This window comes from Furipterus horrens, unplaced genomic scaffold, assembly GCF_987537825.1.
Source record: "Furipterus horrens unplaced genomic scaffold, mFurHor1.1.pri manual_scaffold_6, whole genome shotgun sequence".
In the NCBI taxonomy this organism is placed as follows: domain Eukaryota; kingdom Metazoa; phylum Chordata; class Mammalia; order Chiroptera; family Furipteridae; genus Furipterus; species Furipterus horrens.
Genome location: NW_028327176.1, coordinates 133,150,412 through 133,211,359, shown reverse-complemented (window position 1 = coordinate 133,211,359; position 60,948 = coordinate 133,150,412). Strand labels below are relative to the sequence as shown.

General features: G+C 43.7%; 1 protein-coding gene across 1 annotated transcript; it reads right to left on the bottom strand.

Annotated features, from left to right (window-relative positions):
• Window positions 1-2,413: 2,413 nt before the first annotated feature.
• ANKRD6 (ankyrin repeat domain 6) lies at window positions 2,414-35,526 on the bottom strand. The gene is made up of 14 exons (XM_090279671.1): window positions 35,197-35,526; window positions 31,306-31,404; window positions 28,246-28,344; window positions 23,919-24,017; window positions 22,409-22,507; window positions 20,516-20,614; window positions 19,286-19,363; window positions 15,246-15,350; window positions 13,794-13,928; window positions 13,288-13,473; window positions 12,658-12,810; window positions 5,983-6,096; window positions 5,136-5,262; window positions 2,414-3,799 (listed from the first exon to the last, which is right to left on the bottom strand). The coding sequence occupies exons 1-14, from the start codon at window positions 35,488-35,490 to the stop codon at window positions 3,231-3,233; spliced, it is 2,256 nt and encodes a 751-aa protein (XP_090135797.1). The 5' UTR covers window positions 35,491-35,526; the 3' UTR covers window positions 2,414-3,230.
• Between the last annotated feature and the right edge of the window lie 25,422 nt (window positions 35,527-60,948).

Sequence of the window (60,948 nt, the reverse complement as noted above, 5' to 3'; positions counted from 1 at the left end):
GTGGCTGGGTTGGTGAAGAATGGGGTGGTCTGTGGGCTTCACTTTAAAACTGGTTTCTCTTTTCTATCCTAATGGCTTGGACAGAAAGAGCCCAGAGGCCTGAGAGGGGGGAAACCTAAAATATTTCCCTCAGTCCAAACTAAGTATAATGGGCAAAAGGGTTTTGGACAGGTGAGATGTACCTGGCATACCTTCCTCCAAAGAAACCCTTCTTTTCCCTAATGTGGGACATTGAAAAATTAATACCTGTCTTTTGTCATCTAGTGGTTACGGATTGAATGATGTCCTTTAACCCTGTTGCCCACAGAATACAACAAGGATGCCAGCCTGTTAAACCAAGCATGCCGTTGTCCAGAGACAGCCAACCAACCTGGAGTCTGCACGATCCTTCCCCTTGTGGGAAGGCCACCCTCCCCTCCACACCCCCACTCTTATTAGGGATTTCTTGACCCAAGGGTAGGTAGGACGACGACCATGTCCAGCTTGAAGCAGCTAGAGGAGCTCGAGACCTTCGTCCATTGTCCTTTATAAGATTGTAAAGGGTCTTAAGTCTGAGAGGGAGGGATTGTTATTTTTTATTGTTAAAATATTTAACTAATTAATTAATTATTTAAAAAAAAAAAGAAGAAGAAGAATATATGAAAGGGTGAGCCATGGGCATGGACTTGGGGAGGGGATTGTCGGGGAAGGGGGGTGCTGGGTGGAGGGGAGCAAAGGGGAAAAAATTGGAACTATTGTAACAATATAATCAATAAAATATACTTAAAAAAAAATATCACGTCCCTTATTTTGGGCTCCCAAACTCCAAAGTAAGATTAGAACTAATATTAAGTCTGTCACAGATATTTACTCAAATGCTATAATGCACTAACGAAAAGAAACCAAAAAGCACTGCAATACTGTACAACCTATGTATTTTACATCACTTTCCCCACAGCTATTGGAAGTTGCAGTCTTGCCCGACCTAAATGACAGGCATAAATTAATAGTTCTGTTCCTTTGGAAGAGGACTCTTCTGGCATTTGCTTATTTTAGCAGATAGCACAAGGGAGAAATAAGGAGAAATACACATCAGATCCATAGTTATTTTTGACAAGAAGGAGAAACAGATCAAATACAGTTGTTAGAACAGCTATTGCATGGGTGGTGAGATGCCACCATCTCTGGGTTTGAAGGTTGACTGGCTCTTTTCTCTTTCCCCACCTCTATTATACAACAGGCTTTCCCACCTTTGAGACACAAGAGCTGTGTCATCTTCAGACTAGGTGCGTTCGACCTTTCTCATTCCTTCCTAATCTCTTCCCTGTTACTTTGACAAAACTATTTAGTTCACTATAATAAGCTGCCTGCTTCTGGTGGGTAGGAGTTACATAATCAAAATATATGGTACTTCCCACCAAAACACTATGGTCTGAAGTTACCATCTAGCTCTACACTTCTGTGATTGCATTAGGAACACAAAAAGAGGAAAGTACCTCTACAGTTAACAATCCAGAGTCTCTGGGGAAGAACCATCTACCTACAGAGTAGTTGAGAAACTAGACAAGCTTACAAACATGAAAATAAGCTTCCCTATCTAGGCTCTGAAATGTTGACATATGTCTACATTTATGAGGAATGTCTATATCCATAGATTGTCACTATTAAGAAAAACAAAAACAACTGAGTTTTGGTAGACAAAAACAGAATAAAAATATACTTTTTTCTTCTAGGTAATTCCATGTCAACAAGTCATTCTTTTCTCTTTGGCTCAATGAGCAACATTTTATTCAAAATTACAGACAATAGTTGCCCAGTTCCTGAGTTGAGAGCAATAGAACTGAGGTTTCTATGCATACATGGAATTTTGAGATGATGAATATAATCCTATATTTCAAGGGAGAAGAAGTATGAAATATAATTAAGTTCAAAGATTAAACACACGTAAGCTACTTAGATAACTCTATATTCTATAGAGCAGAGAAAAATCCATAGAGCTCCATGAAGCTGGGAATGGTGGAGTCTAAATCAAGTTATTGAATTATTTACCTTGATGTAGTCACTCAAAGCAGTGGAAAAGCTCTTGAGGTTTTTTAATGACAGAACTCAATTAAAAATAAAACACTTTCAAGAAACAGCCTCATTTCTTAATAAAGTACAGACCAGTAAGCTCAAATTCAGAAAGGTACTCTGAGATAAACTGGTTTGATTATGAATAGGCTATAGTAGTTTCAGATAATTATGTGAATTTTTTCCATTAATCTGCTTTAAAATCACAAAGATTAATTGATTGTAGTATTTCTATATTTTGGCTGAAAATATAGAAACTATGATCAGATGATTTGAACCTTTCTCATTTGCATTCATTATTAACAAATATTCCCAGTGCTATTATCCAATTAACTTTTAAAAAATACTTTGACTTTTGAAAACATTGTTTAAAATGTTTTATTTATCTTTAGAGAGAAGGGAAGGAGAAAGAAAGGGAGAGAAACATTGACGTGCGAGAGAAACACTGATCAGTTTCCTCTCGCACGCCCCCAACCAGGGACCTGGCCCACAAGCCACGTATGTGTCCTGACTGGGAATCAAATCGGCAACCTTTTGGTTTGCGGGACAATGCTCAACCCACTGGGCCACACCAGTCAGAGCCAAAACATTTTCTTGTAAGTTATACTGGATCTTGTGATGTCATGCAAATCTTCCTCCTCAAAATCTGTTGGGTAAATTTTCACCTGATTAAAATGTCAGCATTTTCAGAATTATGCATTTGAGAGAGAGGGTTTAGCGCATCTCAGCTACAGCTTTTCCAGAAAGACACTCTTGTCTAGGCACAGCAGGTGTGTTTATATGCATGACTACTTGATTTGATTTCACAAGGGGTTTTTTCTTGCTTTTGATTTATGTTATTTTGTACATCCTGAATTTTAGCATTTAGGCTTATACATCATTCCGTTTCTTAGTGGCTCATTTAATTTGAACTTTTGAACTTCAGATGAACCTGGACGGAGGTTTTAAATGTGTAATGAAACCTAAAACTAAGCAAGCTTTCCCTGGTTTCGGTTTAATTATTGAAGTCTTCATAACTTCAGGGCATAGGAAACATGTGTCTGGCACATTTTAGAAATCAGTGATTTTTTTTTAAAGGCAAGTCTGCTATGTACACATTAATTAACACCTTGGGCATAATTATTCTGCAGTTGCAAAACTAGAAATCCTCAAGAATCCTTTCTTGTGCCACTTCCCAGGTCCTAATTTTCCTTCTGCACCTTAGTCCTTAGTTTAGCAAGTTCCTCTTCTAAACTTTTAATATGTTCCTTCAGTGTGGCCTTGTCTTGCTGGGCTCTCTGACTTGCTTGGCTTCGTGCTTCTTCAATCTTTCTTTCATACCACTTTTCCATTTGGGTAGCAACAGCCTCAAAAAAGTACTGTGTAATCTCCAGAGCTTGGGAGGTGTCTCGAATGTGAGGGGCAGTCTGCTCGCTGCCTGCTGGTGGTGCTGGGTGCCCGCAGGTGGTGCTGGGTGCTGGGTGCTGGGCCCGATGCCTTGTCTGCCCACTTTTCCCAGACTTCTTGGTTTGTGTGCCTCTGTGGACACAGAGCCCAGCCTGATCACATCTGGCTGCCTCTTTCGAGGGTAGAGAGGCTGTCTGGACTCTGACATTCCTCAGCCGGGAGCCCGTGCAGTCGGAGGAAGACAGCTCCTGCTGGAGTCTGTGGGTAGCAGTGGCGCTCAGGGCCTTTTCCTTAGGTCTAACCACCTGAGGGGAACTCTCAGAAGCTGCAACTGGGCCTGTGGTCACCACTGATTGATCCACACCTGGTTTTGGAAGACAAACACAAGTCAGAGCAAATCCACATTTACACAGTCACATGGCTGTCAGTTGACATTTGAGTCCTGAGAATCCTATAAACCATGGGTCCCCCACCCCCAGTCCATGGCCTATTAGGAACTGGGCCGCACAGCAGGAGGTGAGCAGCAGCCCAGTGAGCAAAGCTTCCCTTGTATTACCGCCTGAGCTCCACCTCTTGTCTCCCCACCCCCCAACTCTGTCTGTGGAAAAATTGTCTTCCATAAAACTGGTCCCTGGGGCCAAAAAGTTGGGACCGCTGCTATAAACCACCAGCTCTCCCAGTCACCAACCACAATTGAGCAACTTCTCTGCCCTTTCACCTCTCCCCTGATCATCACTGTGGCTTGTCAAGGCTTTCCTGGATACTGCTATGCTGATGGCATCTAAGCCAAAAAAGTTGCTGGCCTTTCCCTTAGCACGTCTCAATCTACCCTAGAAGGCTTTGGGTACCGTTTCCTGATTGCTAAGGATGACACCAAGTGTCTCAAGACTGAACTGGGCATTTACCAATGAGAATGAGTATCTCCATTTTCTGACTTCTGGGCCTTTCCACACCACAGCCCCCGTTACTGGTTCCTTGACCCAAGCCCTGATTTGGAAGTGCTCCAGGTCAAGCTCCATAACTAGTTGTAGCTTGAAAAGTTTGCCAAAGATTTTCCCCATTGTTATGAGCATAAAGAAGATAAAACCACAGTTCCAGAGATGGTCTGTGGTAACATGAAACACCTGACATATGAAAATCCCCCACGGAAGCTCAATTATTTACTAAGTATGTGAATGCCTTCAAAATTACACCAAGAGTAATCACTGTGACTCAGGTAAAGATGCTTTGCGGGAAGCATCTCTTATCTAGCACCTGAGGCAGCTGCAGTATATGGAGTGCACTTAATGAGGTTTTACAGAGCTGGACAAAGGTAAGAGGCCAATCACGGAGGAGAAAGGGGAAAGAAATACAAAGTCAAGGGTGATGCTGAGGAGAGAGATGTTTATTCAACATCTCTCCATCTTTGGGGTCCATCCTGACACCATCAACACTGTACCTGAAGCACTGCTATCAACAATCAAAAGCAATTTTTATTCATTCAAATATTTTTAAACACTTAGATAGGAGTGCTTTATTGTGATATAGGAACTGAGTATCCAGTAGTGAGCAAAACCTGGTCCTTGCCCCTACCAGTTTGCTCTGCAGTCCTTTTTTTCCACAGCCTATCATGTGGGCCACCTTTGGAGGTAGGGGAGACCAAGATTTGGGGTGTTTCATCACCTTTGGACAGAAGGGCTCACTCTCTGCATGTGGGTTACCTGTAGAGGACTCGCAAGTAGATGGTGTGGATTTAGCCCTAGAGGCCCTAGACTCTCCAGAAAGCTTCAGTTCCAGATTCTGAATCTTTAACATGCACCAGGTTTTTAATTCATCCACCAAGGACAGCTAAAAAAAAAAAACACACACACACACACACAAAATAACCAGGTGAATTTAATACATGGTGTTATGAATTAAAACATCAAGAATGGACTTTTAAATTATGATAGTTGAGGATACCATCTTGACAAGCCCTGACGTTGTGGATTACCACTACCATAACCTTCCCCCACCTCCCCTCAAGCCACACAACCTTCTTGCCCTCTACAGACAAGGACTCGCCTGACACCCAGGCTGGTACTGTCCATAACCTTCATCAAGTCATTTAGGGCTACTTTAACTCAAACACCCAAAGTTTCCCAAGTCTTCCCAACTTCTACCCACTTAGGAGCATGAACTTTCATACACTCACAAATGCTCATTTTAGGTCTGTTGTCTTAACTAGACCACAAACCCTCAGGGCACGAACCAAATCTTATTCAATGGAGTAACAGCCCAATGAATACATGGCACATAGACATGATTCAGGACATACATGACATTTTCCCCAGCATGTTCTATAAACCTTTTAGTCTCCACCTACTGCCAGCATATTCAGCAACAAACATAAACTAAACTACAGGTTCTCTCCTATTAACTTCATTTCAGCGTTATGCAGATAACATGCTATGTAATGCGAACACTTTTAGGGGACCTCTGAGTTTTTGATGCTAGGTCTCAGCCTTTCAATAGCATGAAGTGTGGTGGTAAATCACCAGTTAGGGGCTGCCAGATACTGGTTTTCACCTGTCGTTTCTCTCCCTCATGCTTCTCTGTGTCTGAGTGCTGTTGCAGGCGGTTCAGGCATTCCGTTCTCTCTGCTGAGAGTCGCTCAACCATCAACTTGTCCAGGACACGCATCTAGGATTCAATGGGTAAAGAGTGCATGACTGAGATCATCTAAGGATGGACTCCTTTGCAGGGGACCTGGGGAACCAAACAGGGACCAGAGAGAAGGCAAGCAACCTCCACCGCTCATTCTATGCTATTTTCGTACAGTAGTCACAGAACTCTCATTTTTAGAATCCTAAGCAGGATTCCATTTAGACCAATGCTTCTTTTTCCCACTTGTTCAAGTCCCTAAGGGGTTTAAGAGACTATGAATATACTGTATATATAAAACTTGAGCCAATACTGACCTTGTAGGTAAAGGAGAATTTTTATAGGTCTCAGAACAGTATTTCCATGACTATGATCAAAAGGAAAAAGTATTTCTTCAAGTGTGGAGCTATTCTCCCCCTTTTAAATGTTAGCAGCTGCCTAAGAGGTAGTGAAAGAAGCTGAATACTAAGGGCTTTTATGCAGCTTTCCCAGTGAACAAACCCTCTGGGTGCGTCACTAAAATTAGTCAAAGCACGTGTGAAGAAATCTGTGGAAGGAGTTCAAAGGAACGGCTTCAGAGAAGAAATTGTCAGCCACCCTTCAATCACATGCCCTTCTGGGTCCCCTCTTCATCCTGACATTTACTGCAGGCCCTAACACCCAGAAGAGCTGAGCTCTGACAAGGTCTGAAGCAGGGAGAGGGGATGTTGTGATAGGGCCAGCCCATGAGGGCTCACTGCTCAGCTCCTCTCCTGTCAGAGGCCTACAAAACGTTTCACACTCAGATTTTGAAAAATTTTAAAAAGTAGAATCAGTTCTGGAGATGTGGGGAGTACCTTCTGTTTCGTCTCTTCAGCCCTCATGATTTTCTGTGAATTGCTCTCCTGTTTCCTACGGCTGGCCTGCTCTGCCACCTCATGATCCCCTGTACAGAGGGCTCTGCTGGAGCAACCACACTGATACCCAGCTTCGTTCCTGGCACACTGGACTGGTTCAGGCCAGAGCACTGGACTCACACTGGGCCACAGTCCTTTCCTTGCAATTTGGAATTAGGGCTAAGAGTCTATGCCCCAATCTGTCACCTTCCTTGAATCAAGGAAGGCCTTGAGACATCTCAGCACTCACCTGAAACATGCTTCTTTGGGCTTAGGCTAGCTGAAGTGGGTTTTCATTCACAAACAGTCTTAACCAATAGATTAGGGTTCCAAGAAAAGATTTCTTAAATGGACTTTCCACTAAAGGCAAACAGCAACTAAACCGTAGAAATGGTCACCCTCTTCACTTGTATGTAGGGTCTAAAGAACAAAGTTAATGAACAAATGAAATTCAAAGAGACAGATATATAGAACAGACTGAAGGTTGCCAGAGAGGGGAAGAGGGCTTTGGGGACTAGGAGAAAACATGAAGGGATTAAGAAGTACAAATTGGTAGTTACAGGATAGTCATGGAGATATAAAGTACAGCATAGGAAATACAGTCAATAATATTATAACTGAGTAAGGGGAAGGGTTTAGTAAAGAAACTAGTATAAATAACCCATGGACACGGACAATGGGGTGGGAACTGACTGTAGGAGAAGGGGTGGGCTGGGTGGGGGGTAGCAATGAGGGAAAAAGTGGGACAATTTTAATAGAAAAACAGAAGAAAAAAAAACAACCAAATTAAATAATAATAATAATAATATTGTAATAACTATGTATGATGCCAGGTGAGTACTAGGAATATTGGGGGGAACACTCTGTAAACTATATGACTGTCTAACCACTATGCTGTGCGCCTAAAACTAATAAAAAATAATATTGAATGTGAACTGTAACTGAAAAATAAAATTTTTGAAATTAAAAAATGTTCAACTTCATCGACAAACAAGGAAATAAAAAGTAAACAAATGCCCATAATCAATTCAGCAACAACTTTCAAGAAATGATAACATTAAATGATGGCAATGGATAGCGACAGAAACTCAGACACTGCTGGTAGAATATAAATTGGCGCAAACTTTTTCTTAAGTAGTTTGCCAAAAATTATCAAGAGCTGTAAACATATTCTTAACTTTGTACTCAGCTGTCCAAACTCTGAGCAAATACTCTGAGAAGCAATCAAAAGTCTGTGCCCATCCATGTTCATCATAGCATTATGTGGGTGAAAAATTATAAGCGACGTTAAGGTCTAACAAAAAGGATGGTTAAATAAACTATGTTGTGTTAATATGCTGGAATATGAAGCCAAGGACATGGGGAAAATGCTCATAATATAAAATTAAGGGGAAAAAGCCGGAATGGTACTTGTGGAACCTCCACACACAAGGAAATAGTATGTCACCATTATAAAGTGCACCACAGCTGAACATGTCTAAGACACCTTACTACATTTAAAAATAAGCTGCAAAAAAAAGCACAGCATTGCTCCTTTTTTGTTTAAAGGTCATAATCTTGTAGATTACTACCATAAAAGAGAAAACCTATGCGAAAATAGACCAAACCAAGAATAAAAGAGATCTCTGAGGAGTGTCAATATGAAAAATGTTCTGCAAGGTGAATTTTTTTTTCCAGTAAACATGTGTATTTTGTATGTTCTTTTTTAAAGGCTTTTTTTTTTAATTCAAAAATTACATCTATCATACATTTGTTATTAATTTACAAAGGGAAAAATGTACCTTTACAATGGCAAGATAGTGGTTACCAGCTTAGCCAAATGATCAAACTGAGCTTCATTAACAATGGGACTTCCTAACATGTGCCTCCTGATGTGATATAATTTGAAGTTAACATCATTATCTATGAAGTATTCTTGCCAAAAAATATTTAACCTGTACCTTAATAAACATCTAGACCAATGGTCCTCAAACTTCAGGCACACAAGCATTACCTAAAGGTATTGTTAAAACACAGATTGCTAGATCCCAACCCCCAAATTTTATTTACAATGCAATTAAATTCAGTATATCTGTATTGAGGCCTATAATTTTGCATTTTTTCCCCCCACAAGTCCCTAGATGATGCTGATGCCACTGGTCTGGAGATGACACTTTGAGAACCACTACTCTAGACCTAACTTTAAAGGTTACAGAAATACAGGGATAGAGGAACAAGTTAAATAAAACCAGAAAGAAACTATCAGAAAAATCCAGAGAGCTCTAGTCAAGATGGTAACTTAGATAAATGCAGTACTCACCTTCTTCAGAACCACATCAAAACTACAACTAAACTACAGAACAACCATCATTCAGAACCACCTGAAATCTGGCTGAATGGAAATCCTACAGCTAGGAAATTAAAGAAGCCACCACATGGAGTCTGAAGGAGGAAGAGATGTGGAACAAGTTGGTCCCACACGCACATGTGGCAGATAAAAATCCAGACGGATATCTCAGCTGCAGAGGGCCCCTCTGAGGAGTGAGGGGTCCCAGGCCCACACTAGGCCCCCCATCCCAGGGTTCCATCCCAGAAAGAGAAGTCATACAAGTCCAGGAAGCACAGAGTCCCAAACAAGATGGACCCAAAGAGGCCCATACCAAGACACATCATAAATAAAATGCCAAAGTTTAAATACAAAGAGAGACTCTTGAAAACAGCAAGAGAAAAGCAGTTAGTTACTTATAAGGGAGCTCTTATAACACTGTCAGCTGATTTCTCAACAGAAATGTTGCAGGCCAGAAGGAATTAGCAAGAAATATTCAAAGTGATGAAAGGCAAGGACCTACAACCAAGATTACATTAACCCAGCAAAGCTATCATTTAGAATCAAAGGACATATGAAGAGCTTCCCAGACCAAAAAAATCTAAAGGAGTTCATCACTATCAAACCAGTATTACACAAAATGTTAGAGTCTTCTTTAAGAAGAAAAAAGACTAAAAATAGAATAAAATAACAATACATACCTATCAACAATTGAATCTAAAAACCAAATAAATGAATAAGTAGAACAAAACCAGACAGATACAGAGAATATCTTGATGGTTGCTGGATGGGAGCAGGGTTGGGAGAATGAGTGAAAAGGTGAAGGGATTAAGAAGTACAGGTTAATAGTTACAGAATAGTCATAGGGATAGAAAGTACAGTATAGGAAATATAGTCAATAGTATTCTAATAACTATGTATGGTGTCAGATGGCTATGATATATATCATGATGATCACTTAGGAAGTTATATAATGTCTAATCACTGGGTGTACACATGAAACTAACATAATACTGTATGTGAACTGTAATTGAAAAATACAGTTCAAAAATACAGTGTAAAAAGAATGCAGAACCAAAAAGCATGTGCATTTGTCATTTTGATGGCTACTACCAGAATTTGAAGGGATACTCCAATTTATACTTCTATCTGCAATATATTGGAATCCCTGCTTTCCTACATCCTCATCCATATATTATGTCATCAAATTCTTTGATCTTTGACAATCTGAGAAGTAAAAAATACTATTGTATAACTCTAATTTGCATTTTTCTTAGAGCAAAATTAAACATTTCTTCCTATAGATATAACAGCAGTAAGATTTTGCCTTTTCTGTGAAGTTTTCACATGTGATACTTTAGGTAAAAAAAGATTTTTTGAAATTAAGATAAAAGGTTCTTTAACCAAGTATGAGTCAAATGTCCTTTGACTATGAAGAAGCAAAAGATAATTTTCATGAAGTCATTAGCCAATTTGCAGAAGTTAATGTTATTACTCATAAGAAATGTTATTACTCATTATTGAAATAGAACTAGTTGAGAATGGTACATGTTTTTTTTTTTTTTTTGCAAAAACCCATAACACCAGGAGAATCATAAGGAAAATATCAGATAAATCCAAATTGACAGACATTCTACAAAATAACTGACCAGTCCTCAAAACTGTCAAGGTCATCAAATAGGTCTGAGACACTATTACAGCTCAGAGGAGCTTAAGCAGAAAAGAAAACTAAAAAATATAATAGATTCTGGAACTGAAAAAGGATATTATGGAAAAAATAAGGAAATCTGAATAAAATATGGAGTCTAATTAATTTTAAAAAGTATCAATATTGTTTCATTAGTTGTGACAAATGTAGCATACTAATGTAAGATGTTAATAATAATAATAGGGCAAACTACATGCACGTTATGTGGGAACACTTTGTAATGTCTTTGTAGCTTTTCTGTAAATCTAACACTATTTTGAAATAGTTTATTTAAATATAAAAAGTAAAACTGAAGTTAGATAGAGGAGTGGATAGATGGGTAACTGTGTGAGAAAGCTGATAGAGCAAAACATTGCTGCTTAAATCAGTAATCCTGGACATGTTTGTTAAGTGTTCACTAAAATTTTTTCAATGTTGCTTTATTTTTGAAAACAATCATAATTAAATGTTGAGGAAAATATATTCATATTAAAAAAAGGAAAAAAAAAATCCAGAATACAGAACATCCTCTAAAACAACTGGCCTGGACTCTAAAAAGTCAATATTACAGGAGGAAACGAGAAGCTGAGAAGGAATCAGGGACTGTTCCAGATTAAGAGAGACCCCAGAGGTAACACAAGTTCATGAAAGATTCACTGGGTGCTGGGCTGGGACCAAAAATAAAAACCAGATTGAAAAAACACTACACAGTACACCTGAAATTAATACCAAATAATATTGAATGTAAACTCTAATTGAAAAATAAAATAAAACAAACAAACCGTTCTTGTCCCTCTCAGGAGCCCACCCTCACCCTCACCCCCCCAACCCCCGGCCCTTCCCCTCAGGCGCATTACCTCTGCCTTTCTCTCTCCTAAGCTCCAAGGGCCCCTCTTTTGCTTCTGTAACTTGTTTCCTGAGCCCACACGGCCCAGGTGGCTCACATGTACGACCTCTGTAACTTTCTAAATAAACTTTTTCTTATAATTTGAAAAAGGAAAAAACACAGCTATAGAAAAACCTTCTGGGAGAATTGAGAAAATCTGAACTGGATATTGTGCAGTTGTTATTAATTTTCTCAGATGTGATGATGGCTTTTTGTCATGAAGGTGAAAGTCCTTATTCTTAGTCTACACACTCTGGAACGGTCAGAGGTGTGGTGTCAGGACAGAGCAGCCAAATCAGCCAGTTCAGCAAGAGGCAAAAAGTGGAGAGAGACAAAGCAAATGCAGCAGCACCGAGCCGAGTGTAGGTGCAGGGCCCACAAGCATTCGTTATGCTATCCTTTCAACTTCTCTCTAGGCTTGAAAAATGTCGAAATAAAAAGTTGGGAAGAGGAATGTACTCTAGACATGACTGTTCTAATTCTGTTTGTAATAGGAAAGGGTATAGAGTACACAGACACACAAAAAGGCTGGAAGAAAACAAATCCAAATATTGATAGTGCTGTTTAGTCACAGTGGGCTTATAGGTGATTTACTTTCCTTCGTAACGTTCATATTTTTAAAAAATGCTCTGTAGTAGGTATATATTACTTTTATAAACAGAAGCAACTGAAACATGTTCTTTAAAAATTTAAGTAAACAGGCTTTAGCAAAATCCCATAATGAGGCCTCTTCCCTGTCAGCCAACTCACATACAAACTCAGGGCAGTTTGCAGAACAGAAGGGTGTGCTCAGGGGTCTCCCCCATCACGAGCACCTCAAAACGAGGAGACTGGGGGACCCACTCACTTGGTGCTGGGTCTTACTCTCCATGTGACCCAGCTTTGTGTTCATTTTATCCTGAACCAGTCCCAGCTCCGCTTTGATCTCCTCCACAGTCGCTTCCAGCTGATTCTCTAGCTTGTTGATCAGGGGTTCACACCGACAGCCATTTATTGGTGCCTAAGAAAGAAACAAAAAAGAAAATCAGTCCAACTCATTTGTTCATTCAGAACATCAGTTTTGAGGATCATACGCCAGTCAGTACAGCAGGTAGGACAGGTGATGGAGACAGACTCAGCCCTGTTGCAATTGGGGACTGTCCCACAGGCCAAGTGTTGGGTCCAGCAGGCACTAGGAAGAGTCAGAGAGGGCAATGTGGTCCCATGCTCAGGCTGCTTTCACCCACTCTGGGCCCTCGAGATAATCTAGTCACCTGGGGACGGTGCAGAAAGGTGTGTAACCACCCCTCTGCAGCCTGGGCCTAAGCAATAGGAGTGGACCTCACTGTTTAGGTGGGGTGGCCATCTGCCTTTGGCCCAAAGCTCAGACCTACTTAAGCCAATGCCTAAAGTGGATATTAACCCTTGGATGGGGTATTCAATGGACAACCTTGCTGCAGGCCCACGGTCCCACGTCCCGGCCGGGCTTGGCAGGTACCTGCATCACTTTCCCATCCTTGCCCCGGTACAGCGTGTAGAGCTGGTATGCTCTGAACTCGTGGGGAGGGGGAGGGGGTGAACATCGGTGCCTGGGCCTCTTTTTAGGGTGATTATGAGCATGCAAGTTCTTCTGGTGTCCAGGCTGTTGGTCTGCAGGTGGTGTGGGGTCAGAAAATGCTGACACCTGTGGGAGAGGAAGAGACAACACCCCTCAACACTGTGACAGCTGCAAGACTGACCCCCAGCCAGTGGCTCCCATCTCGCCCACTTTTGGGCAGAGAACCCTGCCATGCTTCGTCTCACAGCATTCTACTTCAAGCACCACATGTCCGAAGAAATCCATCAGCCCACCGACCTTGTGTCTGATGTTTAATTTCTGTGCTCTGGCTCCAAACCAGCCAGCCAAGTGAGGTAGCTTTTAAGCTGCCAGGCATGATGCTATCCCAGGGCCCTCTGCCACCAGCTACCCAGCCCTCTCTTGGCTGCTTTCACGTGCCTCCTGACCTTGGGCCTTGACTTTCTCCGCCTGTTGTCCTTCGCTTGGGGCTCTGGGGAGGCCGACAGGAAATCTTCTCTGGCCTCTTCTTTTCTGGGTGCAGCCTGATCACTGCTAGGGGTGTCTCCTGCTGAGACACTTCCCTACAGAGAAAGAAACCCCAGAAACCTTTTCTACTTGCCCCATTGGCCTTTTGTAATCATGGTATAAAATCCTGTTTGCAAGACTCCATCTACCACAGGACCCATGAGAACCTTTCTCAGTGACAAATTTCAGCCACGGGGGTGCTGCCTGGTGGTCTTAGCTAAACATGTACATATTTCCCAGTCAGTTGAATATTTGACTTTTACTTTATTTATTAAGTGCCAAACTAAATATAATCTTGGGGCTAATTACACATGAATTTCAGGAACCTATCATACATAAAACACCTCAGCATTAGAGATTTCTGGTCTTCTGTAGTTCAACAAAAAAACCACTCCACTCATTTTTTGAACTTGGACCCTAACAATTCATAGCAGAGAACCCTCTGAAATGGGAAACAAAAACAAAAACAAAACATGTTTCTGGTCCTTGTGAGAACTTTTATAAATTAATATGTACAATTCACACACAGGAACATAATCAGAGTTACAATGTCTTAACCCTGGAAATCGATGAGAGGATTGGAAACGGCAGGCAGAGAATAAGTACTTGGTATAAAACGTTAAGCGCCCCAAGTTCTCTCTATGTCCTAGTCCTCTGCCTTCTGGGAGCGCTGAAGAAGCATGTTTCATTCCAGGGTGGCGAGGACAGTAGTGCAAGCTGTGCACTGTACACCGGCACCTAGCCCAGGGGTCGGTGGGGCGTGGGGAGCTGAAATCCAGCTCAGGCTCTAGTCACGTGTGCCCCATGCCCAGCGCTCTGCCCAGGACATGTCTCTCCCAACCCACACAGCTGCCGTCTGTTCCTTGGGTGAAATGAGAGGAAGCAACCTGTGCCCTGGTTCTCAAAAGGTAACCCCATCAGAATCATCAGGAGCACCTATTCACATACTGAGCGCTGGGCCCCACCCCAGTTTCTGTGCCAGTGGGTCAGAGGTGAGGTCCCCAAATTTGCATTTCTAACGAGGTCCCAGATGGCACCGTGGACACCACACTCTACACAATTATGGGCACAGTGTCTGAGAAGCAGCACTGTCCACATGGTATGGAAAAGCCATACACGGGCTGGAAACAAGAACCACACAAGGGTGCTGGGAAAGGTGGGTGAGACACACACAGGCACACAATCTGCGACCCGGGAGGGGTGGCAGACACGGAGCCAAAGGGAACAGACTGGCAACAGTTTGAAGGACCCTGTGAAAGGAAGAGACAGAGAGGGCATGGCAGCCGCCAGATGAACCCAAAGGAGGCAGGGAGGTCATTCCCACCCTCTGAGAGCAGGCGCAGCTGAGGAGGGACAGGAGGGCTACCCCCCACCTTGCTTTGCGCCACCTCATCTCTTGGCACAGACTGAGCTCTCCTCTCTTCCTTGAGCCTCTCTCTCTTTTTCCTCAGACTTCGTCCACGACTGAAGCGCAAGACCTGAAGGAGGCAAGAGGCATCATTACAAACTGGCGCAGCAATGGCATGCGAGTATTCCTTGGACCTGGCGCGCTGATCTAACGGAACTTCCAGCCTAGCAGAAGAGACCAAGTATTCACATCAAGCACCTCAGACCACCTGCAATGCCCATCTGGTCTTGTGCTGGGCACTGTACAGACACAGAGAAGGACACTGTCCCTGACCTCAAGGTGCTGACAGTCTATGACAATAGGCATTTATGTGCCAGGGCTAGGCCACCACGGAGGTGTGTGAAGGCTGTGCACTGCTTAACTCCAGAGAGCGCCATTCACACAAACTACAGGCTAGGACATGAATGGCGTGCCCTGGTGCTATGCAATGCGGCTGACCTATGCCAGGCACAACCTCACTCACTGTCTGGCACACTGGGCCCGAACTAGCCCCTCAGGTGTTCCCCTGGTCAAACCATACCCAAGTCATGTACAATTTAATTTAAAATGATCAAGGTGCATCTATGATCTGTGGCACCAACCATGGGGCAGGAATCTTGTCCCCAAAAGGGAGCATTTGGTCTGCCCCTTTAGAGTGCCGAGAGGTGGAATGGGCACAGGCAAGTACACGTGGGGGGTGGGGGGGTCGACAGATGCTGGGTGGGACCCAGCAGCTAGCTGTAGGGTCTTTGGGCAAGTTAGCTCACACCTCTGTGCTCTGTCTTCTGAAATGGAAACACAGGAAGAGTTGCTGGGATTTACCCAGACAAAGGAGGTGGCTGGTGCACCTTGGACCCTGAACCCATCAGCCACCTCCCTGCCCACCTTGGCAACTTAGAGCTGAAGTAGCAGAGGCTGTTCAGCCAGAGCACAGATCTTTGAGCTGCTGGAAACCTTCACTGGCTCAGCTCCACACCCTGCCCCCTGGTCCCTGCTCCCACTTCCAGGGTTCACCCCTTTCACCACAGAGGTCCAGAAAGCAAAACACTTTTCAAGGCCACACCATTTTTCTGCAATAAAACATTTTATTGCCCTCTTATATAAATAGATAAGGGCTCTCTGAAGTTCAGCACAGTATTGTCCATCTCAGATTCAGACTTTCTTCTCATGTTCATTATATTCGAGTGACACCGTTACAATAAAAAGAGCCTCCATGGGCAGTGGGTACCACATCAAGGGAAAATCCCTGACAATATCTGCTTGTGAATACACCTGATTTTTACACCCTATTCTAATCACCTAAGCCAGCAGTTCTGAAAGTCTAGGGACTCCTGGGTCCATGAGATTAAAACTGTTTGTCTAATATTAAGACAACGTGGGACTTTTTCACTCTCATTCACTCATGAGTGTACAGTGGCATTTACTAGGGGCTGCATTTGTGATATTGCAATAGATTGCATGCAGAAATGGATGAATCCTGCTATCTGCTGAGTAAGACAGTATGGAGACCTGCAAAAAAATGTAAAACAATGCTGCTCTTCTCAATTTTTGTTCCAAAAAATATTTTTTTCACAAACAATGCTATTTCTATTTACACAAAATGGACTTGTAATTTTTTTTTATTAAAAATTTTATTTATTTATTTTTAGAGAGAGAGGAAGAAAAAGAGGGAGAGAAAGAAACATCAGTGTGTGGTTACCTCTTGCATGCCCCCAACTGGGGACCTGGCCCGCAACCCAGGCATGTGCCCTGACTGGGAATTGAACCAGCAACCCTTTGGTTTGCAGGCTGGTGCTCAGCCCACTTAGCCACAACAGCCAGGGCTAGTCTTGTAATTTTTAAATTAATAAACATCTTTAACATTTCTCAAGATTAATTTTAAATATGGTAACTACTAATGGATAAAATTCACATAAACAAAGCTCCTTGTGAGCCTCCAAAGTATTTTAAAATGTAAAAGGGTCCTCAAACCAAAGGTCAGAGAACCACTGTCCTGAGACATTTTTAAAGCTAAATTTAGACTTAGGAGAAAGTCAAGTCTGACAGAAGAAGTGACTAGTGCCCATCGATAATCCAACTGATGGACTCTTACACAGGATGCAGTACCACGATCAGCCTGAAATTCACCTTCAGAAACACTTTGGAGCCATGTCAATCAAAAAGGAGAAGTGACACTCAGGCAACCCAGACCCTCTACAGATCGTGTTACTAGCCAGTGAAAAACCACACATTTACCAAATGAAAATCATTAATCTTTTCCAATTCACAGAAAGCAGGGACTATTGATCTTGAAGCTTCAGAAAGAAATATCCTTAGTATTGCCGTGTGCTGTGAACTATCAAAATCGATGCTCTACAGAACCAAGGCAAAGGGATTTCTTATTTCAGACAAACGAACAGTAAGACTATTTCTATAATTATAAAATAATAGAACAGACACATAATTTTATGTATATTCCAAAGTTCCTTCTTTATGTTGAGAATAGGGTTTAGCATGTCCCATTATATAAAATAAATTTTCATAAAATGTTATCCTATTTGCTATTTAATATGGGGGTGGAAAAACTTGCCTTAGGTCATTTTTTGATGGAAACACTAAGGAGACTCACATAGGAAAACTGTCACCCATCAAGCTTCCCCGTGAATTAAGATCCTTGGGCTCTGGAGGACAAACAACAGGTGGGGTCAAAGGCCCAGCTGTCTCTGTGTGTCTGGGATCCTCCCCCCCATAAGACTTGATGATCTTCATATGGTGAGCACGTGGCGAAATGTCCATCAAAATGCCCAATGCTGAAATGCCAGGTGGCATTTACACAGCACACTGTCCTTTTTGATCCATGAGAGATTAGCACTTTTCACTCTGGGTTCATGGATTGATTCCACTGATGATTTCTCTGTAAATAACTGGGGAGGGGTGGAGCCTTTTCCCAAAAAAGCACTGACTTGCACCTATCAGGGGCTCTATGGACTTTCAGAGACCACTGAGAAGGACCAACTCCTTGGTCAATTTCACGAAAGACAAAAATCTTAACCACTGCCAGCAACTGCTTGTAACAGGCAAGTTTTTAAAACCTGAATGAAATCAAGGCCATGCAGAAGCCAGGGCTGGCTGGAGCCAAGCTGTGAGGCAGCGGGGCTGTGTCCGGGATCTTCCTGTGGCTCCCTGACACTTTGCCTTCTTATAACAGTAGCCAGAATAAGGTGAAAAGCAAATCAGTATTTACTGTAATGTGACACAGAACAGCCCCAAGAGGAAAATAACCTCACTGTCCTACATTAAGGAAATTGTTTAACAAAACATAGACAGCAATACAGAAGAATACTATTATGATGAATAATTGTGATGACTGCAGAACATTGTCTTATTATAGTTAGACTAAAGGGCAGACTACAAGAGGGTGTGCACATTATAGGCACAATTATACATAAATTATGTGTCAGTGGAAAGTAATATGAAGAAACAAGTTATCTCAGGGTGCTGAAATGATGCCTCGCTTACAAATTATCACTCAACTCAAATGACGAGTCATCTGTTTTTTTAAATTGTTGACTGAAATACCATTATTCAATTTAAAAAAGGAAGAAAACTATACTGTACTTACCTGCCTCTTAGTGGACATTTACTGCTTTGCTTAGAATGGGCCACTCCCTCCCACCTTTCCCTAGAAAATGCCCCTTGACCACACGGTCAAATGGGTGCAGCCACCTTAAAGCCTCTGTCACACTTGTTCTGGGCACTTGCCCCAAGCTTTCTTGTGATGTTTTAAACTGGAACTTTTTCCTAGCTTAGCACCTGGGGCGTTATACTCTGGGAAGCTGGTAATGACAAAATGGGCCTGATGCCTCTGGCTCTGCTTATCCTGGAGGCCCACAGGGAGTCCCATGTTTCCCACTGCCTGGTAGTAAACCTGTCGGTTCCCTAGTTAGTAAGTTAATTTGAATTGGCTTCAGTAGGTTGCAACCAAAGAGTCTCAATGACTTTGAAGCCCCACATCATCAATATAATAGAAAATGCAAGAAATCCTACCTGGGGAGCTTTAGTGAGGAGAAGAGCAACTTCTGGGTTATTGTGGCAGCGGGCGGTCTCCAGCGGGGTCTGGCCTGCCTAAGGAAAGGCACAGGGGAGGACAAGTAAGCGCTGGCCATCAAGCCTGCATGCAGTCACACCAGCACTACACGTGCTCAACAAAACAAATATATGGTGTGGCCCTGCGCTTCAGCCTCTCCCCAACAAAGAAGCCAAGTTACACCTGAGGACCCAGCGAGAGAGGGTAAGTGCTGACCAAGCGAGCACTGAGTGCTCCAGGGGCAAAGCTCGGGGCCACTGTCCACCAAGGAATGCTTTCTGGACAGAGATGAGGGAAGGTAAAAATCACACAGGGCCCAGGTGGAACATTTCAGTTGAGGAAACTCAAAGGATCATAAAATCCAGCAAAGCAATGTATTTTCCCTGGAGAACAAGGGAGAAGACACTGGAAAGGACAGATGAGGGCCCAGACAGAGTCTCAGGAGCTGGATTAGAAAACCAATTAGGATGCTATGGCCATCATGGAGGCGCTAGAGAGATTAAGCCAAACACCAAGAGTTGCTAACACTGTGATCCAAAGGATGGGAAAAGTGTTCAAGGCATCATGGGAGAGGTACCATAAGATACTACCCAATACATGTATGAGAACTGTGAGGAGAAAGGGGTAAAGTAGACATGGGAGCCTTGACTCCCCAGACACTCACAAAACTATTCCAACTCCTATGAATCTATGATATTTCAGGAGGGCAAAGACCACACAGCAGCATTGAAAAATGGGTGTCTGAGCTGGTGGCTGCTATAGGGTCTGAAAGAGAGAAAGAGGAGGGTCAAGGAAGAAGAAATGAGATATTGAGAGAGAAGGTAGACTGAGATAAGGCCATTTTGGAGTGAAAAGTTAAAAGTTTTGAGGATGATTAAGCTGATGACTATGTGGCCATATTTTGAGGACCATATCTGTACACAGTAACATCTACTTGTTTGCTTAGTCATCCCTGACCTTTTTTCTCACACCAGCATGTGCTCTCTTCAGCTAGGAACCTATAAAGTTAGCCCTCAGGGCTTGTTCACTCTTGGGGCTGCTAAGAGCTACGTCTCAGGCCTCCTCAAGTCTACCCGGAGGGCCCCAGGTATGTGCCCTCAGAGTCAGCAGGAGGTGATGTAGGAATAGCATGCCTCAATCTGTAAAGGGGTGGAAAGGACTTAAGAAACCATTGCTGCCACTCAACTTACATTATTCACAATGGTCCCATCTGCTCCAGCCTCCAGTAAGATTTTAACCACCTTCTTGTGATTTAGGGAAGCAGCCACATGAAGTGCTGTGTCTCCAGCCTGAAATTAACCAGAAGAAAGCCTGCTAAACCCCATCGAATCCTGGCCTGCGGCCCTCCAGCTCTTCGTTCCATTGCCTGGCAGTGGCTTTCCAAAGTCAATCTAAGATTTACTGAAGACTGCTAGAAGGCCCTTTGCTCAAATGTATGTGGTTCTTTTTAAGGATCATGGAATTAAATGAGCTAGGCACAAATGCCATGTTTCTTTCTGACTGAAGATACCAGAAATCACAGGATTTGGTGCAGGGGGGCAAACAATGCTTGGGCTGGGATTGCTGAGCATGGTCAGACATGCGTCCTTACACTGAGGCAGGAGAGTGGGCAACGAGCCCTCAGTTTCTGAGTGCTAGAACGGGTGGGTGCCGCAAAGACAGCCACTTCTACAAGCACCTGCAAGGATATGAAGGGGCCACTGGGAATCGCTCTGCAGACTCACGTGTCCTTTGTTGGGTGGAGTAACTGGGAATCGGTGTCCACTTAACACCAGCTGTTTTCATTCTCTTACCAAGCAGCCTATAAGTTTTTATATTTCCTTTATACAAGAAATGTTGTCAGATTATCAGCTATGAAAGGAGGATTTGGAGGATTACAAATGCAAATGCTGGTGTTTTTTTCCCCCTCCGAACAGAATAATATAAATAAGTCAGGCAAATACAGAAGTGTAATAATTCATTCCCTACCATCAGGGGATCAGATAAAGCACTGTTACTTTTTTCCTAACAGCATGAAAATTTAGTCATCGCCTGGCTTCTTCCCCCACTGATGTTACTTTGTTGCTGAGCCACTTAGTTGTGTGTTGGGGTAGGGAGCTGTGTAGCCATCGTTTCTGATCTTGGCTGCACACTGGAATCAGGAGGAAGCTTTATAAACTTCTGATGCCTGGGTCCCATCCCAGACATTCCGATTTAATTGGCCTAGAGTGTGGGTTGGGCATGGTGATTTTTCAGAGCTCTCAGGTGAGTGAGAAGTGCCACTAAGGTTGAGCAGCACTGGTTACTGGGGGCTGTGTAGGGGTAACCTGAGGAACTAGAACCCACTGGGAGGCTGTGGAATGGCAATTCAGTTATTTACCTCTATTAGCGGTTCTCACTCCTAACTGAGCACTCAGGTTGTTACCTGGGTATTCTGGTCATTTAAACAAAGGTGGGATGCAGGAATGGTATTTTTAATTTCCTGTTGAATCTTATTTGTGGCCATGGTTATAAACCACCATTATATGAATAGCCATTTATTTATTTTTTAATTTCATATATATGCACCCAAACTCAGAAAAGCCAAACAATGCATCACTTAGGTACCAATAAAAAGCAAGACAGCATTTAAAAAAAATCTAAATAACTACTGCAAGTCTAGTGCATTTCCATAGAACTCTGTAATAATTACAGCTTTATTTCAGAAGCCCACTATGTGGCACAGACAGAGATGATGTACCCAATTTTACAGCAACCCGAGACTCCAGGAGCTCAAATAAAGTGGCTGCACAAGGAACAGAACTTGAGTTGTGAGACGCCTCCTTCCCTGGCTTATTTACTAAGCCACATTCTTGCAGGTTTCCTTTGTAAAATCACATTTAAAACAATACCCCACCTCCAGGATCTCCAGAAAATGTTCAGTATGCAAATGTGGTGATATGCACTGGAATGACGGGGGCAGGCTCTCTCTCGGAGGCACACCCATGCAAAGTCCTGTCAGAGAAAGGCTCCTAGCAGCCTCTGCTCTGGTTCGTGCCAACACTCCAGGAAGTCAGCCTGTGGGAAGGGGGCCCGGCAGCCATGGGGAGGACACATGCACTGACCTGGTTCTTTTCATGGACAGAACAGAAAGCACTGAGGAGGAGCTTAATGATGGACAAGTGATTATAGCGCGCAGCAACGTGCAAACAGGTGTCGCCTGCCTGCGGACAAAAATCAGACTCTAAGCACGGTCTGAGCAGTTACAGAACAAAAGTACAAAAAAAAAAAAAAAAAAAAAAATTAAAAGCTGGCAAGCTAGCATATATTCTTTAGAGGTTGTTGGCCTGAATTATAAGCATCTCTTTACCATGGATGCTCCACTCCCAGGCTCACAGCCCTTTACTGCTGTCTGCAGCCCTGCTGATTTCCCACCAGGTGGATTATCTGCTTCCAGGTTTTATACGCTGCATGTCTGCCCCCCGCCCCCACTCCATGAGACCTTCTCAAAGGCAAGGCAGGTTCTGCTTCCCCAGCACTTGATAAGGATCCACTGACCCCATCCTCTCCTGCAACCCAAAGACTCTGGAACATACTGAAGACAGGCCAAGAGCACTGCTTTGCAAACAAACCTTTTTCTTCCTAGATCTATCATGGATCTAAGGACAGGGAAGCTAGGCCAGTTGCTAAATTTTAACATCACACGTGTTCTAAAAAACTCAAGTTGCATCCCATTTTCGTTGCACCCCAATATCCCATACAGAGCAACATAGTCTGGGGATCTGATGGGCCAGCAGTCACAGGTGTAAAAAAGGATGGTCAGAAAAACTCAGGGTCCGGGTCTTCCTTAGAAGTCACAGGCCAAAGTGCCCCAGAGGGGCAACAACAAAACCGGAGACAAAGTCTTGACATTCAGTGGTGCTCTCTTAATATTTTTATTCTAGCTCTGTCTAGAGATGGCGACCACTCAGCACAACTTTCTCCCAAGATTAAGAAGGAACGAAGCTCAAAGCTGAGGTTCAGGGCATTCTGAGAATCATCTTGGCTGAGTCTGCCCCCTAACTGGGGAGACCCAGCTAAGGCCACTTATTAAAGAGATGCCTCAGTCAGGTCTCTAGTGGGAATGGCTATGGCATGGGACTTAGGAAGGAAATGCAGCTTCTTGTGGAGCGAGGGGGACCCCGATGTGACCTCCCAGCTCTGGCATCTCCTCATAACTACTGACCCATCAGCTCATTCCCAGGATGCCTCAGTAATTGATCTGTAGACACTGGGCATGAAGCATCATCCAATATTTGGTAACAGCACAACACTGTGTGGGCAGGGACCTTCTGAAGACATTTAGAGGTTTCCTAGATCCCTTCACCCACACAGGTTACAGGAAAAGATCAAACAAATTGAGGTCGAGGAGCAAGGGGAGACAGGGGGGAGAGAAGCAGTGTTTCCTCCAAGCCTCCTCTTTCCTCTTCTCATGCTCCCAATGACCCCTTCGAAAATTAACAAAAAATAAATACTTTATAGTCTCCAGACACCTGACATTTATATTTTCTAGATGTTAACACTCAAGTATGCTTTCAGGGTTATCTCCCAGGATGACACAAGAGAGCTCGAGAGGAGCCGGTTTTGTTCACCCACGTTATTTTTGAGGTCGGCGCGGGAGCCGCCCAGCAGGAGGATGCGTGCGCTCTGGGAGTGGCTGTTCTGGCAGGCCAGGTGCAGGGCTGTGTTCCCTGCCTTGGAGAGAGGCAAGAAAGGGAGGACACGTTAGTGAGGAGGTGCTCCCTCTGCAGACCTGCACCAAGCAGACCTGAGCAAGGGGCAGTACTTATAGAAGAAGGTCAAAGCTCACATTCTCTGCTTCCTAATTGGTGGACCCAGAAGGGGTTTCAGTGGCAAGAACATTTAATTTGGATCCCAAACAGGCAGATGAGTTCCATCTGTTACAGAACCTTAGTTCCAAGTCCTGGCTTTGACACTTACTAGTTGAAAGCCACTGGTCAAGGCCCTTAATAGTCTCAGCCTTGAATTCCTTACCTGCAAAATGGAGTAGGACCCCTATGATGCCGAGGCTATGAGGACTGACCCAGAAGGTCTAGGAGAACATTTCCTTAATGGTGAAATGCTGTGTACATCACATGTTATTTCTTCTTGAGATGGCTGCATCGTTCAGACCCAACCCGGATCAAAGCTGTGGCTACAAAGCTATGCTGGTGAAGCAGAAGAGGGCAAAACAGGCCACCTCCTACATGCTGGCTAGAGGTACCTCTGATTCCACTGCAGCCTTTTTCAAATTGCCCGTTCTTGTACTTTTCTTAAAGCAACCAAATTTGAGCTATGGAAAAAATCCCCACAGAACAAACTGGCAATACAATTGCATCTGTCACTTAGCAGACAGAGACCCTCTACTTTCAACATGCCACATCAAAACGACGACCAAGAGTCAGAATGATGCCCACAGCCATCTTGTAGAAAGAATTCATAAACAGAGCTTCTTGAGACTAGGCCAGTAGGGCCTACAAGGCTGCTGCTTAACCCCTGAAAAAATAACCAAAGCAGCAGGCAGTATGAGAGGGGATTTGGGGTTGATCTGAGAGTGTGTGAGCACTCAGAAGGTTAAAGACAATGCTTGTTCTGCTGAGCTTACAGGCTAGGTCAGGACCGCAGCTGTATGGGCTCTGAGCTATTACATGACCTGTTGATGGCTATTCCCTCAACCAACTTACTCCTTCCGGACCCCACAGCACTGCCTGCCCACATTCAAGGATGTTATGTTCCTCATCTTTTGAAAAGAGAAATTAATTATTTAAAAAATAGCCCTGGCTGGTGGAGTTCAATTGATTGAGCGCTTGCCTGTGAATCATAGGGTTGCCAGTTCGATTCCCTGTCAGGGTACATGCCTGGGTTGTGGGCCAGGTCCTCAGCTGGGGGCGTGCGAGAGGCAACCACACATTGTTTCTCTCTCCCTCTCTTTCTCCCTCTCTCTAAAAATAAATAAATAAAAATTAAAAAAAAAAAAAAAAAAAGAAAGAGGCAAACTGTCTGTTGCCAGTTTACCTACTTTCCCTCTCATCACCTTGGCTCTAACCAGCCCAGGCAGAGTCTTTCTTCCTCAGTTACCTCCAGGAAACTGGAGGAGTTGCAGGTGTGAGAATTTAACAAGTGCAATGGCTATCAACTCGTTGCTGTCCATATACATCAATTTGGGAGCCTTGAACTAAAAGCTGCAACCCTTCTAGAGACTCTGATTTACCCAGGCTGGGGGTGGAGTCCAAGATGTTCAGGTTTAAGCACTGCAAGTCAAGCATTCTGGGAAACCCCTCAGGCTAGGGCAAACTGGGACAGCTAGTCATCCCAGGCCTAGCCATCAGGGTAGATCTGTGTTTTTGTTTTTTCGGGTTTTTTTTTTTCCTTTTTGTTTAAAGTTGCTCAGGAGATTTTAAAGTGCACCCAGGTAGAGAAACACTGCTAGCTTAGGTCTCAAGAACGAAGGATCTGCCCACATTTTAAACACTCCATTTCCTGTAAAAGGGCTCAGTGCCTGGTTGGATGTATAATTCCCACTTCCCATGCCATAGATCATCTCGAAGTTGTTGCCTTCGTGGGAGTCATTAGATGTGTTGAATAAATGAGTGAAATAAAAGAAATCCAATGGTTCTAAACATAGCACACCAAAATTTACTTTGCCAATAAGAAAGTATCAATTATGCTGAAAAGCATCTGGATCAAGAAAATGAAAAGTCATGAGTAAGGAATAAACAAAATATGGTGCATTCGTGCAATGCAATATTACTCAGCAATCAAAATGAATGAACCAATCACACATGTAACAACATGGATGAATCTTAAAAACATGTGAAGTGAAAGAAGTGAGACAATAGGCTACACATCATGATTCTATTTAGATGATGTTCTGGGAAAGGTGAACAAATAGGATCTGGGGAGGGTAAATGGGGGGTTGCCACCAAAGGACACAAAGGAACTTTTTGGGGTGATGAAAACATTCTATACCTTGACTGTGGCGGTGGTTACACAGCTGTATACAATTGTTGAGACTCATAGGATAGTATTCCTAAGAAAGATGAACTTTACTGTATAGGAATTATACCTCAACACCTAGTATTAAAAAAATGTGAGGTAGATACACTAACAGACATTCTTCCCACTCTAAGTATTAGGTTGGCCAAAAAGTCTGTTACATTTTTTTCCCAGAGGATGGCTCTAGCAGTGTGTAGCTGTCTCTAACTTTATTCGAAACAATTTTGTTAGATTGTATTGTGACAACTGTCATATCGGCGTACATTTAAAACAAACTTTTCAAAATTGCTGAATTTCTGTACAGCCACTTTAATAGTAAAGGTGGAAGGAAATATGCATCATTTTCGGCTATTAGACTTTATTATTTCAAGAAAGGTAAAAAGGCAACTGAAATGCAAAATGCAGTGTATGGAGAAGGTGCTGTGACTGATCAAATGTGTCAAAAGTGGTTTGTGAAGTTTCTTGGTACTATTGACATTTTGGCCAAATAATTCTTTGCTGTCGGGCTGTCTTATGCATTGGAAGATGTTTAGCAGCACCCGTGGCCTCTATCCACTGGAAGCCAATAGCAGGAGATAGACAATATACTCAAAATATCCAAATTAATAAAGTTATTGGTGAAAATGAAAAACATCATTTATTTTATTTACTCATTTATTTTACAGAAATCTAATATAACAAACTTTTTGGCCAACCCAATATATCCCTCTATACACTTTAAGTATGTAATAATTTTGTCAATTATATCTCAATAAAGCTGGGGGGGATACCTTTCTAGAGCTTTCCCTAGAGGTTGTGGCTGGAGCAGAATGTACGAATCCCTCTTTTGAAATGGCAGCTTACCTGTGCTTTCCAACAGCCTCTGATATTTCACCTCGAGAGAGGACTCATGGCTTTCCACAGCACTCCTGGGGCCTTGCATAGCACAGGAGGCAGTGTGGCTATGCAGACAAACCTGGGCTCGGTCATGTGTTTTAGTCTAGGACTGTGCTAGCTCCCCCGAGACTTCCCTGTCCATTAACTAGAAACTGCCTACTTCTCAGAGTTGGTACAAACTAACCAACTCCTGTTTCAGACCATGTACCAGTTCAAAGAAACGGAGCAGGCACCAGCCTGCCAGTCAGTCAGGGAGCCAGGCGTTACTGCAGATGTGATGGTACATGGCTTGATTCTCTCCCCCAAGCTTTGGACACAAGAGGGAAACCTGAGAAAACACTTAACCGGTAACAATAGCACAGAGCTGTGTGAGTGGCCAGGAAGCGTGGTCTTGGGGGGACCAGGTTGGAGGTCTGCAGGCAGAAACAAGGAGTAGGCTACCCCTATCGGAGTGGGCAGCCGGAGGGGACAGTGAGCCCAAGCTGACAGCACAGGAGGCACATGCTGGGAAAGGCATGGGAAAGAGGCTGCAGATGTAGGCTGAGGCCACTCTGGGGAGGCCTGAGACAGCATCAGGTTAAGGAGCTTTCCTGAAAGGTTTCAGAGCAGGATGGACAAGGGACTGGGAGAGCTGGTCGGTCTGCTGTGACACTTCTGAAATCCAGGGACACATCAATTACAAGCAAGGAAGGAGAGGGATAGATGCGAAAAAGGTGAGATGTGACGAGTGACTAGCGAGGGGAGACAGAGGAAAGAGGGAGAAGAAACAATATTGACCTCCCGCTGCCTCCAAGAGGACAACCCCACTCTGATAAACCAATGGCGAGGCAGTGAGAGCCAGGACAGGTCCAAGGAAGCCAAAGCCACCCAGCTGGTTTTCCTGCTCACCACGCAGACTACGCACGAAGCTGTTTCAAGTTTTCATTTCCTTGCCAGGTGCCACGTGCTCCCCCGAGCTCTCTCTGCTCTGTGCGAGGCAGCTCCTGTCCAGGGAAGGAAGGCCGCGGCCGCCCTCACCTGTGAATGACCTCTAGCACCTGCAAGGCCTCACCTTGTTCTTGGCAAGCACATTGGCTCCCGCTTTGACGAGCAGCTTGACTGACTGGCTGAACCCATGCCAGGATGCCTCGTGCAGGGCTGTATTCCCATCCTGCGGAGTACACGCACAGGGAGAAAACGCACGTTACCTGCAACCTCGTTCATCTTGGTAAAGTCAAGACACCTCTGAGCCGCTGAACTAAGGGGCTGAGTTGGTGAAGAATGGGGTGGTCTGTGGGCTTCACTTTAAAACTGGTTTCTCTTTTCTGTCCTAAAGGCTTGGACAGAAAGAGCCCAGAGGCCTGAGAGGGGGGAAACCTAAAATATTTCCCTCAGCCCAAACTAAGTATAATGGGCAAAAGGGTTTTGGACAGGTGAGAGGTACCTGGCACACCTTCCTCCAAAGAAGCCCTTCTTTTCCCTAATGTGGGACATAGAAAAATTAATACCTGTCTTTAGTTATGGATTGAATGATGTCCTTTAACCCTGTTGCAAATCTGTTGCCTCCAGAGTACAACAAGGATGCCAGCCTGTTAAACCAAGCACGCCATTGCCTGAGGACAGCCAACTAACCTGGAGTCTGCACGATCCTTCCCCATGTGGGAAGGCCACCCTCCCCTCCACACCCCCACTCTTATTAGGGATTTCTGGACCCAAGGGTAGGTAGGACGACAACCATGTCCAGCTTGAAGCAGCTAGAGGAGCTCGAGACTTTTGCCCATTGTCCTTTATAAGATTATAAAGGGTCTTAAGTCTGAGAGGGAGGGATTGTTATTTTTTATTATTAAAATAAATAATTAATTTTAAAAAGAAGAAGAAGAAGAATATATGAAAGGGTGAGCCAGGAGAGCTTGTATGTACAAACCATGGGCATGGACTTGGGGGGAGGATTTTTGGGGTGTGCTGGGCGGAGGGGAGCAAAGGGGAAATAATTGGAACTATTGTAACAATATAATCAATAAAATATACTTAAAAAAAAAAAAAAAAAGACACCTCTGAGCCTTTCTCAACTAGGATTTCTCATCTGAATCACAGCCCAGAAAATGACACGAGGGGCCGGTTTCTCCATTCTCCCAGAAATGGTACGTAACAAGTGCCATTCTAGATGCAGTCTGGATTCATGGTGTGCAATGGATGCCCAAGGCTTTGGGGCTTATGTCTCTGTGGGAACCCCAGCTGAGAAAGGAACATCAGGACAGATAATGTCTCTTCCTTCCCACTTCCATCACCTCTTGGGCGCTGCTCTGCTCTTGGCCCCAGAGAGAACCCTGCAAAGATGGGGCCAATATAGGGTCCAGCTTCATAAATTCCAGGGCCCAAGAACCAGACAGGTAGATTCCCCCTCTCCTCTATCTTCCCAAATTCTAATCTCACCCAGCTTAATCCAAAAGCCTCAGGGCCCCAAAGAAATGAGCAGGCACTGAAAAAAACAGTGATTTATAAATAAGATAATGGTCCTCAATACAGTAGTACCTCTCTATATCGTGGTTCACTTATTGCGGCCTCACTGTATTACAGGATTTTTTAAAATATTATATTTAATTATTTAGCATGGATGTTTTGCTATGTCGCGGGATTTTGCGATACTGTATACGTATGTTGTTAAAGTTACGTAGGTTTAAGAGTGTAGAATATGTTTAAGAACATAAGTAGTGTTGATAAGTGTGGAAAAGGTTAATAAGGGAGTGGGAAGGGTTTATAAAGCCTTAAAATATATATAAATACTAAAGTAAATGTAAGCTTCCTACTTCGTGGATTTTCACCTATCGTGGTTGGGGGTAGGGTTTAGAACGTAATACCAGTGGTAAGTGAGGGTATACTATATGTGGCTTTTAAATAAAAATCAACCAATTGAAGAGAACTTCTAATTGCTTAACTTATAAAAAACAGTATTAAGTACAGTGGGTTGAGTGGGGTGGGGCATGGAGGGTTAGGGTTGGGCGGACGGGGAAGCAGGGAGAGGAGAGGTGGAAATACCCCTCATGCTTCCAGCCAGGGCACAGGGCAGTCAGCTGGAGTGGTGCAGCTGCATTCTCTAATTCTGTCCAGGGTCTGGTTTAGGCTTCCATTCAACCACACCAACAGACAAGGCCTAATGCTGCGGTCCCTCACAAGGGGAGCTAGGGTCTCAAAGAGCACAGCACCTAAGGCCAGAGAGAGGGGCAAACTCGAAATGGAAGTAGCAGTGTGTGGCCCAGCCAGTGGGACCGACTGCACGAGGCAGGAAGCAAAAGCAAAAGCAAAAGTGACCAGAAGGGTGCAGGGGGCTGCTGGTGACAACTTGCTTTGGAATCCGAATGCTCACACAGATGTGCTCGGGCAGTGAAAACTCACTGAGCTGCACTTATTATTTGTGTACTTTTCTGTGTATATACTGGAATAAAAAGTTGTTTAAAAAAGTAAACAGACCCTGATTGGTGTCGCACGGGGGGTTGGGAGTTGCCCTGCAAAGTGAAAGGTCACAGGTTCGATTCCTGGCAGGGGCACATGCTTGGGTTGCAGCCTGGTCCTGGTTGGAGGCACGTGAGAGGCAACCAATTGATGCGTATCTTGCACATGGACGTTCTCTTCCTCTTTTCCCCTCCCTTCCCCTCTCTCTAAAAATAAAATCTTTTAAAAAGTAAAAAATACAGTAAACAGACTGAATTGCACTAAATTGCAAATTTCCATGTTTTAAGATTGTTTGACAATTTAGGAACACTGGATTACTATATACATCATTGGGATTTCTTAAAAATTGATTTTGCTCATTTTCTTCCAATATAGTTTTAAAAATGAACTTGCTCACTTATCTAAAAGAAGGAAGAAAGAAAGGGGAGGGGGAGGAAGCAGTCGGGAGGTGCGTAGGGGCACATGCCATTACTTCTAGACTTTTTGGTTTTGGTACCATTTATGCTTACGTCGTTGCCCACCACTGCCACAGGAGGAAGGATTTTTTAAAAATTTACTGGGATATCAAATATTCACTTAAAGGAAATTTGGACTGATTTCATCATGGGAAACTATGAGTGGTAAGACTTAGGAATGCTAACATCTTGCAAGTGGGTCCTCAGGCAGGCCAGCCCCACTTCACCTTGTCTTGCCGGTCCAGGGCACAGCCCTCCTGGGTGAGCGCCGCGATGACCTCAGTGTTCCCCACCACCGCGGCCCGGTGCAAGGCGGTCTGATCCCCCTGCAGAATGACGTGGAGGCAGAAACAGGGCTCAGCTCTCCCCACCACCCATACCACTCGCTCCCTCCCACCCAGGACACTGCCCACACAAAAGCAGATTGGTCACCCCATGGGCGAGGAGGGCTTTGCGGTCTGGTTAGTAGACAGCACACGCCAGGCAGAGCAATTGTATTCAGTGGGAACCTTAAGCCAACTGCAGAACAGTCCTTGGCCGTAGAGCTGACCTCAGAATGAGGGTCGAGTCCTCAGCGGCTGCCTGAGGAGGTGGCAGTGTTCAGCCGGACTGTGACTGTCACATCCATAAAGAGCGGGTCTGAGAGCAGGACTGTGTGTGTTATGCAATTACAGCAGCAATGCCTGGAATCTCTACTCCCTACTGAGCCCTCCGGCTCCCTGCTTTCAGAGAAATCGCCATCCAGCTATGTCAGTGAGCAGCGCTCATGATCTGATGGTGGGTATATGTTTGTTGATTGACTTGTATAGGCCAAGAGCCATGCAGGGTTTTATGCTGTGTTATCAGAGGATTCCAGGGATGAAAACTATCACTGTGTATCTCTGAGAAGCCTCTTCAGATATTTCATGAGAACACCCTTAGTGATTTATGCTGCATTTGACCCCTTGCTCTGTGATCAGATTCCTGGAATTGCAGACCTTCTCTTTCTCCATTGGGGCACCAAAGGGAACTTGACGCTTTCCCATATTGCAGCTGAGAAAATGACTAAATGCTCCTAGAGGTAAGACAGTCAAGACTGGAATGAGAGAGAGTTCTGAAGTCCCCTATGAGCACACCTGATCTCTGGCAGGCACTCAGCAGTCAAGCTGAGACTAATTGAGTCCAACCTGGGTCCATGTTCAAATGGGGAGGTAGGTGATCAGTGTGAAAATTTTTCTTCACCTGGAAAAGGAGGGGGTGGATGATCCTCAGGAACCCGCCCTTCCCTTGAGTTCTGTGATTTGGTTGGTAAGAGTTTTGCATAAAGGACGTTTCTTGGTGGAGAATCAGAGGGGCAATAACACACCCTGGGGCACCCCTGGTCCTTAGCCCAAGAGAAGAAAGACTATTATAAAACAAAACATGAAGATTTTTCAAACAAAAATGTACTGCTCCCTATCAATAACCCTAATGAAGTTCTGATTCTACTTATTAAACTCCCTGCCCTATTACCAGGACTTCAACCACTGGCTGCAGCATCTTTCACCAGCCCTGCCCCCAGCATCCTAAGCTATTATTTCCATTATAAATGAAGGCACTTTCAAAGCACTTAATTGGGAAAAAAGTTCTGGAGATGGATGATGGTAATGGTTGCATAACACTGTGAATGTACTTAATGCTACTGTGCTGTATGGTTAAAACAATAATTTTATGGTATGTACATTTTCTTACAATAAAAAAAGCACTTAATGCTATTTAAACCTCCAACTTGCTTTCTTAAAATTAAAGAATCTCCCTTTAAAAATACATGAGAAGTGATTTTTATTTTCTTAAAGTTTTTAATACCTCCCAACTTTTTGTATCTAACATATGATTTTTAGCATAGGGAAAGACTGCCATTTATTGACATCTAAGCTATAACACTCTGTCAGTAATGGGACTGCCCACGTCTCAGAATCCTTTCTTACTGTTCACTCGTAGAACTTCAGGGGTTTCTGCAGCGATGGTCAGCACATCTGCCCTATTACCAGGACTTTAACCACTGGCTGCAGCATCTTTCACCAGCCCTGCCCCCAGCATCCTAAGCTATTATTTCCATTATAAATGAAGCGTAGACTTGGTTTTCTCCACTTTACCATGCGCATTATTCAAAGAGAACCCTTTCCGTGAGGCATGCAGGCAAAAGAAGAACATGGCCCCTGGATCAGCAGCTGCAGGTGTGCAAGCCATCACTCAAGCATTTCAAATATCTTCAGTGTTTCCAGATGAGAGGTACTTAATGCCCAAGCAAGTAATCGTATGAGAAATTGTCCATGTCTTAATTTTTTAAAGTTTCTGTAAGAATTCCTAAGACTGCCCATTTCCCCATCAGAATGGTGATGGGCTTTCCCAAAATGGCCCTCAAATGCAATTTATGACTGATAAGAAAGGTGGCCTTCTGTTCTCAGCCAGAACAGTGAGACGGGGGCTCACTCTTCCAGGGTAAATGCTGACTTGGCCACATTGCTAATGGTTAGAGGTCTTTTAATTATTCCCCCAAATTGCTGGCACTCCAACTAGCACTCCTTGGAGCAATCACAACCTTTTCATACAACACAAATGAACCACTCTGTCCATGTTGTGCATGAAGTATGAGCAGTAAGCCCTGGACACACAGGTCGCCTAGGCCACTCCCGCCACACAAGTCTCCACACCCCGGGCCCCTACTGATGAGGGCACAGTCTATCCTGAGCATTGCTTTAGGTCAAATGTTTTTTCATGTTTCACAGGCTGCCACTAAATCATGAATTGAGGTCGCTTTGGAGCCAGAATGTCACCATTATTTAGTACTTGCTTTTAGTCATGTCAAGGGACATGACTTTCCTTTGTGACCCTATAGCTCAATGAGAGAAGCTAAACCGTTCCCCACCATAAGTGGCGGTCCATTAGCAGCACCATGAGCTTTAACAACACTGGATGAGGAGGTTCTAAGGTACCAAGGGAGACAGCTTCTCTGGCATATAAAACTCAGCCACCCTTAAATTACCAAGAGGAGAAATAAAGGCTCCAAGAGGCAGGAAACACATAAGCACAGGGCTGCCTCAGGCCATCTCAGAGCTACTCTTCCCAAGAACACAAGACAAACACTTGAACAACTTGAGAACCTCGATTGGAACAGGGTCGATTACGAGCGAATCCCTTTTTCCTCGCAGAAAACTAAAACTTCCTGTTGAAATATTTCCTCTTAGAAATAGGGCACAGAAGAACAAAAGGTGGCCTTAATGCATATTTATTAACAAACCCAAGAAGCAACCATGACATAATCCTTATTTCTACATGATTTAAATTAAACATGAAGTTCTGAAACTTTGGGGAAATATTTTTTAAAAGCTGGGATAAATATAGCATTCAACAGCATTTACTCTTTATTTATTCAGTGAATACTCATTCACCCCCTACTATGTTCCAAGTGCATGGCAACTAATTCCCTCATTTTATTGATAAAAAAACAAGGTCCAATGCAGGTCAGTGCCTAGCCTAAGACAACCAACCAGCTAATGCAGGTAGCATGGTTGGGCCAGAATTCAAATTGTCAAGGCTCTTCGCATTCACCCCTGTTTTCAAGTTGTGAAGCCAATTAATCTTAAGATAGGTCTTTAAAAACATCTGGGAACTCTGTGGGGTTGGGGCTGCTCTTTATGGAGTCACCAAGCTGCATGCGTCAGCGCAGTGCCGTGGCCACTATGGGTGCCCAAGAAGTATTTGTTGAATGGTTAACTATAAAGGAAAAATGCTGCAGCTGGAAACCTGAAGAGCCAGCAACCTTGTGGTTTGGCATTTTCATTTGGAACATGCTGACCTATTCGTAAAGTACATGAACTGCCAGCGCTCAATTTTTCTGACATCAGTGTTTTTTACTTTGGGATTTTTAAGAGGTTTGGAAGCTCTGAGGTCTAACTCTTCGTTCTGAAATACTCTTAGCATTCTCTCCTACATGGTGAAAAAGTGAGCAGATTCCAAAGCTAAGCTCATGGAAGAAACCCCAGTCATGCAAGAGTGGAACATGCCCCTCTTCAAGAGGAACCCCTCCCAGGGGACACAGGCAGGCATGTTTGCAGGGAAGCTCAAGGCAGGCTAGGTGCGCAAAGCAAGTCGCTGACCTCTTTCTCTCTCTCTGATCTTCCAGGGTTCTTCCTAGCCTTTCTTCTCTGTTTTTTCTTATTGTTTTCTTCCTTCATGCCTTCTACCGTGGCCACAGGGTCCTGGACTATTTCTGAGATGGGGGCTGTGGGATTGCTCATTGACCAGTCAGAGATGGCATTAGAGCTCCAATGAGAGTTGACAGGATTGACAGGAAGCAAGAGGGAATTTGCTCCTGGGGTTGCATATTCTAAAGAACTGGTTTCCACAGGTTCAAATTCATAATAATCCCACTCCAGGCCACTGGAGGTCATTCTTCAACTAATGCTCAGTCTTTACCGTGACATAAAGAACAGTATCTGCAGAATATGAAGTTAAGGGTAAATGCTTCATAACATTAACATTCTCTGCTTCTACCCATCATCCAAGATAACATCTCAGAATACAGGTACCTTCTGAAATAATTTTTTTTCAATAACGAATTTTCCAGCTTCTTTAAAGAACACCCATAAAGAGTTTTCTTCCTCAAATTCTTGTATAAGTTTTGAGGCTGATCATCAACAAGCACAGCAAATACACAGAGGACAGACATGAATCACATTCTGGCAAATGAATTAGTTCAGAACTAGTGAGGGTCCATTTCACCTTCTCCACTGTCACTTCATTTTACACTGTTTTGTTGTCATATTCTTATTTTGTTTTGATTAAAGGTATCTGGGAGAAGCAATGTATAAACTGTCCTGTTTAAGATGGAAAAGATGAAAGAAACTAAACACTACTTCCAAAAAATGAGAGGGGGTGTTTCTATGAAAAGGAGAGCTGGCTTTTCCTTCTGCTGACATGGCTATGTTGACATGGCTACCCTTGGTTACCCTGTGAGAACTGCGGCTGGTTTTACTTCCTGTCTTGTCTGATATAAACAGCAGAAGTTCCAGGAAGTGAGCTCAGCTTTTGCTGCATTAGACCTGGGGCAGGAGTGCTGGGTGGGACAGGTTAGCATGCCTGGCATTGCCACCTTGTCACTATGGCAAGCAAGGGCTTTCATTATCCAAACCAAAGACCAGGTGTGCACACCGGCAACTCCAGGGCCTGTCTTTTCTGTGGTCAGAATCTCTTCTCTCCCCCTGTATTTTTTCTCTCATCTAAGGATATGATATAATCATGAATGTTATGATGGCTATAGTACAAGAAAATAAACAAATATTATGACCCAAGGTAGAAATCATCAGCCTAAAGCTGAATCAATGCTTTTTGAAAATCATGTTCTTGATAACCTGACAGATTCCAATATGACCAAAGATTTATGAATGACACTGGGCAGCCTTCTGCCCATAAAACAATGACATTTTTAGTTTTTTTTTTTTTTGGCAAACGCTGTCCTCACTTGTGTGTTTACAAAGTTTTAGGTCCAAAGAAAACTAGAAGCACTTTGGTGATGCACACCCTAGCATACCTAAGAATCTAACATTTGATAATACTCTATAACCACAGTTATTACAGGTGACTTTGGAAGAGGTTTTAAGTGCAAACTCTCTAAGGTTCTTTGTTCCTCACAAAAGTGCTTATTTCTTAAGAGGTCCTACTATACAAACTAAGAGTTAGAAACAGTTTCCAATCACATTATCACAGGACTTTTTACTAAAAGTTAATTGGAGAACAATTTACATAATCTTTTCTATATCCCCTTCTTAGTGAAGCCACCTTTCCCAAAGGCCCAATAAAGGAAACCCTCATACTATGTGACCCCACTCCTCCATGGCTGAGGGCTCAGGAATGGGTGGGTCTTCATCCCAAAGGAGCCAACAGGAGTCTCTCTCACGATAATGTAAATGAAGAGACCCAGAGGCTGAGTCTTAATAATGGTATAGCACCAGAGTGAACTCTTTCTGGAAGCACCCTTTTTCCTGGGTTCTATGAGATCAGTTTTGTTTGCTTTGAATAGATTGTTTTAACCTAAATGTATACTGACTAAGAGATACTAAGGTGAGAAAAGGAATAATATTACGTTTTTAAGCCTTGTCTTTTCTCCAATGGTAACCTTGGTAATTACTCCCGTTGCCAGCAGGCCTTGCCCATACTCGTGTGTGTGTGTGTGTGTGTGTGTGTGTGTGTGTGTCCATGCACACCTGTGCTCCTTCACACTGAGACAGGACACAGGCAAAATGCCCTCTGAGGCTCTGCACTTGAATGATACCATTTAGAAAATGAATCAAGATGGGGAAACTACCCCACAGTCCCAGACTCTAACTTGCTACTGAGAACAGGTCCCAGACTAGGTCTTCAGGAGTCAATTCTTCCCACCATGGGGCTCATGATGGACATAAGAAGTGCTGAAGAGCATCTATTAGCCTCCCCCTCATAGCTGGTTGCATGCGGTGCTGTGGATTTCTAGGCAGACAAGCTCTCTGACAACCCATCCTCTAAGAGAATGACGGCTTCTACTCACATCATCCTGAACATCGAGGTCGCAGCCAGCCTTCAGCAAGATCTGGACCACAGAAAGATGACCTTTATTGGCAGCAAGATGCAGGGGGGTCCGGCCATGCTGTTAATGCAAAGCAAACACCAATTTCAAAACAGGACATCACGCCCACCCCCCTGGAGCAGGGTGCACAGCGGTGTTTCCCCTTGCCCTTCGGTTTGGCAGAAGAGTCTCTGGATTTACCCTGAATTCAAGTTTGTCTCAGTTAACCTTGGCTACTGGCACTATAATCAATGAAGAAAATAGCCTCAAAATGTGACAATTTCCTTTAGTGTGTAATTTTTACTCCCCACCCACTAAAACAAGTAGAAAAATGAGAAATTCTGTCTTTTATTTACCCACTGGTGCTAACACTCAGGGATGATGAAGTGGCCACAGTGAATCTGATGGGGTGAGATGGGAGAACAGCAAAAGGTCAAGCTAACCTGCTCCAGAAAAATCTAGTTAGTAGTTACTCAGAATTCAAACTGCTGGCCAAACTGATTAGAACAGGTTCTCCTCCCTTTTTAAAAACAAATTTGAAAAGTACAAAATTATTTCAGCCATTCCAAAGCATGGATAATATTTTTAAATGTACGTATCCACTAATCACTGTAAGGAGACATTAGGGAAAGCACAGACTTTCCTGTGAACCCCTCCCAGACCTCATTTCCCCTCCCATCCCAGAGGTGGCTACACTGCCATTTGATACTCATCATTCCGTTGCCTTTTATTATATTTTGCTAATGTTTGTAGTGATAAACAGTACATAAACATTGTTTTGCTTGTTCTCAAACCTTATATAAATAGTATTAAACTGCACAATTTCATCTGGCAAATTTTTTGCTCCAACATTATATTTTTGAGACTTTTTTCCACATCCGCACAAGTAGTTCCAGGTCGTTTATTGACTGTTCATCCAGTCTCCTACTCACGGACGTGCAGGCTGTTTCCAGTGGTGCACACCTCCTTGTGCACTTGAGAAGGCTGCTCTGCCCTGTCGCTGGGTCACAGAGATGACCATTCCCTGCACTTGCCCTAGGCATGTGGCAGCTGAGGCAGGACATTGAGGGTAACACCCAGAGTAACACTCTTCAGTACAAATCAACTTCAATTCAGAAACCTGAACATGCTAAACTCGGAATTCGCCAAATTCTGAAGGAGACACTGGGCCCCTTTGCTTTCTCCCTCAAGGTCACTGTGAAGAAATTTATTCCACCCCATTTTAAACATCATTTCACCATGGCCCCCCGAGGGATAAGAGTCTCACACGGCCTTAGTTCCTTTCTGGTATCTTGATAAAGATTCTCCAAGACTTCTCCTGATATTCTAGCAGGATAAACTCATGTATGATTTCAATAAGATATCAGTTTGCCACGGGTAACTAGCAGTGAGGGAAAACAGCAAACAATAAAGCATCTTAATTCCTACCCTTGAAGTGCAATCAAAGCACTGGAATGATTCTGGAAAGAAAGAGGTCAGAGCTCACTATAAAATTAGAATTCTTAATTAAGAAAAAGTTACTCCCAAGAAAGTGGGATATAAAAAGGCTTTATAAAAAAAGCAACGTCTGAGATGAGGGGTGACTGTCCTTGGCTGACGACTGTGCTCAGAGCAGATGACATAACCTTGATTCTTTAACTGAAAAATCAAGCATAACTAGGTCCCGCCCACTGGACTGGTCCCTGGTCCCCTCTGCCATCTGTGTCCTCGTCAAGGATATGGGTAGGTGACCTTCACAGAGGTTCTAAGGCAAGTTCACTACCTGCATGAGGAGAAAGGCATGTGTGCTTTGAGGAAGGCTGACAGGGTGACAGGCCACGGGTGCATTTGAGCAACTGGAAACTACCGAAGAACAGGATGGGGAGACGCTGCCCAGAGAGAGGCTGCAAGAGATGCCACAGCTGAGGAGATCGCGGGTGCTGGGCTCAGAGAAGCCCTGAAGCAACCAAATATTACTGGTAGGAAGCCTCATTAGCAACCAAATATTACTGGTAGGAAGCAAGGTCCAAGGAGGTGGAAATGTTCGTCCGAGTGAACACACGTAATCAAAGTCAGGAGAAGGAAATGCTGCTGTGGTTCAAACCAGGTCACATCCAGGGGGCGCTTTAGGGACTAACTTACAGACAAAATGGCCCTTGATGGAGATGCCTTCCTACAACCCGAAGTCGCAGAGAATCCCCTGTGTGGGGAAACAGAAGGCCAGAGGCACTGCAGCCCGATGAGTCTATTCAAATCCCTGCGGATAATAACACGTGTGTGTTTCTGTGCACCACACTCCTATCCCTGTTTCTTCATCTGTAAATTAGAAATGGCCTCCACTCCCCACCCCACAGGACTGAAATAGGATAAATGAGGTAACACCCACCACCTAACACCGGATTCCCTTCCCTCCAACTGTTCTCAGCCCTAACCCTGAAGGCACCCCAACTGTTCCCCCTCCTCCCGGACACTCTGCACCTTTGCGGTAGCAAAGAGCGGTGACGTGTTTTTAACGGCCAACCTCCCTAGGCAAAGAGTTGGATCTCAAATCACTTAGACAGCTAAGTGGGCCCTAGCAGGAAGGTCAAGGTTCCTACCGGCCAGTCCTGATCCCCCACCCCCCACTTCCATTTTTCAAACAGCATCCACGGTTATAGGTCTCTGTGTCTCTGCTGGAAGAGACTCCTTTAGTGGGAATGCCCTTTTTCAAACTATGCCTTCTCTGATGCTCCAAGAAGAAACGTCCCCAGCCTTACTGGCACCACTCCCACAGCACTAAGGTCCCTTTTAGGAAACCACCACATTCTGTCTTGAGTGTCAGCCTGGGTGCTGGCTTCTTCCAACTAGGCCATGATCTCCCTGAGGGTGGGTTGTGCTTCCCATAAACGATGAAGCAAGTTGACTCTGAGGTACAGGGGACAGGGGGGCATATCCAAGAGGTTCAAGTGTTCCTCAATCACAGGGCAGGCTGGGGCTACCAGGGACACTGGAGCAAATCCCACAGTTCCGGGCTTGACCTCAGAGAAATGGAGAGCTGAGGATGGCTGTGGACTTCGAGTTCTGGGGTGTCTTGGCCCCTCAAAGGAGGTACAGCCATCCTGGAGGCTTCACAAGCACTTAGGCAGCTGCAGCAGTGATATGGGGCTCAGTGCTCCCTCGTGTGTCTGGCCCCTTTCCAGTATCAGCAGGAGGAATCAGTTTCCCACTGAACCAAAAACTGGGCTCTCCTAACACAAGACCATCTCTCAGACACACATAAATAACACACACACACAACACCACCACCACCCACCAAAGGGGGGGGGACAGCAAGAAAGAAGCAGAGATGTACGTGGTTTTCCAGAACATTCTGTAGTGAAAAGCAACAGTGGGACTACTAAGGGGAGCAGCTGCCCCCACCCAGCGCGCAGCTATACTCCAAGGTCATATTTGACAAATGGGAAAGGCTGCAATGCCCTGAGTGTGAATGGCAGACTCCAGGATGCAACTGCCCACATCTCATGCCCCCAGGCCTGGCCAGTGGAAGAAATGGGAACAGGGGAAAGGACTATGTTACCATGAGTGAGAAGAGGAAGATGTTTTAGAAACATCAATTTGTTCTGGGTTCTACCCCCGTTATCCTCAAAGAACAGTTCAACCCAACTGAACCCAGGGACACCAATAACAATGAGGACAAAAGCAAAGGACAGAAGCAGCTAACACTTATGGGACACTTACTGCATGGTAAGCACTATCCTAAGAATTTCCTATGTACAATATTTGCTCATTCAGCCCTCCCAACAGCCCATGAGGGCAGGCAGTATCATTAAGCCCACTTTATATACGAGAAAAAACGAGGTACAGAAAGACTGTTGCTAGGTCTGTGTCACACAGCACGTAATTAGTCTGGATTTGCTCCTAAACTGCCTGATCCCAGCCGCTACGCTGACTCCCGGATCTACTGCCATGGGAGGAAGGCTGTCCCCCTGGCAGAAAGGAAGCTCCCAAGACTCCCAGGTGCTGACCTTTGAAGGTGGGTGGAAATAACCTGCTTCCCTGAGAATCACAGGGATGCAGAGAGGTCTCCCACACTCGCTGTACATGAGAATAACCTGGGAGGCTGGTCTGGTTGTCTGTCTGTCAACCTCTACCTTTGCCTGAGCCCCTCCTCCAGAGGTTTTGACTCAGCTCTCCGTGGTGGGGCCCAGACATCAGTCTGACACAACCTTCATAGAATCAGGTGATTCTATGAGGGACCAAAGCTGAGAACCCGGCCAGTGTAATTCTGCCAAGAGCAGCTGCAGGCCCTTGAGTAAAACCCGCCGAGTGGGGCCTGTCCAAGCAAGAGTCATTCCTCTTGCTACATTCTTCATGATGCTCTCATCTGCACCTGTCAGTACAAAGCACTAAAACCCCGTGTCGCCACAACCCAGAGCTTCCCGGATCTTAAAAGAATATATAAGCAACATAATGACATTCCTGAACATGTGGAAGATAAAAGCAATCATCTGTGATGCTACCACCCAGTACAACTGCTATCGCTTTATCCACCTTTTTCAGTGCATCTTTTTTCTATTGATGCTTTCACATAGTTATAGTCACAGGTCACGAAAAAATGTCTAGCTTTCTGCATTCATATTATGTCTTAAACCAGTGGTTCTCGAACTTTATTGGGCAGCAGAATCTTCTGGAGTGCTTGTTAACAGGCAGATACCTGGGCTGCTTTCCAGAGTTTCTGATTCAGTGGGCCTGGGGTGGAGACAGAATTTGCATTTCTAACAAGTTCTCAGGAGAAGCAGCTGCTGCTTTTCAAGTTCCAGGTAATTCTAATGTACAGCCAGAGGTTATGAATCCCTGCCTTGTGCCCTTTAAAGGTGCTAGTTCCTCCAACTTGCCCTGTATCAGGATGGGCTATCTGAGACTGGAAAGTGTGCGAGGACATGGACCCTGCAGGGACAGGCTGACCCAGAGCCTGTTCACTTCCAGGGAACTGAACAGCAAAGGGCCTTGAGAAAAGGTGGCCCCACTGTCCACAACTCTGGGGCTCTGGCCTGGGGAGCTGCTTTGTTCTGGCAGATTGAACCCTTGTGAGTCCTGACTCCAGCAGAACGGCTGCACAAGAACTTCAGAGTCCTGTTCAAGCAGGTGACCCATAAATTACACTAACAGGTGATCATAAAGGAAGCACAGAACAAATGGCCTCTGCTACACAGTTTGAAGAGGCCAACTCTCAGCTGGAGGGGCCGGACTGTCAGGGAACATTCCAGGGCAAGGATTCCGGTTCGGATAAAGATCTACCAACAAGGATAACAAGGAAGCCCAACCAAAAGTACAAGCTTAAAATGCACCTTGAAAGGAAGTGGATGTGCTTTATGTTCAGATAAGGTGCTTAACCCTTCTCACTGGACAGCCCCAGGTAGACCAAGGTGTTTACATAGGTAACGCCCCCCGGGGGAGGGGGGACATCAGGGGCCATTTGAGAAGCACAACCCGCAGAAACAAGCCTGGAAAGACTCTCCTCCCACTGACTCCATGGGGCTTGGGAGTCCTGAGCCGAGATCTGGTCGCTCCTTACCAGGGTAAGCCTACCTCCGTCTTACACTGAAGCTCTTCACCCCGGGGCCAGGCTTGGCCGGCAAAGTGAGAGGCACACAGGGAGAGTGTGCAGGGACCAAGGGAGGCTGGTCTGACCTCTCTTCCACTTAGAAAGCCTCCCTCCAGGTCTAAATAGTTGTAGACTCCAGGGTTTGCTTAAACAGATGCAGTTCCCTTTTCTCTCTGGCAGAGGTCTGTATTCTGAAGGAAGTACCGCATGTGCATCTAAGAATTTTCTCCTGTAGTCAAGGGAGTAGGTATAATTTACTTGACAAACATTTGAGTGCCAGGCTAAATGCTCACCCACATTTTCTATCGGCTTTCCCAGGGATAATCACTGCTCCTTCGGGACAGCAGAACAGCCCAGACAGGGCACCTGAGAGTACTGCTTCAGGGCATGAAGCTGTTAAGGGGGAGGTATGACCTCCACGGGGTATAAAAGTACCAGACACCCCCCCAGAACTCAAGGCAACGGAAACAGCAGAGGGACTCAGGCCTGGGGGTGCAGCTTCACTGACTGGGGCAGGGGGAGGCACCGCGCGGGGCTGCACAAGTCTAACTCCGAGAACCTGGGAATCTGGGGCTCCTCGGTCAGCCTTAGGCTGAAGTTGTAAACTGGCCTTGAGGCCACAAATCGCTTCTAATTATAGCCTTCCACTATCTCTGCCTTCGCTTTGTAATTTTTTAAGTTAAACTTTTTACTTTAAGATAATTATAGATTTATATGCAGTTTTACGAAATACAGAGCTCCTACGCATTCTTCACCCAGTTTTTTCCAATTATAACATCTTCCAAAACTATAGCACAATATCAGAATCAGGATATTGATAGTCAAGACACAGAACAGCTCTATCACCAACGAATCTTCCTGGTGCCTCTTCATAAGTACACCCACCTCCCTCCCTCACTTGTTCCCCACCCTCATCCCTAACCCCCGTGAAAACACGATTTTCTTTCCTTCCATTTCTCTAATTTTGTCAATGTCATATAAATGGAATGAAACAGTGTGTAACCTTGCATATGTTGATAGTTTGTTCTCTTTAATTGCTGGGTAGTATCTGATGGTATGAATGCACCACACTTGGTTAAGCATTCATTCCCTCATTGCAGGGCAGCTGGGTTATTGCCAGTTTTTGGCTATTGCAAATAAGGATGCTATAAACATTTCTTTGCATGCTTTTGTGTAAACGTAAGCTTTGATTTCTCTTGGATAAATGTCCAAGAGTGCAATTGCTGGGCATATAGTAGTTGCATATTTAGTTTCCTAAGAAACTGCCAGACTATTTTCCAGAGTGGCTGTATCACTTTATGTTTCTTCCAGCAATGTAGGAGAAATGCAGTGTCTCTACATCCTTGTCAACATTTAGTGTAGTCATTATTTTTCATTTTAGCCATTCTCATAGATGTAGTGATATTTTGTTGTGATTTTAAATTGTATTTACCTTATGGCTAATACCACGCATGTTTTCATTTGCTTATTTGCCCTCAGTATATGCTCTTTGGTGAATGTTTCATGTCTTTTGCCCGTTTGCTAACAGAATTGTTAGTTATTTTAGTTGAATTTTGAGAGTTCTTTATATGAAGTCTGTCAGAAAAAAAACCAACAATTGTTAACATAACAAGAACGGTTTTCGCAACATCGATGTAACCCAGCAGCCAAGGAGAATAGACTGGAATGCGCATGTGTGAACAATAATGACTTTGCTGTACTAGTCAGTGGGAGCGGTAGATGCTATTGAGTGAATATATGTACCGTGTGGCCATCATATTCAAAATGACTGAGCGAGCAGAGCAACAAATCTCATCAAATTTTGTGTTAAGCTTAAACATTCCTCTGCAGAAACTATATGGATGGTTCAGAAGTCTGCAGCTCTGGGCGACTGGTGACTGGCAGCTTCATTATGACAATGCACCTGCTCATGCATCACGTCTGGTGCATAGTTTTTTGGTGAAACATCAAACCAGCCAGGTGACTCAGCCACTTACAGCCCAGATTTGGCACCCTGTGACTTCTGGCTTTTCCCAAAACTAAAATCACCTTTGAAAAAGAAGAGATTTCAGACTCTTGATGAGATTCAGGAAAATATGATGGGCAGCTGATGGTGATTGGGAGAACTGTGTGAAGTCCCAAGGTGCCTACTTTGGAAGGAATTGAGACATCATTGTCCTGTGTACAATGTTTCTTGTCTCTTGTATCATCTTCAATAAATGTCTCTATTTTCATATTACATGGCTGGAAACCTTCTGGACAGACTCGTATTCTAGCTATGAATCCTTTGTCAAATAAGTGGTTTGCAAATATTTTCTCCCAGACTGTTGGTTGTCTTTTCACCTTTAGCTGTTCACAGAACAAAAGCTTTTAATTCTATGGAGATCTAATTTATCATTTTTTTCCCTTTTATGGGTCATGTTTTAGGTGTCAAGCCTAAGGACTATTTGCCTAGCCTTAGAGCTTGAAGATTTTCTCACGATTTTTAAAAGAAGTTTTATAATTTTACTTTTAAGGCCATGACCCATTTTGGGGTTAACTTTTGTATGAGGTGGTAGGCCTAGGTCAAGGTTCATTTTTTTAACCTATGGACATCCAATTGCTCCAGCAGCATCTATTCAGAGTTTCCTAGTGAATTGCTTTTGCACCTTTGGGAAAAATCAGTTGGACATACTTGTGTGGGTCTATTTCTAGGTTTCTCTGTTCTATTCTATTGACCTATGTGTCTATCTCTCCACCAATATACCACCCACTTCCAAATACTGGAACTGGATAGTTGGCCTGAATATCAAGTACAGTGATTGCTCCTGCTTTATTTTGTTTTAGCTATCCTGGAGTCTGTGTCTTTCCACATACATCTCAGAATAAGCCTGCATATATCTGCAAAACACTTTGCTGGGATTTCTAAAGAAATTGCATTAAACATATAGATCTATTTGGAGAGAATTACCAGCTTTACTATGTTGACTCTTGCAACTATGAACATATGTATACATCTCCAGTTATTTAGGTTTCCTTTGATTTCTTTCCTCATCGTTTTGTAATTTTTCAGGTCCTGTACGTTTTGTTAAATTTCAACCTAAGTATTTCATTTCCTTTGGAATGACTATTAAGGGTATTGTGTTTTTATTTCCAACACTACATATTCATAATTAGTATACTGCTATGTAATAAATTTCTTTTTATTAATCTAGTATCTTGCAAGCTTGCTGAACTCACTTATCAGTTTGAGAAGCTTTTTTGTAGATTTCTTGGTATTTTCTATGTAGACAATCATGTCTTCTACAAATAGGGACAGACATAATATTACTTCTTTTTCAATCTTACACCTTTCCTTTTTTCTTCTTGGTTTGTTGCTGTGGTTAGAATCTGTAGTGCTACATTGGGTCAAGTAGTGAGAGCAGACATCCTTACCTTATTCCTTTTCTTAGAGGAAAGCATTCAGTTTTCCACCATTAAGAATGTTAGCTGTAGGCTTTTTGTAGATACTCTATCATGTTCAAAATTTTTCCTTCTCAGTTCTTAGTTTGCTTAGAGCTTTCTTTTAAACCATGAATGAGTACTGGATTTTACCAAATGCTTTTTCTGCATTTGTGGATACGATCAGATAACTTTTCTTGTTTAGCCTTTGTTATGGACTAAATGTTTGTGCCCCCCAAATTCAAATGTTGACGTTCTATCCTATGGGGAGTAATTAGAGTTAAATGAGGTTGTGAATGTAAGACCCCATGATGGGATTAGTCCTTATAAATTGAGAAAGAGAGATCAGAGCTCACTCTCTCCATCATGTATGAACACAGTGAGAATGAACACCACTGTCTGTTAAGTTAGGAAGAGCACCCTCACACGACCAAACCTGCTGGCACCTTGATCTTGGACTTCCCAGCCTACAGAACTGTGAAAAATAAATGTCTGTTGTTTGAACCACCCGGACTATGGTGTTAGCTATAGCAGCCTAAGCGGACAAAGACAGTTATTGATACGGGGGTTACATTGATTGATGTGGAACCAGCCTTGAACTTGCAGTAAATTTCATTTGCTCTTGGTCTCTAATTCTTTATCCATTGCTCGATTCCATGAAAACATGAGCAAAAAGGAAACCAAGCACAGCGGTCACCTATTCACCCATCTACCCTAGATCCTTGGTTTTACAACAACCTAAACATCCAATGGCCAATTCTCATTGGAAAGAAACCAACAGGCCGGTGAGAAAGAATTTTCTGTCTCCAAATAAGTTTCAGGCTTTATTTTCTGAAACCTAAATCAATATAGCTTAAGAGGAAAAAAGAGAAAGAATAAAAGTCCTAAGAAGGGACTCGGAGACTTCACCCCAGACCTCTGCCCTGGCAGCTGAGCAGAGGCCCCAGTGGGTGGCTCACAATAGCGTAAGAGCCTCTCCTCTTTGGCGTCTTCATTTTCAGCACTCCTAGAATGATGTGGATTAGGTGGTGGTGCTTTGGAAGTCCTGCAACAGGCTGGTCACTGACCTGGAAACTAGTAATCCTCCAATGCATTTAATTCAGGAAAGATACAGGTAGTACTTACAGAGGATTTTAAAATGCTGACACCCAGCTGTGCCACATCGCAATATCTCCTCCAGAGTGGTTAGGACCTATTATGTAAATATATGACTTTAGGGGGTTTAACTGGCACATTAATCTGCGTTATAAAGTACTCCACAGACTGCTCAGGCAACAGAATGCCAACTGTGTACACAGACAGACCCTGCGGAACGGGGAAAGGGAGATGACTTGCTGATTGAACATACAGGTTCTAGAATGGTCTCTGGGCCAACACATCCACTAGGCCTTCCCAGAACTGGGGAGAGTTGATAAAGGAGATAGGAACATAAAATGGAGTGAGAAGAGCCTCTTTAACAAATGGTGCTGGGAGAACTGGATAGGGACTTGCAAAAAAAATTAAACTAGACCACCAACTTACACCACACACGAGAATAAACTCAAGATGGATCAAAGACTTAAATGTAAGCCATGACACCATGAAAGTCCTAGAGGAAAACATAGGCAAGAAAATATCAGATATCTCACGTAACAATCTCTTCACGGATACATCTCCTAAAGCAAGAGAAATAAAGGAAAAAATAAATAAATGGGATTATATCAAACTGAAGAGTTTCTGCTCAGCAAAAGAAAACATCAGCAAGATGAAAAGGAAACTAACCATATGGGAAAACATATTTGCCAATGACATCACAGACAGGGGACTGATTTCCAAAATATATAAAGAGCTGATACGACTCAACATCAAGAAAACAAACAACCCAATTAAAAAATGGGCAAGGGACCTGAACAAACACTTCTCCGAAGAGGACATACAGAAGGTCCATAGACACATGAAAAAATGCTCAACATCATTAGCCATCAGGGAGATGCAAATAAAAACCACAATGAGATACCATTTTACACCAGTCAGAATGGCCATCATCAACAAATCAACAAGCAACAAGTGCTGGCGAAGATGTGGAGAAACGGGAACCCTACTGCACTGTTGGTGGGAATGCAGACTGGTGCAGCCACTATGGAGAACAGTATGGAATTACCTCAAAAGATTAAAAATGGAACTGCCTTTTGAACCAGCGACTCCACTACTAGGATTATACCCGAAGAATCTTGAAACATCAGTTCAAAAGAACTTATGCACTCCTATGTTCATTGCAGCACTGTTTACAATAGCTAAGTGCTGGAAACAACCTAAGTGCCCATCTGTAGATGGGTGGATCAAAAAACTGTGGTACATTTACACAATGGAATACTATGTAGCAGAAAGAAAGAAGGAACTCCTGCCATTTGCAACAACATGGATGGAACTAGAGAGAATTATGCTTAGTGAAATAAGCCAGGCAAAGAAAGAAAAATACCATATGATATCACCTAATACAGGAAACTAAAGAACAACACAAACAAAGGAACTAAATAGAACAAAGAGCAGAATAGCAGTCAATAGGGGGGAGGGGAGAGGGAGATAAGGGGGATAAGTAAGGGAAGGGTTTAATTAAAGAGCCTGTATAAAAGACTCATGGACATGGACAACGGGGAGGGATATGATTGCGGGAGAGGGTGTGGGTTGGGTGGGGGAGAGAAGTTAGGGGAAAAGGGGACAACTGTAATTGAAAAAAAATAAAATAAAATAAAAATAAAACTGGAAGAAATTTTAACCTAACAAGGGTAAAAGACAGACTCACAGAGTTGGCGGGATGGAGGGGACCAGGGTCCTGTCTCAGGCACAATGGCACTCACTTCCAGCTTATCTCTTGTGTACCTGCATGTCTTTGAGCTCCTTAACAACCATGCAGTCTTAAAACACTGAGGCTGATGCAAATCAGTTGTGTCCAGCAGAGATTCAGTGTATACTGGCCCATTTTACATCTAATAAATTTATTTCTGCTTTCCCGACAGCCTACGTATTTGTAATTCTTTGCATTCTCCTTTAAACCAGTTGCAACATCTTACTGGTTCCCTCGTTAATCAATTCATTCAATAAAATCTTAACATATGCTTATTGTATAACTGTTGCTCAGAAGTACCACCATATGCCAAGTTTCTTTGATGATTTCTGATAATAAACTACAAAGGCCTAAATTCCTCTGTTGAGATTTTCTTCCACAGGGCGATGCTGCTAGCTGTTTTACAACAAAAAGCAGATTTTCTGTTTGACCTGACAGTAGCTATCTACCGGCCCAGAGCAGGACTGGAGGCTACATTGGCCCACACAGGCTCTGCCCTCATGCCCTCACTTGGGAGGTGACAGCACACTGGGCTGTTTCCCAGCTCTGGGTGGTGAGGGAGAAAGGGGAGGAGATGTGTGGAGGACCCCACAATTCCCTTCCCATCAGCCACTCCTTTGCTTTTCTCCCAGGTGGCTGGCCCTATACACCCAGAGGGTGAGGTAAAAAGAGAAAACTCTATGGAACCCATGCTGAAGTAGACGTTAACAAAGGCTAAATATAGGCCAAATTAGCCATAGCAGAGCGCTCACGGAGAGAATGCTAGAAAGGCAGGATGAGCGCAGAAGGAGAGGGAGGAAGGGAGATCCCAGCATGGCTGGTCACAGTGCCCTTCAAGGTCAGCCCGCACAGGCCACGCCCACCTGCTGCAGGAGTGCATGCTGGCACAGCCTTTATACACAGCAGTTCTGCTCTAGCTGTCAAAGAGACAAGGGGATGCGTGTCCTGACCCAGCAGTGCCACTTAGAGAAATCTGTCCCACAGATATAACCACACTGCAATAGGAGCTCAGGACAAGATTAGTCATTGCAGCATAAGCTGTAAGAGCAAAAGACTAACATGATCTCAATGTCCGTCAATAGGGTGTAGGTTAAGCCCTGGCTGGCGTGGCTCAATGGATTGAGCGCTGGCCTGCAAAATGAGAGGTCACTGGTTTGATTCAAGATCAGGGCACATGCCTGGGTTGCAGGCCAGGTTCCTAGTTGAGGACGTGTGAGGAGCAGCTGATCAATGTTTCTCTCCCTCTGTTTCTCCTTCCCTTCCCTACTCTTTAAAAATAAATAAGTAAAATCTTTTTAAAAAGAAAGGAAAGAAAGAAGGGATACATTAAGCTAATTATGGTTCATTGCATAAAGCAAAGTGAAGAAGGATATGCATTGTACTCTACAATTTGTACAGAAACAATCTGTGGAGGAACACAGACACATCCATTTGCACATATATGCATAAACTATCTTAGGAAAAAATATGAGAAACAGGTAAGACAGATTGCCTTCAAGGAGAGAGACACTGAGTGATCGGGGGACAGGGTGGGAGAAAGACTTATTGACCATCTGTATGTTCTGTATCAGAACTATGTGAATGTATTACCTGTCCAACGTTTTTAATTTTTTATATCTTTTAAAACAAATATATAGAATCTTCTGGAAGAGGCAAGCTACATACAACACAGGCTCTCAAGTGAACATTTTCACCAGACCAACAACCTTATGAGCATCTATTTCTCCCACTGCCCACCTCATGGGGACTGGCAGCTGTCAGGGAAGGACTCCAGACCAACAAGCTGGCAAATACGAGTTACGACCCCATCATTCTATAAGTCCTAATATTAAACACACACCCACAGACTCAAAAACAAATGAACAAGATTCTTGTTTCCACTGCTCCCCTTTGCCCTGAAAGCAGAGTGTCACCCACACGGAAAACAGGTCTAAGAGCAAGAAGCCCAGGTCGAAGCAGCAGGAGGGGTGCTACTGGACACGCAGATCCTGACCCTGCTACATGTCTTGAGAACCTGAACGTGCATCATGTATCTATTTTCAGCCTTCTCTTGGGAGTGGCTGAAGAAAGCACTACCAGTCCCACACTCTTCATTTTTGTAAACACAAGTGTCATACTTGGGATAGTTACGTTACTACAAACCTTTTGTATATTTCTCTTTCAAAGTTTCAAGTTTATATGCATTGGAGCACAGTCATTTGCTAGTGTGGGGAGATGATGTAAAAGCTCCAGGGAGCCAACAGCCTATAAATGACTAGAACAGTTACTGAATCTCCTACATGTATTTCCTTCTCTATAACAATTATAGTTAGAACAGCTATTTAAAAAAAATTAAAGTGCACTCTAGCCAGGTGGATCACTTGGTTGGAGTGTTCGGTTGTGGGTTCGATTCCCCAAGTCAGGGCACATACCTAGGTTGCGGGTTCAATCACTGGTCAGGGCATGTACGGGAGGCAACCGAGTGAAGTTTCTATCTCACATCAATGATATTCTCTCTCTCCTCTCTCTCTCTCTCTCTCTCACACACTCTCTCCCCGCCCTTCTCTCCATCTTCCTCTCTCCCTAAAATCAATGAAAATATCCTTGGGTGAGAATTTTTAAAAAATTACAGTGCAACTTATTTCCAATAAAATTTCTTCTTTTAAAGTATTCAGTTTGATGTGTTTGAATAAATGTATTCGGTCACATAAAGCCACCACCACAAGCAGCATAGAGAAGATTTTCAACTCCCCCTCAAAATTCCCTCTTGCTTTTTTTTTTTTTAAATGTTTTTTATTGATTATATTGTTACAACAGTTCCAATTTTCTCCCCCTTGTTCCCCTCCACCCAGCACCCCCCTCCCTCAGCAATCCCCCCCAAGTCCATATCCCCCCCCTCTCAAATATTAGGACCCTTTGTAATCTTGTAAAGGACAATGGGCGAAGGTCTCAAGCTCCTCTAGCTGCCTCAAGCTGGACATGGTCGTCGTCCTACCTACCCTTGGGTCCAGAAAACCCTAATAAGAGTGGGGGTGTGGAGGGGAGGGTGGCCTTCCCACATGGGGAAGGATCGTGCAGACTCCAGGTCAGTTGGCTGTCTCCGGTCAACGGTGTGCTTGGTTTAACAGGCTGGTGTCCTTGTTGTGTCCCTCTTGCTTTTTTATTTGTCCGTTCCTTTCCACCATCCCCGCCCCCTCGCAATCACTTATCTATTTTCTGCTGCTATATTTTTTACTCTTCTAGAATGCCATACAAAGGGAATCAATCACGTTGTGTGTGGCCTGTTGTGTCCAGTGTCAAATGCATAAGGCTTTGAGACTCACTCATGTTGTTTCCTCTGTCAGTAGCTCATTCCTTTCCACAGCTCAATAGCATTCCCCAGTGTATGTTTATCAATTCAGCGGTTTGGGTTGGGTGAGAGTTCCTTTAAGGAAATGGCTCATGATTGGCAAGTTCAGACTCTGCAGGGTAAGCCCAGAGGCTGGGGACCCAGAAAAGAGTGGAAGTTTCAGCTAGAGCCTGAAGGCAGTCTGGAGGCAGGATTCTTTCATTAGTATTTTTCTCTTAAGGCCTTCACCTGATTGGATGAGGCCCACCACATAATGGAGTCTAATCTGCCGAACTCAAAGTCTGCTGATTTAAATGTTAATTTCATCTAAAAAATAGTTTCAAAGAAACATCTAAAACAACATTTAACCAAATATCTAAGCATCATGGCCTAGACAAGTGGAATCGTAACATTTAACATCACACAAGATCACAAAGATTTTATCCTCTTCTAGAATTTTTATAGTTTACATTTAGGTCTGTGATCCATTTTGAGTTAACATACATATGTGGTACAATACATTCTTTTATTTTTTTTTTTTTTTGCACATGAATATCCATTGTTCCAGCACCATTTGTTGAGAACACTATTCTTTTTCCCATTAAATTGCCTTGGCACTTTGTCAAAAATGACTTGACCACACATGTGTAGGTCTATTTGAGGACTTCCTATCCTGTTCTCTTGATTTGTTTGTTTATCTTTACACCTATACCACCCTGTCTTAATTACTCTAGTTCTATGGTAAGTCTGGATATCAAGTAGCAAAAGTCCTCCAACTTTGTTCTTCAAAATTGCTTTGGCAATTCTAGATCCTTTGACTTTTCATATAGATTTTAAAATCAGCTTCTCAGTTTCTACCAAGAAAGACATAGTAATCATTTATTAAATGGTGGATATTGTGTTGAACACAATGTCATCTCATTCAATCTTCACAGCAACCCCACAAGGTTGGGATTATCCTCACTTTTCAGATGAGGATGCTGAATAGCCTGTGTCCTCCACTCAGACTCCCTGCCTGGCCCTCAGATCACAATTCTCAGATCACAAGGTGGTCATTGTTGCACCATCAGGACCTCCTTGTCATGGCAACTGCATCTGACACTCACTGCGTGCTAAGCACTATTCTAAGTACCTTGCTGGTATCGATTCAGTTAGTGCTTAAACAACCCAACAAAGTAGCTACTATCATTTAATCCTCATTTTAGAGGTGTGAGGCACAGAGAGATTAAGCAACTTTCCCAAGATCACAGAGCTAGTAAATATGATGGCATTTGAACCCAGGGCAGTGTGGCTTCTGTGTCCACGTTCATATCCTTTACACTTCATTGCCTTGGTTAAGAATTTCTGATGCTGCTACAAAACCCTGGGAATGATGTGCACGTGGTGAGGAAGGGGCAGTCCTGCACACAGGACTGCCTCTTTCTCTGCGTGCACTGAAGGGGAGGAAGAGCCAGGAAGGGAGGACGGGGGTGCTGGGGGCTGGGGGTTGTGCTGAAAGGAGCGGGGGCAGTTTAGGTGCCGTCTTAAGTGTGTGGGCCTCAGAGCCACACACATGGCTGGCTTCCTCGCGGGTCTTTTGAGCTGCAGAACCCAGGGCACAGACTTCTCAGAGCAGTTGTGAGACTTTCAAAGAGAGAGTACATGCAGAGCTCTGGCCCAGTGCTGGTACAGGCACTCCACACACATATTTAAACTTTATTTTGTGTTTGGCAAATTACTAAAGTGCAGTATGCTTATTTTAATAAGTGGACCAACACAATGGGAAAATCTACGAAAGCAAAGCTAATCATCTTTCTCACCAGGTAACCAATGTTAACAGCCTCATATTTTCTACATGGTTCTCCTTCCTTACACAAACACAAGCATATGTTTGCAGAGAGAAATGGATGTTTCTTAACCAAAATACATCACACTATACTCATCACCTGCTATTTGCTTTGTTCATATATCAATGGCTATAACTGGTCAATATAAGTCTTAATTCTCTCTCCAATTTCTTTCAGCATAAACATATATGCAAATATGTAAATTTACATAAATTAGATATCCATGACACTGTGGAAGTCTGTGTATGGTCTTTAGTTCTCTCTTCCTTGTTTTGCCTTCCTCCCCTCCATCCCTACCTTCATAAAGTGCCCCCACCTTGGTTTCTCCTGAGGGGTCTGCCTGCCCACCCTGCTGTGCACTCTGGGCAGCTCACTGTCCATGAACAACTTTCTTGAGGCGGAGGTCTGAAATTCTTAATCATCGAATTCCCCATTTCATTACTCAGGGGTAGTGGTACATATCAATAGAGATTTGATAAACATTAATTTTATGAAGGAACTGGCATTTTTCTTTTTAACTGAAGCTGCATCAAATAACCTTCATCCGGTTACTTTTGGAGAAAATAAAAGCTGTGATGAAATATCCCAAGGATCAGCTTCCTAAAAACAGATGTTCTGCCTATGGCTTCCCAAAGGCTCTGAACTCTAGCTACAGAGTCAATGGTTGGCATCAGGAGCCGTGAAGAGGGTTTATCCAGACTACCAAGTACCTACTGGTGTTGGGTAGCAATATTAGGCTGTATGTGAAGATATGTAACTAAAACATGAGATGACTGTGGAGAGAATATATTCCTACAAAACCAAGGATTTCATGCAAAGAAAAATCCCACTTTTCTGTTTTAGTATCAAATATCTTAAGAAGTGCCCATGGAGGGGACCTAGAAAGGCACAAAGAGATGAGGAGGCAGAATGAGCGCCACCGGGTCACTGTGTAGATGTGTAAGTAGAGGGTCGTGAAGGGGCCAAAAGAAGGGAGGGTGGCCTTGGGCTTCTGCTTGGGGGACTGTGCAAATGGGGGTGCTAGTCATTAATAGAGACCATGGGATAAGAACTGAGGGGCATATTAAGGTTGTCTTGGGCATTTAGATTTGAAGTACCTGTGAAGTCCCTGTGGATCATTCATATGAAGAGGCCCGTGTAGGCAGCTCCACACAACAGTCAAGAGATAAAGCCAAGCTGGAGAGGGTGATGTGGTGACCCACGGGAGGTGAGTGTGCAGAGTGAGAGCAGGTGAAGGCTGAGACCCTCGAGGGAATTCAGATTTAGAGGCAGGAAGAGCAAAAGGAGACGGAGAAGCCACCTTCAGAGAAGAAAACCAGGAGCTGGAGCACCAAGGAGCCAAGGGGAACTTCAGGGAGGGAAAGGCAGGCATGACAAATTGTAGTCACCAACAAATTTCTCCAACAGGACACAAGTTCTGTGAGGGCCAAGACTTTTCCTCTGTATTGTTTACTGGGGCAAAGTAGGTGCTCAGTTAATACTTGCTGGGTGTGTGAAATAATGGGTGACTTTGTTGACAGCAGTGGCAGAGAAGTGACAAATTATTGGGAGAACCTGAGTTTCCACCTCTTAAGAGCCAGACAATATGCTCCAGGGATACAACTGACTTCTCAGGACACCCAATGTCCTGGTCAGATTACCTGTTCTAACTGAAAATATGTTGGTCAATACACGTGAAGATGATTGTTCTAAATATGAAAAGTACGCCCTGACTGGTGTGGCTCAGTGGATTGGTGCTTATGGGAGTACTGTGCTAGGCACTGGAGGGGTTAAAGAAAAACCATCCCCAATGTTTGTGCCTACTGAGATTTTATAACTGCAACAATATGTGTTGTCACACTTAGTCCTTACATAAATCCTCTAAGTCTTGTGAGGAAACTGAGACTCAAGAAGAAAAGAAATGTGCCTACATCAGTGCTTCTCAGCTACGGGTGATATTGTTCCCCCTCCCCAGAGTGGGAACATTTGACAATGTCTGGAGACATTTTTTGGTTGTCACAACTAGGGAGGAGGAAGTATACCACTGGCATCTCATGGGTAGAGGCCAGAGATGCTGCTAAACGTCCTACAGTGCATGTGACTGTCTACAGCAAAGAATTATCTGGCCCAAAAGGTCAATAGCACCGAAGCTGAGAAGCCCTGGCCTGCATTAACAAGCAGTGGAGCGGGCGCTTGTACCTAGGTCTTTGGATTCCAATTCCAGTGCTTTTCTGCGTCAAATGCCAAGAAAGGTAAGAGAGAAACTCTGACCCAGGTCAGAGTGGTAGTCTGCTGTGGACTTCTGAGCATGCAGTTATGAGAGACACAGAGCAAATCAACAGCAAGAGTTTCATCAGGCGAGGGGACAGTGCATTTCACACAGGGCACTGTTCTCTGGGTGGACTTCCTGCTGCTGGTGGCTCCTGAGCTGGTTCTGAATGGGCAGGCCTTAAAGGGGCAGAGTTCCCCAACAGCAACACTGGGAACTCAGACACAATAAAACATTGCCTTCAAAGTTCTGAGGCAAAATAATTCTCAGCCTGAATTTCACACCAAATTGTCAATTAAATGAATGGAAGAATGAAGACTTTTTTCAGACATACAGATTCTCAAAACATTTATCTCCCATGTTCCTTTTCTTAGGAAGCTCAGACTATGCACCAACCATGAGGCTGACATGGGTTCCAGCAAAAATGATCAACTCCAGGAAAAACAACAAGTTATAAAAGAATGGGAATGTAATTATAGTACAATTATTGGCTCACCAATGAACATCATTTACATAATCATGCTAATTATGGATCTGCTAAAAAATTGTGATATAACTAGATTCAGAGACGTGGGAGAGAAAGGGACAACGGATTATGTCTAAAGCTGATTGCTCTCTCCCAGGCGCTCATTCTCGGGAAGACATCAGAGCTGTGCTAGTCAATATGGCAGCCAACAGCCACATGTGGCATTTGCATTTTAATTAATTAAAGTTAAATTTAAAATTCAGTTCCTCAGTCACACTAGCCACATTTCAAGTATTACTACCCAGTTAGACAGAACAAATATAGGACAATTCACCATTCCAGAAAGTTCTGTTGGACAACACCGTACTAGAGGCTGTACCACATCCAAACAAGAGAGTAGACCAAGAAAAAGAAAGACATTGGGGTCCAGAAAACAGAAAATCAACACATATAGAAGTGGCAGGGGAATCCCTAGGATACGAATAAAGAGAAATCCCCAGACAGCTGTCAGAAGGCCCTTTGTCTCTAGATCAATGTAGCTAATGATTAGTCTATTCTATCACTTTCTCTATAGAACCCACTTTTAGTTTCATCGATTTTCTGTAGGCTTTTTCTATTTTCTATTTCCCATTTCATTCGTTTCTGTACTCGTTTTTATTATTTCCTTTCTCCTTCTTCGGATTTGGCCCCGCATCTTTTTAAGTACAGAAATCCACAGATCAGTGGGGACAGGTGGACCTGTGGCTGGTTTCCACACACACCTGGGCTCCAGAGTTGCTTTTTTGTCAAGTCATGACCCTTCTGTGGACTTTGGCCTGAATATGCTGAGAAGGCAATTCTCCCTGCCCTGGGCGAGACCCCTGGCTCTTCCAGCAGTATTTGAACTTACACTTTTAAAGCTCCTGTGTGCATGCATTACTTCTATTGAAAAATAACTATTAGCCCAGGCCAGGTACCTCACTTGGTTAGAGGATCATCCCAAAGACCAAAAGGCTGAAGTTTCAATTCCCGGTCAGGGCACATACCTAGGTTGTGAGTTTGATCCCTGGTCAGGGCATGTACAAAAGGCAACTGATTAATGTATCTCTCTCATATCAATGTCTCTCTCTCTTTCTCTCTCTCTTTCTCTCAAATCAATAAAAAACATATCCTTGGGTCAGGATTAAAAATAATAATAACTATTAAAAAGCAAAATATGTTTAAAAGAGAAAAAATAGACAATAACAAGCATTGGTGAGGATCCAGAGAAACGGGCAACCTCATCCCCTGCTGATGGGAAAGTGAAATTGTGCAACCATTCCAGAATATAGCTTGGCAGTTCCTTAAAATGTTAAACATAGATTTACCGCGGGACCCAGCAATTCCATTCTTAGGTATCCATCAAGAGAAATTAAAACATGTCCACACAAAAACTGTTCAGAAATGTACATAGCAGTATTATCTATAATAGTTCCAAACTAGAAACAATCCAAAATGTCCACCAACTGATGGCTGGATAAACAAAATGTGCCATATCCTAATAGAATGAGATCCTATTCTATCGTCGGCAGCCGTTCGTCTCGAGAGACGATGGTGTAGCTTCTCAAGAGTCCATCTGCACCGCCGAAAATGGCTGTGCAGTCCGACTCGGGAGTGACACGGTATCTGTTTCCCCCCGTGTTGAATCGACATCTTGCGATGACGCTGAAGCTACAGAGCCTGGGCAGGGTAATATGGAGGGTCTGCTGTTGCCCATGCAGCAGACCCCCCCTCTCTTCGCAGCTGAAGGGTCCAAGGGAAAGACGGAGTCAATACAGCTTGGCTTCAGGTGCGCCGCAGGAGTTGCCGGTGTTGACTACAACGTCAAACCGCCTTAGGGACTCCGGCTCCGGATTTTCTGTCGGGGTTTACTCCCTTAGCCTTTCCCCTGAAGAGGTATGCCGCAAGGCAGCGGAGGTTTTTTGGCGTCAGAGTTTTCCTTCTCTGATGTACCCTGACTGGAAGATCGAACCAGCGACACTTAGCTCGCAGGCCGACGCTCAATCCACTGAGCTAAACCAGCCAGGGCCAATCCTATTCTATAATAAAAGAGAATCAAGTACCGAGGCATGCTACAATATAAAAGAGCCCAGACAACATTGGGCTAGGTGAAAAAAGCCAGCCACAAAAGACTACACACAATGTATGATTCAGCTTATGTGCAATGTCCAGCAATGGAAAATTTATACAGACAGAAAGTAGACTAATGGTTGCCAGGAACTGGGAGTAGGAATGGGAAATGACAGCTAAATCATAGGAAATTTCTTACTGGGGTGAGAGAAATGTTCTAAAATTAGAACATGGTGATGGTTGCGCAACTCTGTAAATACATTAGAAATCACTGAATTGTACACTTAAAATGGGTGAATTTTTTTGGCATCTTAAGTTATACCTCAGTAAACTTCTTTTTAAAAAAGCAAACGATAAAGTCTATTTAAAAAAGAGAACTTGCAGACTATGAGCTGTGTGCTTTAATGTTATTGTTATAACAATGCTGAAAGGTTGGTATTACTATCCCCTTTTTACAGATAAGGACACTGAGGTTCAAAGAAGTTAAGCAACTTGTACAATTAGCAAACTTCACCGAGTTACAATGTGTGAGCATGCGCCCTGACTAGAGTCCGTGGCCTTTCTCCCACTTGTGCCTGTCTGGGCCCTAAATCACTGCTGGCAGGTCACACAGGAGCTGAGCTGAGGTCTCCTTCAACTCCTATTCCACATAGCCTAGCAACCTAGTCACCATGTTTGTACAAAGTGCTGTTAGGCCAATGGGTGACCTCTAAGTAGCCCAAGGTTTTCTTTCTCTCTAGAGACCAGTATTGTGATATTGTGATTTATAAGAAGAAACGTATTTGCTCTTAGTCTCCACTCCTGGCTCACAGTTCCCCAAACCCTTGGAATTTTGCAAGTAATAAGAGCAACGGGAGCATCTTTTATTACAATAGTTGGTCTGCTGTCATGAGTTCTTAAAACAGCTCCAGAGCCCCCCCCCCAAAAAAAAGGTGAAAGGAGTGTGTTATTCACAACCACACCTGAATTTATGAGAATGGGGTAACTTTTGGAAAGCCCCTAAGGATGGGGGCTGGTTGCCAGGGAAACCAACCATAATTAGAGAAGGGGACAGAGGCTGGAGCTTGAATCATTCACCAATGGCCGATGGTTTAGAAAATTGTGTCTCTGTAAACACTCAAAGGACAGGGTTCAGAGAATGTCTGGGTTGGTGAACACACAGAGGCACTGGGAGTTCACAATCTGTTCCCTGTCCCCATACTTGCCCTACAAATCTCTTCCATCTTGCTATTCCTGAGTTCAATTCTTTTATAATAAACCAGTAATCTGGTAAGTAAAATGTTTCCCCAACTTCTGTGAGCTGCTCTAGCGAAGTAATCTAATCCAAGGAGTGGGTCACAGGAACCTCCAATTTACAGCCAGTTGGTCAGAAGCAAAGGTAACAACGTGGGCTTGAGACTGACATATTGGGGGGGGCAGTCTTGTCAGACTGAGCCCCCACCCTATGAGACCTGATGCTGTCTCCTGGTACAGAGTGTTAGCATTGCATTATAATTGCTTGGGGGTGCTGCGAAAAACACACACTGGAAGTATGAAATACAGAGACTACATATGAATAACCCAAAATGTGACCTGGCCAATCTTTGC

Excerpts from the sequence above, each read along its gene's own strand:
- ANKRD6 (XM_090279671.1), bottom strand. The coding sequence starts at position 35,490 with ATGACCTCCAGTGGCCTGGAGTGGGATTATTATGAATTTGAACCTGTG. Across the intron at positions 20,615-22,408 it reads CTGTCCATGAAAAGAACCAG|GCTGGAGACACAGCACTTCA; the intron begins GTCAGTGCATGT and ends GGTTAATTTCAG. Across the intron at positions 19,364-20,515 it reads ATGGGACCATTGTGAATAAT|GCAGGCCAGACCCCGCTGGA; the intron begins GTAAGTTGAGTG and ends GCCTTTCCTTAG.